Genomic DNA, 72,089 nt, shown 5'->3' on the forward strand with positions numbered 1-72,089 from the left:
ATCAATTTATTCGGTTCAGCTCCGGGCAGCTGACTGTCAACACAAACCCGGCTTTTATAGAAAAACTGTCAAACGTTATAACCAATCAACAACCAGTGTTTTTCCCGCCGCTAGGGTGGCGACCAATCAACGGGCGGCCGTCTGACAGCTCGGCGGCTGCTAGGGGATTTCCCTCAGCTGAGCGATGGGCTCGGCTGGAGGACCAGATTGAGGACTGCCGTTTTGACAGCTCCGGCGGCTGTCAAAACCGGTGCGTGCGCATTAGTCGTTCTTTTGACAGCTGTCAACTTCAATGGCTGCCGATGGGCTTGTGCACCTGCGTTGTTTCTTCCGGCAGCCTTTTGACAGCTGTCAACTGTCAACGGCTGCCGGGTCGGGCCTTCCTTTGGATGTTTGAAGGCTCCAGGGGTTTTAGTATATATCATTATGTGTCCCTGATTTTTACATATTCTTTAAGTTAGCAGATTTTAGGCACCTTGATTCAAAAGTTCCAATATAGTGTACAAATTTGAACTAATGTGAGGGTACAAACAACAGATGAACACCAGCATTTTAGTACTATAAAGATAGACTATAATATTATTGATTGATTGATCAATATTTGGGTAACAAAGGAAGAGCAATTTGATATTTTGATGAAAAATGAACTGCCTTTTAGAAGAACATGGTTTATTTTTATTATTCCCTCTTCATTTTTGAGTAGATTGAACACCACAAATTTTATACTACTTAATTAAAGTGAAAATTAATGGGTTTTATCTGTTGTGTATTGCCCCAGCAATTAGACTAGAATAGAGCTGGAAGGGACCTTGGAGGTCTTCTAGTCCAGCCCCCCGCTCAAGCAGGAGAATTACACCATCTCAGACAAGTGATTGTCTAGCCTCTTCTTAAAAATCTCCAGTGATGGAGTGCCCACAATTACTGGAGGCAAGCTGTTCCTCACTGCCAGGAATTTTTTCATTAATTCCAGGTTGCTTTTCTCTTTGGTCAGTTTCCAACTATTGTTTCTTGTCCTGCCCTTTGGTGCTTTGGAGAATAATGTGACCCCCTCTTCTTTGTGGCAGCGCCTCAAATACTGGAACACTGCTATCATGTCTTCCCTTATTTCTTTTCTTTAGACTAGCCAAACCCAAGTCCTGTAGCCATTCTTCGTATGTTTTAGTCTCTAGGTCTTTGATCATCTTAGTTGCTCTTCTCTGATTTTTTTTCCAAACTCTCAACATCTTTTTGTAATATGGTGACCAAAATTGGCTGCAGTATTCCAGGTGTAGTCTCACTAGGGTTTTATAGAACAGTACTAATACTTCACGTGATCTTGATACTATGCCTCTGTTTATACAAGCTAGGATTGTATTAGCTTTTTTGGCTGCTTCTGCATACTGCTGGCTCGTAGTCAAGTGATCGTCCACTAAGATTCCAAGGTTCCTCTCACAGTTCCTGTTTTTGAGTCAGGTCTCACCTAATCTGTACTTGTACCTTTGCTTTTCTCCACATTGAAACTCATTTTGTTGGATAGAGCCCATCCACAATCATGCATATCAATGGTGTGTCTCCACTACACATAATATGAGGCAAGACTCCATATACTATTTTTACTCACTATTTTCATTTTCATTTAAAAAACAAACTGATTTTAAAGCTGGAATTAGAATGGATTTCTCACTTTAAATATTCAAGCTAACTATAATCAACTACAATGAATTGTCCATACAAGCAAATTCCTTACATTATAAATTAAATGAATTCATTCCTTTACTTTTAGAGTTTCACAGATATGAAACACAAATTCTACTATATAGCATGTCTTTTCCATTATAGAGGCCCTTGGAAGGAGATCCACTCTGCTGGTGTTTTGAAGGGTCTTGGAGGGCTGGCTCTTCTCCCAGGCTTTTGGTGAGGATGAGTGAAGCCCCCTTTAGAGTGTGTGTGTGAAAGGAACTTTTTATTCCCGTCTGGGGTATTTTTGTCATCCCTACCATCTTTTATTCTTTATTTTTGTTTACAGTATCATTATATTTTTTTCTTGTTTTTAATGTTTTTATTTGCAAAATGAAAAATGTTGGTAGGAGTCATGTAGCATGTAAATTTAAATAAATAATAATAGATATAACTTTACTAAGCCTCATGTTTTAAAATTCAGGCATTAGGCATGTCATTGACAGAAAGCCAAGCACCTCTGCTAAACATGGAATAGCCCTTGATTCAGAAAGTTCAGTAAGTTTTCTTTTTCTGAACTTACAGGGACAAAAGTGCTCAATTGCTAATTGGACATCACAGGTCTCTTGCTTTTCAAATCAATCAGGTCATACCAAAAGTTATCCCTAGATACAAATATGACAGTCTGCCTTTGGTTTCTAAGTTTTTGGGTGAAATACAGATTTGTTGATGCAAAAGCTAAAAATCCTGCTTACTTGCCAGGATTACATTTTGTTTACTGTAATGTTTTTTGTATCTGATTCTCTGGGCATAAATTGTTTGGAGCATTCTTATTTTCAAAATTAAAAGTAAGCTCCCTGTTATCATCCATAATCAGAAGACAGTGACAAAGACTATCTATAAAGATATTATATACTGTACATCAGGACTATATGCTACCTCCATAAAAGGCATGTGCTTCTGGCAGGTATTGGCTTAATTCCATAACTTACCTTTTCCCTCGTGGTTAAAATAACTTAGCTCAACATTATGGAAAGCTCCCCTTCCCTTCCTGTCACATTTATCTTATGACAAAGATTGGTTGCCAGTTCAATTATGGCTACAGAATGTAACTAATAATGACAAATATTTAATATATATCAATATATATCAGGGATAAGGCTGGCTCACAAGCAACAGCAGCATCTAGTGGCTCTGAGCTGAAGAAATGTACTAGCATATGTAATATTCAATCAGGTCCCTCTTCTGCCTTACATTAATGCTGATGATTATTATTTACATTGTACTCTATGGTACATACAAAATGTGTGATATTAAGCATACGACACCAAGGTTCTGCTCAATCACACATAGCTTAATGACTTGTTCAGTAATAAAAAGATCTCGATTACCTTTAATTAGCCCAAACATTCAGTTGAATGATATCCAGGGCACATATTCTTTATCAGCAGAACAATTGAGACTATAAACTGACTTCCACATTTCCCAAAAGCAGTGAAATGAATTTTAAAAAACTGAAACAGGAGCAGTCAATGTTGAAGGTGCCTTTCCAGGGGAATTTTTTTTAAAAAAAATACATAGATGCAGTGGTGGGATTCAGCCAGTTCGCACCATTTTGGCAGAAATAGGAGCTAATTTTTGTTGCCCAGGTCCAGAATGGACTTCTGGAAGTGGCATTCACACAGAGAACCAATTGTTCATATATTTGAATCCCACCACTGCATAGATGAAAGAATTATTTGAGGGAAGGGACCATCGTTCAGTTGCATAGCTTGTGCTTTGTAGGCAAGGAGTCCCAGCTTCAGTTCTTAGAATTTACAGTTAAAAGCAGATCAAGTAGTAGATGACAGGAAAGATCTCTGCTCATGACTCTGGAAAACTGCTTCAAGGATGGACAATCCAAGGCAACAAAGATAAATGTCCTAACATTAGTGCACAAGGCATCTTGCTATTCTATCAACAAATATCATCATGGACTGAACCAGCCTTTGTGTTCCTCTGCATAAATCTTCTCAAAGGAGTTTCAGAGAATGTCTTTACTCTGGAATTTTCTATTATAATGATATATGACCTCTTGCTTCCTCCTGGGAGGCGATGATTTATAACTGTTTTCAGTTACCTATGTAAAAGCTTTAAGAACGTTAATAGATTTTCTTAATGCCTACCATCATAGTCAGCCCAGCCATTAGGCACAAGGCAGTAAATGCCTCAAGAAAAAAATGGGGAGGCAGAAATGAACTGTTGCATGGTAAATCTACAAACCCCTTGGAGCTTGCAACAGGAGTAATGGAGGAAATATCCAGTTGCCAGTGTTGAAGCAAGAGAACTTTGGTCAGCATTTAATTCTGAATGGGAGCAGAGGAGAATTTTATATTTTGCTGCTTTGGATTAGATCCATTTGATGTAGGAAAACCCATTTCTGTGCTTCAGTGCTAAACGTATTTTTCAAAAGCACTCTCAATCTACCTTTACTGATACTGTAGTATACTGTATATATACTGTAGTATATACGTTGGATAAAGACAGAGCCTCACTATTACCAATATAAACATCTGATTTTGTATCTATACTGGGAAGCATACCACAATGTTGGAGTATATCAGAGCTGCATCTGCGTGCAAATTCACTCACAGATTGTCTTGTCTTGTCTTGTCTTGTCTTGTCTTGTCTTTTCTTGCCTTGCCTTGCCTTGCCTTGCCTTCCTATCTTAATTTAGCTTAGCTTAGCTTACATGAGACACTTAACATCAAAGTCATGAGATAATTTTATTTTTTTATTAAATTAAATCCTTTTATTTTCTTAATCAAGACCCAAACCAATACAATTCTTCACAATTATAAGACGCTTCTGTTCATATTGTTGGAAGAAAAATCCGGTCCTGTTCCAATCTGGGAGGATGGTCTAAATAAAATGGAGGCTGACTGCTTGGGAAAGAAGGTTTCTGTTTATTGATGAGCAGAACCAGTTGTGGGACAGCAGACAAAATGAAGTTGAGAGTAGGTTTTTATACATTCTTTGGGGATTTGGGTTTGAGATGCCTATTCCTGCTGAAATTTACTTTAATCTGTGCTTGAGTGTGCCCTTTTGGTATTCTAATTATGGTTGCCTGACTCCCATTATGGCTGGAAAGTCCTGTCCTGTCCTTGGACCTGGGTGGGGAATGTAGATTTTAAGAGTCTTTGTTTTTTCTAATCATATTAGCTCCAGCCTTCTGTGGGAACTGTGGGTGAAAGCATTTTGCTTATGAATAGTATGGTCCAGTCTTTCTGAATGGATTACAAGATTTCCATTTCTAAAGATTGGCGTACTCAGGTTTCTGCTTGAGGCTGGAAGACTGAGGCTGTTTCTGCCTTTTTAAAGATGCTTTATCCATTTCTCCTTTAAGGGAAATATTCTATCCTCCCTCTTTTAATATCCTCCAAAATATTTCATTCTGTGTGTGGGGGGATGTTGACTTCCTACAATGTGGAGATATCTTTTTCATAAATCTTTTCACACAAACACACACACACAAATGGGGATGCTTAAATGTGTATGGAATAATACTGCATCCTTGTTTATCTTCTATCATAAATATTACTAAAAAGCTTATTTTTTTATTTTATTTTACAAGATCTCACACTTTCTTCTTCCCAAAACTGTGAACCCTTTGACTCACCTCCAAAAATTTTGGTCAGGAATCAATGGAAATGTTGTAATATGTGGCAAAGAACATACCTGTTTCTTATGAAGGGAAAATATCAAGTCTTTTTAGGACTCACCAATATCAGCACTGATAGGGAAGCCATTATTTGGTGTTTTGAGAAGGTAGCAAATTAGGTTTAATAGCTGTTGTACTTGATTACCAAAATTGGGGCAGAGACAAATAGGGATTTTCTACCTTAGTGGCCAAAAGAATTTTTCTGACTTGGGGATTATGCACTTAGACATTATTTTAGCTCTATTTTCTGCAACTTTTCAAAAAACTCTTAAACTATCATAGCCAGATTAAGTTTCACCATAATTCTGCATCAACCAAATATAACCTAGAAACAAAACAAATACTCCTTGTCTGTTTGCTGCTTGTATGATAAGAAGGTGGATAATGCGTTCAAGGTGCATATTTTAAGACATGCTCTGTTGCGAGTTTGGAAAAAGTATAGACATAAGCTAAATTATAAGATACCTTTATGGGCAATACCGAAACACGCAATAGAAAACATAAGTGTTGGGTTTAAACATGATGTGACTACATATAAGGAAATTTTAAGTTTGGAAAGGAATGTATGGTATTTGAAGCCGTATAATATCTTACGAGAAGGAAAGATTGTTCAAACTTGGTTTCAGTATGGGCAATTACAGGCCAGGTGGAAAGAAGATCAGAAAATTGGTTTTTCAATGACTGATGAAAATTTGGTAAAGCAAATTAGAGATCAAGGTCAAGCACATATCAAACGGATATATCTTGCACTGATAGAAATTGATTCAGACACAGAACTTGTTAAAGACTGTATGATAAAGTGGGCTCAGAATTTTCAAGAAGTTATTACAATGGATACTTGGGAAAAGATTTGGGTGAGAAATGTAAAATTCACGCAAGCTCAAAATTTAAGAGAGAACTTTTATAAAATGTTTTATAGGTGGCATTTAGATCCTAAAAAACTAGCAAGTATGTATCCGAACTGTCAGCCTAAATGTTGGAGGTGTGGTGGTGAAGATGCAACGTATTTTCATATATGGTGGACCTGTAAAAAGGTTAAAGCATTTTGGATTAAAATTTGGTGGAATATGCAGAAGATATTTAAGAAAAGGATAAAGTTTTGTCCGCAATTGTTTTTACTGGGCATTACTACTGATACTACTGTTGTGGACACTAAGTTGATGTTGAATTTAATTACGGCAGCAAGACTTTTAGTAGGACAATATTGGAAGAAGGAAGAACTGCCGACTATAGAAGAATGGACTTTAAAAGTTTCCAACCTGGCGGAAATGGCAAAGATCTCAGTGTACTTGAAACACCATTCGCAACAGAGATATATTGTGGAGTGGAAAAAATGGATTGATTATATCCAGAATAAATATGGGACTAAAAAGTTTCACTTAGCATTTGAATAAGTATTGATGTGATATTTATATTGCTTGTGGTTATTTTATAAGAGTTAAAGTGCGACAGATTTAATAGTTATTGTTGTTTGCATATGGTAGATTATGATTGTTTTTACTGTTATGCCTTTGTATTTAGCTCTGGGAAGTCGGGGAGGGGGGAGGGGGAGGGAGGGAGGTGTTGGGGAGGGTTGGGAAGAGGGGAGGGGGTTGGGAGGGGTTTTGTTTTGTTTTGTTGAAAATAAAATGTACTGTAAAACTTTTCAATAAAAAAAATACTCCTTGGTACTCCTCTACTCAGTCCTCTGTCTTCAGTCTGTCACCCTCCTGTAATTTCTTAGCCTCCAGGGTCGTTTGGAAAGTTGCCCTTATTTGTAAGAAAGATTTATAGTAGTTAACAAGCTGTTTTGGAGGGTTATTCTTAGCAAGTAATCTCTGATAGGTGTCTAAGGGATTGTAATGTTCCCTAGAAGACAGCCTTTAAAACATCTGGTTTATATGATCAAGCCAAAAATCTAAGTAGTTTACTTTCTTTTTAAGCCAGTATCAGTCCTGTAACGCATACTATATCAGGGGGGAAATTTCGTTCTATTTTATAACCTCATAAAATTACTGAAAAATTCCAAGTAGAAGAAGAAAGTGGTAAATAAAATATTTAGAGTCCTAAATCTCCTCATTACTTCTTGGCTACTTTGGGTAGTGAAAATCCATAGTTACTAAAAGAAAAAGAATGACAAATCCCTAATAAATGTTTTGGCTTTCTCAGCCAAGTGAAGTCCTGAGGCAAGCCTAAATGTAACATCTAAATGGCCTTCTGGGAAATATTTTGAAGAACTGAGGCAGTCGTGTAGAGGGCAAAATGACCATCATTTGCATCGTGCTTCATGATATATTAATTTCAGCCTGTTACTCATAACTCTAAGGAAATTAATCATTTTGGAAACTACAAACTTCCAGAAGAAATATTCATGAGAATTTTAACTTAAACGAACACTTCACTTGTCATCTCTCAAAACAAATGTCGATGTTTTCCTTATCTAGAAAATATTGAAAAACTGAATGTACAGCATAGTAGGAAAGTGAATAAAGTAACCATGTAAAGCACATTGTTAACATAAAAGAAATTTAATTGTTTCCAACATAGGTGTTAATTTTTAACTCAAGCATAAGATTCACAGACTAAAACAGAAAAAAGGTTGAACTATAGCCTAAAAGAATGAGCATAAAGATAAAAGAGAAATACACCATGCATATTCTTTAAAAGTTTCAAAGCTTCCCATATTTTTATTATTATTATTATTATTATTATTATTATTATTATTATTATTATTATTATTAAATTATTATTAATTATTAGATTATTATTCTCAGAATTTTATCCCACCTTTTATATATCTGGTCAGCTCAAGACAGCAAACTCATTTAATACTCCTGCCTTCTATTTTTCCCACAACAAGCCTATTAGCTGGGTTGTCTGAAAGAGTGTGTGATTGACCCAAAATCAGCCACCTGGATTTCATGCCTAACGAAAACCTAGAACTTACAGACACCCAGTTTCAGATTCACTCCTTAATCACTACACCAACTTCACTGTTGGGGTAAGCCTTAGTTTGTTTTAACCTTGCCTTTTTGACAAAATTGATACCTAACTTCGCACATCATACTCTAAAACCATACTAAAAATTATTGCTATCTAGTTTAGCATAATTACCAAGTACACCTACCACAATAGACCATTGCTACTGATGCTATCAAGGACCCTCCAAACTTGGAGAAATGAGCTGAGATAAGACATTCTGCTTTAGGTGTTATGAAACACCTGTAGGGCCCATTGAAAAGTCAGAATGGTGATAGTGTTATGTGCATGGTTGCCATCTTGACTTTTTGATTTTGCCAATCATAAGAAAAATTCCTCAAGTTTGCTGCTAACTTTTGTGCCTTGTTTGGAGGAACTGTTAATAAGATGCAGCAAGAAAGGATGTCTTTTAAACATGCATTTGATCACTCCTAATTTTTCCAAAAATATTTTAGAAGAAAAAAGATGATGAGTCACCAATAATTTTCAAAATTTCATTTGGCAGAAATCTGCTGTGAAATTCACACCAACCCTCAGAACATCAATTTAGGGTAAAAGAGGAAGGAAGTACAAGTAGATATTGTATCCTTTCCAAACAAAGCCAGAATTTAAAAAATGCTGTGATAGTAAAGTATACCACAGAGAAAGCAAATTAAGTTTTCCTTGGCACAGGTTGCATGAATCTGTAATACTTCTGAAGATATCTAATCAGTGCAATCTCATAAACAGAGATGCTGAAATGCTTTCCAAATTCATTAAGAGATTCTCTTTCTCCTTTTCTTTCAGATGCTACAATATATTTTGCAAGTACTAACAATCTTTTTATCAGTATTGTTACTTTGAGTACCCCTATTTACTGACTGACTTCATCATATGCTGGCCTAGCAGGGGTATCTTTGGGAAAGGTCAAAAGGTTAAGATAGCAATCACAACTGTGGGATCAAAGCCCTGTCCTTTTTTATACACATTGCATGTAGATACTCTGTCACTAGTAAATTTTTGTAGTTTTTCCCATGCTCATGGTAGATGCTGATATTATGTTTCCATACCATATAAAGAACATATTTATCTTCTGAATTCAATTTAAAGATGACATAGAGGCCTCTTTACATATGGATGGGATACTCACATTTCATGCTATCTGCTCTATCGGCTTGAAAAAGCAGGCGAGACAGCTGGCTAACGAAAACCTTTTATTTTAGAACCGGGCAACGAACAGACTTACAGTTCTTCTATTTATACTCCAGCTGGTTGGTCGGCGACCAATCAGGGCTGTGCCGGTTTCCCGCTTGTTCAAGCAGGCCAATCGGCGAAGGAGAGCTTTGACAGCCCGGAGCTGTCAAGCTAGCTCGCGACTGCGCAGTAACCGGTGGTTCTTGACAGCCGAGAGCTGTCAAGCGGTTGCGCTTGCGCAGTAGCATTCCGGCAGCTTTTGACAGCTGTCAAAAGCTGCCGAAGGTTTACCTCATAACAGGAACTTGGTAACATAATGTTAATGTGTGAATACACAACACCCCTTACCCCTCCCCCAAACTGGTGTGGAGATTCTTCTGGTTGTTTTTCCGTGAGATCCCCCATTCGAAGTCTTTTAAGTATGCGAGGGGTTTTCTTGTTCTTTCTGAGCGTCGGAGGGACCTTGCTCCTGGAGGTTCTGTTTCCGCTGGTTCGGGGAGTGATGATTCTGGATTGGGGGTCAGTTCCAGAGCTTCCCGGGCCTCTTCGTTAGAAGTGTATGGTGGGGGGATGTGCTGGTTTCAGGGGGGATGTGGCACGTTGGATTTTCCTCGCTACCCCTTTCCCCCCAGTTTTGAGGGCTGCGTTGTCGTAATTGATCGATGTGACGGCATAGGTGGCAGTCGTTCCCGGCATCAATTATGTATGACAAGGGTCCAGTCTGTTCAATTACAACCCCCTGAATCCATTTATTCCCTCCCCCGTAGTTCCTAGCCCAGACGGCTTGACCATTAGTCAAAGTTCTATGATGGATGGGTTGGTCTGGTTCTGCCGTGGTTCTGTCCGGGTGCAATCTGTCCAGTCTGGTCATGAGCCATCTCCCCCAGCGTAGTTCTGCTGGTGACTTTCCGGTGCTTGTGCAAGGGGTTGTGTGTTGTGCCAGTAAGAATTGCGCTAACCTGCGGTGCCAGTTTCCAGTGACGATTTTCCACAGTGCCTCCTTGGTGGATTTTACCATAAGGCTAATGACGGCTTTAAAGAAGATGGCGGACGTGCGGGCGGCCGTGTGAGGTTGAGCTCTGCAGGTCCGAGAAGATAGGCGTCTTAGGAGCCCCTCAGGGCTTTTTCCTTTATGCCCTGGGTTGGGGGAAGGGTGGCGGCAGCGATGAACTTTGCAAGTGTCTAGGGTTTTTTTGCCAGCGTTTCGCAGGGCTGCCGGTTTTGTTATCTGCTCAGCTGCTCAGCTGCTCAGCTGGTCGTCGGGAGTTTCCGGCTATGTCGGGCGGTCTTGGCTTCTTCGGCGGCGTTTGGAGTTCCCGGCGGCTGGCGGCGGCGGTGCTGCGGCGGCGGCGGCGGCGACGGAGCTGTTTGCGAGCTGCTTGGCCCGCCTTTTCTATTGTTTTCCTTTTAACTGGTCTGCCTCTGCCTTCTGCCTGCTTTTTGCTTGCATCAACGACGCTTTGGGATATCCTAATGGCGGCGGCGGCGGCAGCGACGGCGTTGTTCCCGGGCCGTTTGCGGGCCACTTTACCATCGACTATTGTGGTCTGGCCTGCTTTCACCGAACCGTTTGTCCCGCTGCCCCCTGGGCCTTTTTGGCCCGTTTTTCATCGGCGGAGGCGGTGGCTTTCCCCGGATTGTTTCTGACCTTGGTGGCGTTCCGGTGGCTACGGTGGCTACGGTGGCTACGGTGATGGCGGCGGCGGTGTCCATAGCGGCCCAGCGGCAGCAGCTTCGATGATTCAGCGATGGCGTTATGGCCGGTTTGCCAGCCCCCCGATTGGTTCTGCATATCCCAGATGGGTTGGCACCCCCACGGCTTCTGATGGCCCTGAAGGTTCCGGGGCTAGCCGGTGGATTCCGGTGGAGCCCAGCGGAGCCTTGTGGACTTGGGCCATTTTGAAGGACTTTGGAAGACCGGCGGGGAATTTAATGGACCTGGGGGAGCCAATCTTTGTTGACCACAGTCTGGAAGGCCCCAATAATTATGGAACTGAGGGCCTATGGACTGGTGGTCAGTTACAACCTCTAGGAATGACGGGACAACGGGGGACTTGGCTTTTACCAGAATTGACTATGATGGCTTGTTTTTGTTTTCACAATCGATTGCGCATTGCCCCTTATACCCCAAAGGACAGAGAACTCTGGGTATTAGCCATTGTGAGAGGATGGCCGAATTTACATCTGCTGCCCCTAGAGGTGAGAGCTCTATGGGGCAGGCCATACCCAGTGCGGTTGCTCCAGACTTCCATCCCCCCCCGAGAACTGGCTCTGTGGCCGTAGTGAGAGGACGGTGGCAGGCCTGCCCGGGGGGTTTATCCAGCTGAGTGGCAGCGGCTGGACGGAGGCCTGGGACTCCCTCTCTGAATAGATCCTCCTTATGGACTATTATCTATGGACTGCCTGCGATCCGGACTGCTATTTATGCCTTCCTTTAAATATTCTTCCACGGACTTGTGCGCCCTCAGGGGTGCTCCCCCCTCCTGGGTGCGACCCGCCTTGCCAGCCGATTATAACCTCGAGGAAGGGCCCATTTATTGGGACCCTGAGAGTTGGCTGGGCACGGGTAGGGGCCTTCAACGTAGACCTAATAAGAGGCCCCTGATTATTTTTCTTTCAAAATTTTTTAGGGGGTTAGGGAGGCGGGAGGGTTCTTTTGGTTGTTTGGATAAGGGGGGCTATCCAACTACCGCTGTTCTGGCTAGGGCCGATGGAGATCGCAGGGGGGAGGAGCGGGGGTCGGTCACCTCCGGGGCTCCAGGGCTGGTCGTGGGGCTACCTATTCCCACGACATCAGGGAATGGCAGCAGATGTAGGAGCAGAGGGCCGTATCGATTTCAGGGAAGGCCTCTCCGCTGCTTACAAGCGGTGAGGCACTCCGACCCTCTGGCTCTACCCCAAGGTCCCGGGAGTGAGGGTGTGCAGCCCCCTGAGCTCCGGCTGGTGTATTTGAATGCCAGGTCCGTCTCTAATAAGGCTCCTCTTGTTCGTGATCTGGTCGAGGGTGAGCAGGCGGACCTGGCTTGCATCACGGAGACTTGGTTGGGCCCAGAGGGCGGGATTCCTCTGGTTGACCTTTGCCCACCAGGTTTCCGGGTGCTGCACCGGCCTCGGGCTCAGGGTAGGGGTGGGGGTGTGGCTGTTGTTATGAGGGAGACCTTGTGTCCGCGGGAGGCCACTGTTCCTCAGATAGTCGGGTGTGAGTCTCTCTTTTTGAGATGCGGCCCTGGTGCGCAGTTGGGCTTGCTGCTGGTGTACCTTTCGCCTAGTCACGCAGCAGCAGCCCTGCCTGAGCTGCTCGATGTCCTCTCTGGGCTGGTGGTTGAGTTCCCGAAACTTATAGTTTTGGGGGACTTCAATCTACCATCGCTGGGAGGGTCATCTGAGTTGGCTCGGGAGTTCATGGCTTCCATGACAGCCATGGACCTGACGCAAGTAATTTCGGGACCGACTCATGAGGGAGGCCACACCCTTGACCTAGTTTTTTTATCTGGACGGTGGTTAGATGATCTTGGTGGGGGCTCTCCAATTATTATGCCCCTGTCATGGACCGATCATCATCTCCTGCGGCTGGTCTTCCGTTTTGCCACCCCCCGCCGTGGGTGTTTGGAACCAATTAAATGGTACCGCCCCAGACGCTTAATGGATCCCCAGAGGTTCCAGGCAGCGCTGGGGTCCCCACCTGCCTCCCTTGCTCACAGCTCGGCAGATGCCTTAGTGGAAGCCTGGGAAAGGACGGCCACTGAGGCTCTTGATCGAGTTGTACCCCTGCGGCCCCTGACCCGGTGCAGATCCCGTCGAGCTCCATGGTTCTCTGCGGAGCTTCGGGAGATGAAGCGTCGGAGACGGGGCCTAGAGAGCGGTTGGAGGTCCAGCCGATCCGAATCCGACCGATTGCGACTAAGAGCCTATATTAGGTCTTATCTCGCTGCGATAAGGGAGGCGAGGTCTAACCACTTCGCCACCCTTATCGCGTCCGCAGATAATCGCCCGGCCGCCCTGTTTAGGGTGACTCGCTCCCTCCTAAATCAGGAGGTGAGGGAGGATCCCTTGCAGGGTCGTGCCGAGGAGTTTAATCAACATCTGTCGGACAAAATCGCTCGGATTCGGACCGGTCTGGACTCTGACTGGGCAGAGTCTGACGATCAGGACACTGGCGGTCTTGTCGATATCATCTGGGAGGAGTTTGATTCTGTGACTCCGGAGGAAGTGGACAGGATCATGGGGAGGCTGAGCACCACCACATGTTTATTGGACCCGTGCCCTTCCTGGCTGGTTTATGCAGCCCGGGAGAGGACACGCAGCTGGTTCCAGGCAGTTATATCGGCTTCTCTGAGTGAGGGTTGCTTTCCTGCTGTCTTGAAAGAGGCGGTGGTGAGGCCTCTCCTCAAGAAGCCTGCCTTGGACCCAGCTGTATTAAACAACTTTCGTCCTGTCTCCAACCTTCGCTTTCTTGCGAAGGTTGTTGAGAGTGTGGTGGCGCATCAGCTCCCTCTGGTCCTGGATGAAGCGGATTATCTAGACCCGTACCAATCGGGTTTCAGGCCCGGGCACAGCACGGAGACGGCATTGGTCGCGCTGGTGAATGATCTCTGGAGGGCTCGGGACAGGGGATATTCCTCTGTTCTAGTCCTATTAGACCTCTCGGCGGCTTTCGATACCATCGACCATGGTATCTTGCTGCGGCGTCTCAGGGGATTGGGAGTGGGAGGCACAGTTTTACAGTGGTTCTCCTCCTATCTCCGGGGACGTTCGCAGTCGGTGTTGGCAGGAGGACAGAGGTCGACCGCGAGGTCTCTCATTTGTGGAGTTCCTCAGGGGTCGGTCCTCTCGCCTCTCCTGTTCAACATCTACATGAAACCGCTGGGTGAGATCATTCGTGGCTTTGGAGTTGGGTATCATCAGTACGCTGATGATACCCAACTTTTCCTTTCGACCCCAAACCACCCCAGTGATGCCCTCAACGTGATGTCCCGGTGCCTGGAGGCGGTTCGGGTCTGGATGGGGAGGAACAGACTCCAGCTCAACCCCGACAAGACTGAGTGGCTTTGCATACCTTCATCCCGGGTTTATTCGGATGTTCCACCTTTGGCTATGGGGGGTGAACTATTACCCCCCGTAGATAGGGCTCGCAACTTGGGTGTCCTCCTAGATTCACGGCTCACCCTGGAAGACCATATAGGAGCTGTGACTAGGGGGGCCTTCGCCCAGGTTCGCCTGGTGCACCATTTGCGGCCCTATCTTAGCCGGGATGATTTGTGCACGGTCACTCATGCGCTCGTGTCCTCTCGTCTAGACTACTGCAACGCTCTCTACATGGGGCTGCCCTTGAGGACCACCCGGAAGCTCCAACTGGTACAGAATGCAGCCGCGAGAGTTGTGTTGGGAGTCTCCCGATACTCCCACGTTACACCGCTGCTCCGTGAGCTGCATTGGTTGCCAGTTGTCTTCCGGGTGAGATTCAAGGTACTGGTAACAGTGTTTAAAGCCCTTCATGGCATGGGGCCGGAGTACCTTAGGGAACATCTGCTGCCGGCATCAAGCTCCCTGCGCCCTGTGCGTTCCCACAGAGAGGGCCTCCTCAGGGTGCCACCGATCAGAGAATGTCGATTGGTAGTCCCCAGGGGGAGATCCTTCTCTGTGGGCGCTCCGGAGCTGTGGAATCAGCTGCCGGTAGAGCTCCGGATGGCGCCCGATCTTCGCTCCTTTCGTTGCGATCTCAAGACGTTTCTGTTTGTTCAAGCCGGCCTAGCCTGATGGGGATTGGTGGGGTTTTTATTCTTGTGTTTTAATTTTAACTTGGTGCTTTAGAATTTGATTCCAACTGTTTTAATATGGGCAATTATTTAATCTTGTTTTAACGTTTGTATTTAGTATTTTATTCTGCCCTGTGAACCGCCCTGAGTCCTCAGGGAGAAGGGCGGTATATAAATATTATTAAATTAAATTAAATTAAATTAAAATTAAACCTCAGCTAAGCCATTCGACGAGGGGTGGAACGGAGTGCATGGGTTCTGCGATGGTTGCCTTGTGGGGCAGGAAGGCATGATAAAAATTTAGTAGCCCCAGAAAGGCTTGAAGTTCCTGCTTGTTTTTTGGAGTGGGTGCCGTCTTGATGGCATTGATTTTTGAGTCAGTGGGGTGAATTCCCCCTGCGTAAATTTTGAAACCTAGAAATTCTGTGGATGGAACCCCAATGGAGCATTTATGTCTTTTTAATTTTAGACCTGCTGCCCTGAACCTGCTAAGAACTTCCCGTAATTTGTTTGATAAATCAACTTCAGATTCCCCTGCAATAAGGACATCGTCAAAATATGGGCAGACCCCAGGGATTCCTTTAAGTGTCTTTTCCATAATTTCTTGAAATATCCCTGGGGCTGCGGATATGCCAAATTGTAAGCGGTTTATTTTGAAGGCTCCGCGGTGCGTGATGATTGTTTGTGCCATGGCAGTGTCAGGAGTGACAGGTAGTTGTAAATACGCCTGCGCCAAATCCAATTTTGCGAAAATGGCGCCGGATCTAATGGCTGCGAGGACGTCTTTTACTGCTGGGATGGGGTAAGTGTGCGAATTTAATGCTCGGTTAAGGGTGGCCTTATAGTCGGCGCAAAGTCTTATTTGGCCATTTGATTTAATTGGGGTTACAATTGGTGTCTCCCACTCGCCCCCCTCGACTGGTTCTAATACTCCTAGATTGACAAGTCGGTCCAGTTCATTTTCAATTTTGTTTTTTTAGTGTGAACGGGACTCTTCTAGCTTTAATTCGTATGGGCGGTACATTGGGGTTTAATTTTAGTGACACTGGGGAGCCATCGAAGATGTCTGTGAACTGCAGGCAGACAGCTTCTAGGCTTGTGGACTGAGTTGAATTAATTCCTGTTAACGCAATTCCTAAAGCTTCAAACCAGTCAAGACCTAGTAGACTGGTTCAGTTTTCCTGCATAACTAGAATCGTGAAGAGACCCTTAAACTGCCTAAATTCCATCAGAATTTTTGCTTTTCCCTTGAGTCGGATGGGGGTTTTTTGGAAGTCAGCAAGGCGTAAATTGGTAGGTTGTAGGGAGGTTTGCTGCCAGCTACGGCTGCAAATGTTTCTATAAGTATTCCAAGAAATGAGGGAGACCAAGGATCCCGAATCGACCTCCATCTCACAGGGAACCCTGTGGAGCAGGACGTTAACCTTAACCTTAGGTTTTAACACTAGATGGACTGCTCCCGCCCCCTTACTTCTTCTGACAGTTTGTACTAGGAACCTAGAGGGCTTTTCCCTGTTGGACGTTGTCAGACTTGTACCTGCGGATGTCACCTCCATGTTGTGATTCAAGGTCAGCCTGTGGGTTCGGCAGTTGGGTCGGACGACGACTCAGAGGAGGAGGGGGGTGTTGAAGATCTTGCTGATGATAGCCCTCAGGCAGGCCCCTCCCACTTGGTCACCATGGAGACCCAGCTGTGTGAGCCTGACAGTGTGGATGAAGATGACCAACAGCTGGCCCTGTTCAAGGACGCCCAATGCAGGAGGCAGTCAAGTAGGAGTAAACAGAGGAAGGCTGTGGGGCTTCTCGGAAGGAGGCAGAGAGAAGCCACACCCTGAACTCTTTATAAGGGGAATGTGTGGGGAGGGCTGGTTTGCTGAAAGCAACCGCTTGGATAGTGTTTCAAAGCTCCTGTATCTTGGTTCGTGTCTTGTTTGTTTTTGTAGTAATAAATTTGGCAGACGTAATTCCAGCCTCTTGCCGTTTATAAAGGGGTTGCCTTTTCTGCAGGGCCGGTAGCAGGCTGGTACAGAACAGTTTGCTTTCAGCCTCCCACCCCTTACTAATATTATGGAGCAGCTACATGCTGAGAATGCCCAGCTCACCCAGCAACTCACTTTGCTGGCAGCTCAGGTGGCTCAACTGCAAGCTCAGGTTCATGCTGCACCCCCACCATCACCCCCACCCAGGAGAAAATGCCAAGTTGCAATGCCAGATAAATTTACAGGCACTCCAGAACTGTTTCCTGCTTTCCTGGGACAATGCCAACTCTTTATCAGCGTGAGAGCACCTGATTTCCCCACTGACCGGGATAAGGTGGGGTTTGTGTTAAGCCTTCTTTTGGGTGATGCAGCTCGTTGGGGCACGCCTCTGCTGGCTCAACCTAGCCCATTGTTGGACAACTTTGTGGGGTTTTGTGATCATATGCGTCTGATGTATGAGGACCCTATTAAGACGCAGACTGCTACTCGACGCCTGAAAGCTCTGAGGCAGGGTCAACGCCCACTACAGGGCTATATCAGCGATTTTTGGCTGCTTAGCCAGGATTCCGCCTGGAATGAGGCTGCGCTTGTGGATGCCTTCCAGGATGGATTGTCGGAGGAGATGTTGGATGAGCTGGCCCATGTGGATATTCCCTCAGACCTGAATGGGCTGATCCATCTCTGCCTGCGGATCGATGCTCGGTTGCAGCAGCGAAGGAGTCGCCGTGCCACCCCACAGACCCCTGCAGCCCCTGTTGTCCGCGAGCCCCCAGTTCAAAGGGAGGAGCCAATGGAGCTGGGTGCCGCCAGGTCTCGTCTATTGGTGACTGAAATGAACAGATGACAATCGGGGGGGTTGTGTTTTTACTGTGGGGACCCTGGGCATTTGGCTGCTTTTTGCCCAAAGAAGCGACAGCGGGCATCAGTGACCGAGCCTACCCCGAGAAAGTCCCCTACTTTTCTGTCGGGAAACGCCCCGAGCCCGATCTAGACGGTGTGATAGATCGGGCGTCCCACAACAACACTGAGCGACGTCTTTCCAATGCTGCCTGTGGACCTCCATGGCATTTGATTTTGGAGGCACGTCTGATCCTTCCTGGCAAGCCAGAGGGGATTCCAGTCCATGCCTTAATTGACTCTGGGGCCACCACAAATTTTATGGACTCAGCATTTGTGGCCAAATGGGCTGTTCCCCAGTGCCCGGTGGATCCGCCCATGTTAGTGGAGACTATCGATGGTTGAGTGCTCCTGTCTGGGCCTATTACAGCCGCCACGCAACCATTATGTATGGCCATCAGTTCCCATGTGGAGGCCATCCAGTTCTATATCACCTCAGATCTGCACTTCCCCGTGGTCTTGGGACTGGCGTGGCTCCGGGCGCATGACCCACAGATCTATTGGTCACAGAACTTGGTCACCTTCCCAAGCTTGCAGTGCGTGGACCACTCCCGCCATATCTGTGCCGGCCAGGTGAAGGGTTTCCCAGGGGTTTCCTTGCCTCCCGAACTGTCCGACTTTGCTGATGTGTTCAGCGAGTCAGAGGCGGATCAATTACCCCCGCACAGGCCCTATGACTGCCCCATTGATTTAGTCCCTGATGCGCCTCTCCCAGTGGGGCGTTTGTACTCCATGTCGGACCCCGGGTTGGCTGCATTGCGGGACTTTTTGGAGAAGAATTTGGCTCACGGTTTCATCCGGCCCTCGTCCTCGCCAGTGTCTGCACCCGTGCTCTTCATCAAAAAGAAGTCGGGCGAATTGCGGCTTTGCTGCAATTATAGGAAACTTAATGCCATCACGGTGTGCAATCGTTACCCGCTGCCCCACATCCCCGAACTCTTGGACCGACTCCGGGAGGCTAACATCTTCATGAAACTGGACCTGCGTGGAGCTTACAACCTTGTCAGGGTTCGGCCGGGTGATGAGTGGAAGACGGCGTTTGGTACTCGCTATGGACATTTTGAGTACACGGTGATGCCGTTTGGCCTGACCAACACCCCCGCTGTGTTTCAGCATTTCATGAATGACATTTTCCGGGATTTGTTGGATCAGTTTGTCGTGATCTACTTGGACGACATCCTGATCTACTCCCCGTTGTGTGAGGTGCACCATCAGCATCTCCATCAGGTCCTGCAGCGACTCCGAGAAAATCGGCTGTTTGCCAAGTTGGAGAAGTACCAGTTCTACCGGGTGACCATCGATTTCCTTGGTCACCACATTTCTCCTGAGGGCATCGCCATGGAGCTGAGTAAGTTTGAGTCTTTGCAGAGTTGGCAACCCCCGCGTCGCGTGAAGGATGTTCAGCAACTTCTTGGGTTCGCCAACTATTACCGAATTTTCATCCCTGGGTTTGCTGCCTTGACAGCCCCCCTCACCCGGCTCCTGCAGAAGAAGACTCGGTTCCAGTGGAACGCTCCAGAACAACAGGCTTTCCAGACTTTGAAGGAAGCCTTCATGAAGGAGCCCATCTTGAAGCATCCTGACCCGCAATGGCCGTTTGTTGTGGAGGCGGATGCCTCCGACATTGCCATTGGGGCGGTGTTACTCCAGGCAACGATGCCCAGCGGTACCCTCTTCCCTTGCGCGTACCATTCATGAAAACTGAACCCTTCGGAGTGCAATTATACAATCTGGGAGAAGGAGCTGCTGGCCATCAAAGTGGCGTTCGAGGCCTGGAGGCATCATCTGGAGGGAGCGCGGCATCAAATTGAGGTCCGGATGGACCATAAGAATTTGGAAAGCATGCAGACCGCTTGGAATTTGAACCAACGCCAGATCCGGTGGTCTCTTTTCTTTGCGAGGTTTGACTTCCGGGTTCAGTACATACCTAGCAGGCACAATCAAAGAGCGGATGCTCTGTCCAGGAAGCCCGAATATTCCCGAGTGGAAGACAAGCTTCTGCCTAGGACAGTGATCCCCGTCGAGTCTTTTGCTGCGGTGCGGGAGCCGGTTGATATACGGGCTCGGATCTGGGAGGCACAGCAGCAGGAGGTGTGGGTGGCTCAGCGGAAGGAGGAGGTGGGGCCAGATTCTCCTTGGACGGTCACGGATGGACTCTTGTATTATCGTGACCGGCTCTACGTTCTGGGAGGGCCACTCAGGGGACTCATCCTCAGCCAGTGTCATGATAACCCGGCGGCGGGGCATTTTGGCCTGTTCAAGACCCTGAACCTGGTCTCCCATAACTTCTAGTGGCCCCGAGTCCGACACGATGTCCAGTCCTATGTTACCTCCTGCATCCCATGCAGGCAGGCCAAGTCAGCGACAGGGGCCCCGCCTGGATTACTGCAGCCTTTGCCAACACCCAAAAGACCCTGGGGGGCTGTGTCCATGGACTTTCTGACAGATTTACCCCCATCCTCTGGTTTTACGACAGTGTATGTGGTGGTGGACATGCTGACCAAGATGGCGCACTTCATCCCCTGTCACGGCTTACCGTCAGCCCACGCCACTAGAGTCATCTCTGATAGGGGGGCCAGTTTGCAGCCCGCTTCTGGCAGGAGTTGATGCATGCGTTGGATATCAAGATTTGCCTCTCGTCCGTGCATCATCCTCAAACTGACGGGGGAACCGAGAAGGTCATCGGCATCCTGGAACAATATCTGCGCTGCTACGTCAATCTGCAGCAAAACTATTGGGTGGACTATCTGGCCATAGCTGAGTTTGCATTTAACAATTCGCAGCACACCTCCACACAGATGACACCGTTCTTGGCCAATGTGGGATATCACCCCCGGTTTTTCCCCCTTTCTCCCGTGGACTCACCGGAGCCGGCAGCGAACGACTTCATGGCAGAGTTACAGGCGATCCATCGATTGGTGTGACATCAGTTAGAGAAGGCCAAGGCCGATTACAAAAGGTTTGCTGATCGGTCAAGACGGGATACGCCTCCACTGGTCTGGTTGTCCACCAGGAACCTACCGTCAACACGGCCGGTGAGAAAGTTAGATCACCGATATTTAGGACCGTTCCCAGTCGAGGCTGTCAGCAATCCGGTCGCCTATCGCTTAACTCTGCCACGTTCCCTGCGCATGCACCCAGTCTTTCAGCGGTCTCTGTTGGTCCCCGAGCAACCGGCCTGTCCACTCTGCCGAGCGGAACCTCCCCCATCAGGACCTCGTGATGGAGGCAGCACCCTCGAGTACGAGGTCGCCAGCATCTGGGATTCCCGTTGGCTGAAGGGTTGTTTCCAGTACCTGATTGAATGGAAAGGTTACAGACCAGAGGACTTCACCTGGGAAGACGCAACCGCCGTTCATGCCCCTGCGTTGGTGACCACCTTTCATGAACAATTTCCATCCCGACCGCATCCGGATCGGCAGACCCGGGGAAAGGGTCCTGCAGTGCAGGATAGTGTTGTGATTCAGGGTCAGCCTGTGGGTTCGGCAGTTGGGTCAGATGACTCAGAGGAGGAGGGGGGTGTTGAAGACCTTGCTGAGGGGGTTGAAGATCTTGCTGATGATAGCCCTCAGGCAGGCCCCTCCCACTTGGTCACCATGGAGACCCAGCTGTGTGAGCCTGACAGTGTGGATGAAGATGACCCACAGCTGGCCCTGTTCAAGGACACCCGACGCAGGAGGCAGTCAAGTAGGAGTAAACAGAGGAAGGCAATGGGGCTTCTCGGAAGGAGGCAGAGAGAAGCCACGCCCTGAACTCTTTATAAGGGGAATGTGTGGGGAGGGCTGGTTTGCTGAAAGCAACCGCTCGGATAGTGTTTCAAAGCTCCTGTATCTTGGTTCGTGTCTTGTTGGTTTTTGTAGTAATAAATTTGGCAGACATAATTCCAGCCTCTTGCCGTTTGTAAAGGGGTTGCCTTTTCTGCAGGGCCAGTAGCAGGCTGGTACAGAACACTCCAATTCGTGTAGGTTCTCCCGGCTCTGGCTGTGGCATACGGCTCTGAGGTGTCCCGTTTTGCCACAGCCGTGGCATTTGGCATTGCGGAAACGGCACGATGCTCTTGGGTGGTTTCCCCCGCAGCTGGCGCATTTGGCTCTGATGCCCTGCTGGTTAGTGCTTTTGTTGTTTGGCGGGCCCCCTCGGTTGTCACGTTGCATCTTAAGCTTCTCAAACCTTCGTTGGATGGCGTCGATGTCGGTGGAGACGTTGTTCTCCCCTATGACACTGTGGGCGATGTCCTCTTGGTGCACGGACCCATATGGTCCGCTGTCAGGAGGTCTGGTGTTTTCACTGTGGCTGTCTTCATAAGCCACGACTTCCATGGAGACTTCGGCTAAGGTCAAGGTGGGTTTGGTGATTAGCTTCTTTTGTAGGTGCTCGTCCTTCAGCCCGATGACTACCTGGTCATGGATCCGGTCCTCCAGATCAGGGAACCAGCATCGGCGTGCGGCATGCCTGATTTGTGTTATGAAGTCAGTGGTGGATTCATCGGGGAGTTGGGAATGCCGCGTGAAGTTCACTCACCAGACCAGTTCAGACTTGGTAGGCATGAAATGCTTACTCAGTCCTTCTGTGAGTTCAGTGTATGGAATGGTGGCGATGGGCTCTGGGCTGAACAGTTCTATGGCCACATCGTAAACGGCTGGTCCACTGAGGCAAAGGAGTGCAGCTGCCTTGGCCCGGTCGTCCATGATCTTATTCACCAGCAGGAATCCTTCTACCTGACCCCAGTGCGATTCCCAGCACTCAAGGTGGCGTATATTGAACTCGCGGATGTGGCCGAGGTTGGCCATACTGTCCCGGTTGTGGGTACTGCTTCGCGTGAGTTGGGGAAGTTGAACTTCCCACAGGTGACTTCAGCTGTGTCTTAGCTCTGAGCCGAGGAAAAAATCTCTTCTTCCCCTTGGCTAGTGACTTCAGCAGCAGATCCCATCCTCGTCGCCAGTGCTCTATCGACTTGAAAAAGCAGGCAAGACAGCTGGCTAACAAAAACCTTTTATTTTAGAACCGGGCAACGAACAGACTTACAGTTCTTCTATTTATACTCCAGCTGGTCGATCGGCGACCAATCAGGGCTGTGCCGGTTTCCCGCTTGTTCAAGCAGGCCAATCGGCGAAGGAGAGCTTTGACAGCCCGGAGCTGTCAAGCTAGCTCGTGACTGCACAGTAACCGGTGGTTCTTGACAGCCGAGAGCTGTCAAGTGGTTGCGCTTGCACAGTAGCATTCCGGCAGCTTTTGACAGCTGTCAAAAGCTGCCGAAGGTTTACCTCATAACAGGAACTTGGTAACATAACGTTAATGTGTGAATACACAACACTATCTCTGTACCAGGAAGAGTTAATACTGTATCATTGCCATGGCAAGCTTAGATTATTTTTTTGCCTCTGGCTGATATATTTAGATTCTGGGGGCTATGCAGAAATGGAGAAAAATAAGTCACAAGGTAAGAACTTTATGAGGAGATATTGGCTGCTTTCCATCCTAACTCCTACCTCTCATTTTTATATTTATCATTTGCACCAATAAAGAATCAGTGTCATGCTCTTGTATTCTCATAGTTCTTCAGCAGCTCTTGAAAACTTCTGGTCCAGAAGTGACATAGGAGGAAATCCTACAAAAGTAATTTAACACTGGGGTATTATCCCTGGAACTGTAAGCAGGCAGCTTTCCATTGAGAACAGCTTCTGCTCATGCCACTTCAAGTGCCTTTTGACTTTTTCCATCTTACCTAAAATCAAGCCACCATGACACCTTATGCTCCATGCTTGTTAAACTGAAGCCCTTAAAATTAGATGTGGTGAAGTGTATGTCAAACAAACTTTCCTTCCCTCTCTTAAGAACAGAGCATCATTCTTTGGTGGAAGATGCAAAACAAAAGGGGAAAAAACCACTTCTCTTTATATGATAGATATTAAAACTATAGAATCTGGAAACAACAAGATAATAGCAGTTAGCCTCTGGCAAGCTGTGGGAGAAAAGAAGCAGGAAAAGTACCATTTGTATTATGCTCATGTCCTGTTTTTCATAAATATTTGGCTAACCATTCTGGGAACAAACACATGGTGAGTTAGGACTTTTGGTTGTTCCAGCAAAGGCCTTGAGATGAATTGGTTAGTATATTATTATGGTTGATCACACTGTTAGAAAGATGTTTAGACTGGATTTAGCATTTTATATACCTATTGAGTCCTTCCCAGGACCAGTGATAGGTTAATGTTGTTTAATAATATAAAATTATTGTCAATTATTGTTATGATATCAATAATCTTCTTATGCTGTGAAATTTGATATGCAGTTCTCAAAGAGCACCACCATTCTTCAGATTACCAAATGTTTCTTAACTTTTCTCCATGTAATGTAGTAAGCAAGCTATTAATGTTCCCTCCTTCCTCCCACACTGCCTCAGATACTGCCTTTACATATTAGATGTTCCAAATCATTTCATTCACTAAAAGGGGAATCAGACAGCAATTTTAATTTTCCAATATGTCAGCAGTTTGGGGACAGATATCTCATATCTAAATTCATTTAGGCAAATCCTTTTCTCTCCAGTGATGCTGAAAAACTAAGAAAGGCAGTTAGCCGACTAGGAGTCTGGGTTTTTTTTTTCCTCATCAAAACTGAGAGAATTATTTTGATTGCTTCAGCAAAACTATTATTGTCATAGTCAGACTAGATGAAACTGCAGACTTATACAGTATATTATCATATTGAAAGGTAGTTTAGTTGCATATACCTTTAAACAGAATATCATTTGTTATTACTTGAAATGAACTTTTGTTTTAAAAATAAAAGTTATATTAGTATGGAACACTTACTTTATGTCAAATGATTTTTCCCCCTACAAATCCAAACAGATTTTATTTTTTTCAAAAAATAAATATACTGTGAGTTGGCAAAAAGAAATGAGAAACCTTATTCTGCTTGAAATGTGACAAAGTCAACCCTATATAGCCACTAGATCTGCTTTGAATCAACATGGTTTTCCCAACTGCAACAAATTACAGATCAATTGTCATTCAGCTAGCTTTTGTGTTTGCTTCACTGTAGGAGACTACTGCTTTGAAAAACAGAGGTTTCACAGTAAAATATAATGATATTTCAAGTTTCTTGCTGGTTTCATTTGAAAACAAAATAGGGTAGACTTTGCAACTTGAAAAATTTTACCAGTTGCCAATGAGTATTGAAATGACACATTCTTAATACAAACACAACATGAGTCATCCTCCACACATACTTATTACCCCATACATATACCCTCAAGCCCACAATTACATTTTGAAGGTGTGATTGCAATCATATGACAAATTTAACATGCATTCATATAGTAAAATACAGTTGTTAAGTGAATCACTGCAATTGTTAAGTTAGTAACACAATTGTTAAATAAATCTGGCTTTTCCATTGACTTTGTTTATCAGAAGGTCACAAAAGTCAATCACATGACCCCGGGACACTGCAACCATTATAAATATATGCCAGTCAGATATAATTGAATCCAGTCCTTTATTTGCTTACATCTACTAGGCAGAAATTTACCAAATTAAAGCTACTGTAAATTTACCAAATTAAAGCTACTGTAAGCTACTAGATACTGTATTTCCTGAGAGATTCTAGGATACGTATGACTACCCTTAACCTCTTCCCCCTACTTCAGCTTGGGACTGCATAGACTCTTGATATGGGTCACATTCTGGGAAGTGCGCATTTCATCACATGCCCTCACAAATTATATAACCAGTTAGCTACTGTAAAAAGCAGCTGAACCCTCCTCCCCTGCATTCTTCTCAGTTGCATTATTGGAATATTTTTTAAGAATTAGATGCACTCCAAAATTGTATAGCTATTCCGCTGATAGGAGACTACTAGGTTTATTCTATTGCAGTGGGTTTTCCAACCTTCACAAATTGTAAGATGCAGTACTAGATCAATAATTCAAGAATGTAGTAAAGGACCTTAAATCTTGTCTGCTCTGCCTCCAACATACATTCTACAAACATTTGTCCTAAACCAGCTACTTGTTTAAGATGTGATTTCTAGAGGAATAAATACCACTTCTGCCCTAGGACTTTATATGTTCATAAAAACAGTTAAGACATGTTAAACCAAATTGTGTGAATAGATCCACTTGCAGACATTGTTGTTGTTAGCTGCGAAGTCGTGTCCGACTCATCGCGACCCTATGGACAACATTCCTCCAGGCCTTCCTGTCTTCTACCATCTTCTGGAGTCCATTTAAGCTCACGCCTACTGCTTCAGTGACTCCATCCAGCCACCTCATTCTCTGTCGTCCTCTTCTTCTATTGCCCTCGATCTTTCCCAGCATTAGGCTCTTCTCCAGTGAGTCCTTCCTTCTCATTAGCTGGCCAAAGTATTTGAGTTTTAGCTTCAGGATCTGGCCTTCTAAAGAGCAGTCAGGATTGATCTCCTCTAGGACTGACTGGTTTGATCGCCTTGCAGTCCAAGGGACTCGCAGGAGTCTTCTCCAGCACCAGAGTTCAAAGGCCTCAATTCTTTGGCGCTCAGCCTTTCTTATGGTCCAACTTTCACTGCCATACATTGCAACTGGGAAGACCATAGCCTTGACTATATGCACTTTTGTTGACAGGGTGATGTCTCTGCTTTTTAATGTGCTGTCTAGATTTGCCATGGCTTTCCTTCCCAGGAGCAAGCGTCTTTTAATTTCTTGGCTACAGTCCCCATCTGCAGTGATCTTGGAGCCCAGGAAAACAAAATCTGTCACTACCTCCATTTCTTCCCCATCTATTTGCCAGGAATTGAGAGGGCCAGATGCCATGATCTTGGTTTTCTTAATGTTAAGTTTCAACCCAACTTTTGCACTCTCCTTCTTCACCCGCAACAAGAGGCTCTTTAGTTCTTCTTCACTTTCTGCCATTAGAGTGGTATCATCTGCGTATCTTAGGTTGTTGATATTTCTTCCGGCAATCTTAATTCCAATTTTTGATTCATCTAGCCCTGCCTTTCTCATGATGTGCTCTGCATATAAGTTAAATAGGCAGGGCGACAGTATACAGCCTTGCCGGACTCCTTTCCCAATTTTGAACCAATCAGTGGTTCCGTGTCCAGTTCTCACTGTTGCTTCTTGACCCGCATATAGGTTTCTCAAGAGACAAATAAGATGGTCTGGTACTCCCATCTCTTTAAGAACTTGCCACAGTTTGTTATGATCCACACAATCAAAGGCTTTAGCATAGTCAATGAAGCAGAAGTAGATGTTTTTCTGGAACTCCCTAGCTTTCTCCATGATCCAGCGTATGTTGGCAATTTGATCTCTAGTTTCTCTGCCTCTTCGAAATCCTCCCTGTACTTCTGGTAGTTCTCGATCCACATACTGCTGGAGTCTAGCTTGTAGGATTTTAAGCATGACTTTACTAGCATTTGAAATGAGTGCAATGGTGCGATAGTTTGAACATTCTTTGGCACTGCCTTTTTTTGGAATTGGGATGTAAACTGATCTTTTCCAATCCTGTGGCCACTGTTGAGTTTTCCAAATTTGCTGGTAAATTGAGTGTAGCACTTTTACTGCACTGTCTTTTAAGATTTTGAATAGCTCAGCTGGAATACTGTCACCTCCACTAGCTTTGTTGTTGCTCAGCTTTTCTAAGGCCCACTTCACTTCACATTCTAGGATGTCTGGCTCGAGGTCAGTGACCACCTCATTGTGATTATCTGGGACGTTAAGCTCATTCTTGTATAGTTCTTCTGTGTACTTTTGCCACCTCTTCTTAATCTCTTCTGCCTCTGTTAGGTCCCTGCCATTTTGGTCCTTTATCATGCCCATTTTTGCATGGAATGTTCCCTTCATCTCTCCAATTTTCTTGAAAAGATCTCTGGTCCTCCCTATTCTATTGTTTTCTTCTATTTCTTTGCACTGTTCATTTAAGAAGGCATTCTTATCTCTTCTAGCTATTCTCTGGAATTCTGCATTCAATTGGGCATATCTATGTTTTTCTCCCTTGCCTTTCGCTTCCCTCATTCCCTCAGCTATTTGCAAAGCTTCCTCAGACAGCCATTTTGCTTTCTTGCATTTCTTTTTCTTTGGGATGGTTTTGGTTGCTACCTGTTGTACAATGTCGCGAACCTCTGTCCATAGTTCTTCAGGCACTCTGTCTATCAGATCTAATTCCTTAAATCTATTTGTCACCTCTACTGTATATTCAACAGGGATATGATTTAATTCATACCTGAGTGGCCTAGTGCTTTTCCCTACTTTCTTCAGTTTAAGCCTAAACTTTGCAAGGAGAAGCTCATGGTCTGAGCCACAGTCAGCTCCTGGTCTTGTTTTTACCGACTGTATAGAGCTTCTCCATCTTTGGCTGCAGAGCATATAGTCAATCTGATTTCTGTGTTGACCGTCTGGTGATGTCCATGTGTAGAGCCGTCTCTTGGGTTGTTGGAAAAGAGTGTTTGCTATGACCATCGTATTCTCTTGACAAAATTCTATCAGCCTGTGCCCTGCTTCATTTTGTACTCCAAGGCCAAAATTGCCTGTTATTCCAGTTATCTTTTGGCTTCCTACTTTAGCATTCCAATCCCCCATGATGATAAGGACATCATTTTTTGGTGTTACTTCTATAAGGTGCTGTAGGGCTTCATAGAACTGGTCAATTTCATCCTCCTCAGCACTGGTGGTTGGGGCATAGACTTGGACTACTGTGATATTGAATGGTTTGCCTTGGATTCGAACTGAGATCATTCTGTCATTTTGAGGATTGTATCCCAGTATTGATTTTCCTACTCTTTTATTGACTATGAAGGCTACTCCATTTCTTCTGAGGGATTCTTGCCCGCAGTAGTATACCTGATGGTCATCTGAATTAAATTCACCCATTCCTGTCCATTTTAGTTCGCTGATACCTAAGATGTCGATGTTCAGTCTTGTCATCTCTTGTTTGACCACGTCCAGCTTTCCTTGATTCATGGATCTTACATTCCAGGTTCCTATGGAGAAAAAATCTTTACAGCATCGGACTTTCCTTTCACCACCAGACACATCCACAGCTGAACGTCCTTTCGGCTTTGGCCCAGTCGCTTCATTCTTTCTGGCGCTACTAGTACTAGCCCTCTGCTCTTCCCCAGTAGCATATTGGACGCCTTCCGACCTGAGGGGCTCATCTTCCAGCGTCATATCGTTTTGCCTTTTGGTACTGTCCATAGGGTTTTCATGGCAAAGATACTGGAGTGGGTTGCCATTTCCTTCTCCAGTGGATCACGTTTTGTCAGAACTCTCAGCTATGACCTGTCCGTCTTGGGTGGCCCTGCACGGCATAGCTCATAGCTTCATTGAATTACGCAAGCCCCTTCGCCACGACAAGGCAGTAATCCATGAAGGGGTGCAGACATTAGTCATAACATTGAATCAATTTGTTGGGAATAAGTTGTTTTAAAATTTGCAGTATATTTTCTTTTGGAACAGTGAAGGAAAAAGAAAACAAAACCTTACAATCCCATCTTTATTTGGGAGTAAATTCAATTTACTTTTGAGATGGTACATACAGAATCACACTGTTGAAACTTAGAAAAGTATACATAGTTGGACAGTGCAAAACCCCTAGAAAGGGCATTTCATAAAATTCTCCTCCAAATCTGCAGAAAGGTAAAGATATGATGAACCCTATTCTGTGGCCATCTCCACATACAAGTAGGTTTGTATGTGCATGGTATATAGACATGTTGAGGGTCTATATAAAAAAATTCCATATGAGCTGAGACTGTGCCCCTGTGGACAAAGGGTTATCAAAACTACTGCTCATGTCGAGGACTTCCGTGTGGCAAGGCTCCGTCGATGGTGGCCATTCCGGCCGTCAGCCCCATTGTTTTCCATGGAGCCACTAAAAAAAGCGAAGATCAGCTGTTTGGCGGCTCGGAAACCCTCTCCTCGGGAGAAGAGGGGGGGTGACCATTTAGGTAGGGGTAGAGCTCCCCTAGACCACCAGAGCTTAAATTCTGGTGGTTGAAGGGTGTGAGCTCCCCCGAAGCCTGAATTTGCTCCAGGCTCCAGGACTCCTCTGTTCCAAGGCTTTGGAGCAGAGCAGGATGCTGAAACCATCCCTGCTATCAATAATTAATTGTGGATTACCTGGATGCAGGCAGAGCTGTGCAGGAGAATACTGTAATAGCAAGTATTTGAACTTTAACTCTGAATACTTTGAGAGAAAAAGCTGCAAGCGGTATGGAAAGTGAAAGTGTGTAATACAAATTAACTGGGAGTTAAGATGGCTTCTAAACTAACTAAAGTTCCTAGAAGTGCTGGTGCTTCGCCAGTTCAGCATTCTTTGTTACAGGCTTTGATACCTCCTCCTGTGGCACCTGCACCCGCACCAGCATTAACAATAAAAGATTTACAAGATGCTTTACAAGATGCTTTAAAAACACAATCCCAACAAATAGCTGAACTTATTGAGGAGAAGAATACTGAAATAAGAGCAGACATTTTGGCTGCATTTCAAGGGCTTGCAGTTTGTATTGAGCTTCTGGATGATCGCGTGGAAGAGCTCAGTCAAAACAATGTGAGATTAGATGCTAAAATGTTGGATGCTGAAATTGTGATGGAAAAGATTGATGATGATGTAGTTATGATACAATATAGAGATATGGAGTTTGCTGTGAGGATCAGAGGTTTGAAAGAAGATCCTAAGGAAGATTTGAAAGAATTATTGGCACAAGCCCTTTAACCGGTTTTGGAGCATCCAGCAGAAGATATTATGGGGGATATAGACAAAATATTTCATGTTAATTCTTGGATTGCAAGACAAAGAAAGTTACCTAGAGATGTGGTGGTTTATTTTACAAAGAGATCAATTAGAAATGTGGTCATCCAAGCCTTCTATAACAACAGATTTATAGTTGCTGAGCAAGAAGTTTTAATTCTGAAAGAGATTCCTCCAAGAATTTTAAGGAAAAGAAAAGAATTTGCTTTCTTGGCAGATGAATTAAAGAAATGGCAGCTTCAGTTTAGATGGGAGATTCCAGCAGGCATGGCGGTGATGTATGCAGGCACTAGATATCGTCTTAATACAGTTTTGCAGGCACGAGATTTTTATTCTAATATTTTGAAGGCAGGTTCTCCACCATCTTCAGAATTTAAAGGAAGGAATGGTGAAGGAGAGCATCAGTCGCAAATGGAGAGTAAACAAGGAGCTGAAGGAGCTACTCTGCAGAAGGATAAAGAATCCCAGCAAATTACAGAGGTTCAGTCCCAGGTGCCAACAGAAGAGGTTAGAGAACAAAGAATGACACGGGCCGCAATTAGACAAATGAGACAAGAACAAGAACAACAGAAAGCTACAATTATATCTCAAAAACCTACTTACAGTGAAGCAGTGGGAGGAGCGAAACCGAAGAGAGTGCAGGTGGTCTTGGAAGAGGCGCTCCGAAAGCTTCAGGTCGCAAAAGATGGCGACAAAGTTTCTAACTTGGAATGTTAACGGATTAAATTCCCTGCACAAGAGAAAGAAAGTATTTCAGTATTTGAAACAATTTAGAAATGATGTTATTTGTCTACAGGAAACGCATATTCAAGCAGCTGATCAAAAATATTTGATAAATTTTAGGCTGGGTACACAGTTTATTGCATCTGCTCCAGACAAGAAAAATGGAGTAGTTATTTGTGTTAAGAATAACTTAACAGCTAATTTAATTGAAACAGATAAACAAGGAAGATATATTATAATTGAACTATTAATAGAAGGCAAGAAAATACTTTTGGTTGGATTATACACTCCTAATCAACAGCAAGGAGAATTTTATAAACTATTACATAGCAAGATAACTCAATGGGATTATAAAACCTGTATTTTTATGGGAGACTGGAATGGTGTTTTGGATGTACAAAAGGACAAAAATGGTCTTTTTAGAAGTATACCAAATCATGCTAGATTGCCTAAATCTTTTTTTGAGATGAAAGATGATTTGGAACTGAAAGATGTGTGGAGAGAAAGAAATTTGCAAGAAAAAGACTTTACCTTTTTTTCCAATAGGCATCAATCTTTTTCCAGGATTGATTTTGTATTAATTACTAATGATTTTTTTTTCTAGGATTAAGAAGATTAAGATATGTCCAAGAACTATATCAGATCATAGTCCAGTATGGATGGAAATAGAAAAAGACAATGGAGACAAGCGGTCTTGGAGACTAAATGAAAATTTGTTTAGATATCAAGAAAATGTGGAAGAGTGTAAAAAACAGATGAAAGAATTTTTTAATATCAATATGTACAAGGGTACTTCTATTGAAATGGTTTGGGATGCAAGCAAAACTTATATGAGAGGAGTGTTAATATATTTGAACAATAAACATAGACATAAACTGGAACATAAGCGAAAAGAATTAGAGGAGGAAATTAAGAGGAAAGAGAAGGCTTTAATTTTGAATTCATCTGATAGGAAGATTAAAGAGGTAATTACTTTATTAAGATGGCAGATCAAGTGGCAACTAATTTACGGTATGTTAAACACAATACTTTTTGTAATGCTAATAAGCCGGGTAGGTGGTTAGCTTACTTGTTAAGGAAAAAACAAAGGTCACGTAATATAGATAGAATAGATTACAAGGGTAAAGTGGTGTTTCAGCAGAATCTTATTAAAAAGGCTTTTGTTGATTTTTATTTTAAGTTGTATGTCAGGGACAAGATTCAAGATGTAGATATAGATAGATATTTACGAGAAGTTAATATCCCTATTCTTACACAAGAGCAAAGGGAAGGGATGAATCAATTGATAAATGATGAAGAAATTATTTTAGCAATTAAGCAATTAAAGGTGGGGAAAGCACCAGGAACAGATGGTTTGACTGCCGTCTATTATAAAGATTTACAGTTAGAAATGGTGAAATCTTTAAGAGAACTGTTTAGGACAATTCAATTGGGAGGAGAAGTGCCTCCATCGTGGAAAACAGCTTTTATATCATTGATTCCGAAGGAAGATCAAGATATTACCCAAGCCAAAAATTATAGGCCAATATCGCTTTTAAACACTGATTATAAGATATTTGCAAAAATCTTAGCAAATAGATTAAGGAAGGTAATGCAGCAAATGATTCATAGTGACCAAGCTGGATTTATAAGTGGTAGACAAATGAAGAATAATGTGAGATATTGTAGACTTATTGGAAGTTTTGGATAGAAATAACCAGGTTTCTGCAGCGCTGATCTTTTTGGATGCTGAAAAAGCCTTTGATCAATTGGACTGGCAATTTTTATTTAAGGCATTGGAGAAAATGGAGTTTGGGGATAATTTTTTACAACCTATTAGGGCAATATATCAGAAGCAAACAGCTCAAATAATAGTCAATGGTAGTTTGACAGAAACATGTAATATTGCAAAGGGTACATGACAGGGGTGTCCGTTGTCACCTTTGCTGTTTGTTTTAACATTGGAAATATTATTGATTAAAATACGAGATTCAAATAAAATTAAGGGAATTAAAATAAGAGATCAAGATTATAGATTGAAAGCGTTTGTGGATGACTTGGTTATTACAGTAAGTCAACTGACTTACTCAGTTTTAGAATTGATGGAGATAATAACGTCATATGGAAAATTTTCTGGATTTAAAATAAACATGCAAAAAACTAAAATACTGTCTAAAAATATGACTGTAGAACAAAAGGTTGTTTTAGAAGAGTTAATGGGATTTGAAATAGTTAAAAAGATTAAATATTTGGGGGTATATCTTTCGGTTTCAAATGTAAAATTATACAAAAATAATTATGAATTGTTATGGTTAAAAATACAAAAAGAGCTAGATAGTTGGAAAAAATTACAATTGTCCATATTGGGAAGAATTGCAGCAGTTAAAATGAATGTTTTGCCAAAATTTTTATTTTTGTTTCAAATGATACCTATACTTAAAAAGGATTCAAATTTGGAGGAATGGCAGAAAGGTATTAATAAATTTGTTTGGGCAGGGAAAAGACCACGAGTTAAATCTAAGATAATGCAAGACGTACGTAAAAGAGGTGGTCTTAAAATGCCTAATTTTAAATTATATTATGAGGCTGCTGCTTTATCATCAATTAGTGATTGGTTTAATTTAACACAAGGGAGATTATTAAATCTTGAGGGTTATGATTTGTTATTTGGTTGGCATGCATATTTATTGTATGATAAGAAGGTGGATAATGTTTTTAAGACACATATATTAAGGTATGCTCTGTTGCGAGTATGGAAAAAATATAGACATAAGTTAAATTATAAAATACCAATTTGGGCAATACCTAAACATGAAATAGAAAATATAAATGTGGGATTTAAACATGATGTGATTACATATAAAGAATATTCCAGGAGGTGATGGAAAGGACCCTCAAGGGAATACCAGGGGTTTGCCCTTACTTTGATGACGTCCTGATCGCAGCTAGCTCCAAGGACGTACTGGCAGCCTGGTTGAAGGCAGTCCTTGAGAGGTTCAGGGGAGCAGGGTTGAAGCTCAAAATGGAGAAATGCAAGATTGGGGTAACTGAGACAGAGTTCCTGGGGTTCAGGATTGATGCTCAAGGCATCCACCCATCTGCATCCAAAGTCAGGGCAATCAAAGAAGCCCCTACACCCCAAAACAATTCTGAGTTGCAGGCATTCTTGGGTCTCCTCAATTTTTACCACACATTCCTGCCACACAAGGCCACAATTGCTGAACCTCTACACAGGTTGCTGGACTGACAAACATGCCAACGCATTCAAAACACTAAAAAACCTATTAGCAGACAATGCCACAGTCACCCATTTCAGGGAGGACTAGCCAATCTGCCTTGCTTGTGATGCATCCCCTTATGGGATTGGGGCAGTTCTCAGCTATCTAAGGGAGGATGGAACGCAGGCCCCCATCGCCTACTACTCCAGGACCCTGTCAGCTGCAGAGCGGAATGAGCACTGCTCCAATCCCATAAGGGGATGCATCGCACGCCAGACAGATTGGCTGGTCCTCCCTGAAATGGGTGACTGTGGCATTGCTTGCTAACATGTTCTTTAGTGTTTGAAACGCTCTGGCATGTTTGTCAGTCCAGTTCCAGGGTGCTTGCTTGTCAAGCAGCCTGTGTAAGGGTTCTGCAATTGTGGCTTTGTGAGGCAGGAATGTGTGGTAGAAATTGAGGAGCCCCAAGAATGCCTGCAGTTCAGGCTTGTTTTTGGGAGCAGGGGCTTCTTTGATTGCTCTGACCTTTGATGCAGATGGGTGGATGCCTTGAGCATCTATTCTGAACCCCAGGAATTCTGTCTCAGTTACCCCAATCTTGCATTTCTCCCTCTTGAGCTTCAGCCCTGCCCCCCTGAACCTCTCAAGAACTGCCTTCAAACGGGCTGCTAGTACATCCGTGGAGCTAGCTGCAATCAGGACGTCGTCAAAATAAGGACAAACCCCTGGTATTCCCTTGAGAGTCTTTTCCATCACCTCCTGAAAAATTCCAGGCGCTACGCTAACCCCAAACTGCAACCGGTCTACCCGAAACGCTCCCTTGTGAGTGATGATCGTTTGCGCTCTAGCAGCCCCTGGGTCTACCGGCAGTTGCTGATAAGCTTGAGCAAGGTCCAATTTAGCAAACACCGACCCGCCTTGTAGGGATGCTAGGATACTGCTGACCGCAGGGACCGGATAGGAGTGGGCACTTAAAGCTTGGTTAATGGTCCCCCTATAATCAGTGCAAATTCTAATTTCCCCATTTGCTTTGAGTGGTGTTACGATGGGAGTTTCCCATTCTGCTCCATCGACTGGTGTTAATACCCCCTGGTCTACCAACTTATCCAATTCCCGCTCTATCTTCTGCTTAAGCGCGAACGGAACTCGCCTCGCCTTCATCCTTACGGGTTGCACCTGGGGGTCTAGCCTAAATGAGATTGGGGAACCCGTGTACCTTCTCAACTGCCCATCGAACACGTCCGCAAATTCCTTGCAGACAGCTTCGAGGGAAAAATGGCTCTGTGTCTGGTGAATCCCTGTGATTCCGATGCCCAGCGCGTTGAACCACCCTAACCCCACAAGGCTAGTCCGCTGGCCCTCAACGACCAGCACACTTAATTTTCCCTCAAAACCCTTGTATTGAACCCTTACCAACGCCTCCCCCCAGACTTTAATCGGTGAATTTTGGAAATAAGAGAGGGTCAGTCTGGATGGCCTCAAGGGAACCCGCTGACCGCTCCGCTTGCAAATTTCGTTAAACGTTCTGGCGGAGATGATGGACACAGATGATCCTGAGTCCAACTCCATCATGCAGGGGACCCCTTGCAGCCTCACTCTCAGTTTTATTTTCGGGGTTAACACCGCAGGAGCCCCTGTTAGAAAAACACCCGGCCGTCCCGCCGTGGTGGCTCACAGTCAGTCCCGGCGACCGCTTCCCGGTACCTGTAGCGTACTGGAACTCGGCTTCTACCTCGTGCAGGCTGTCCCGCTGCTTGCTCCTGCAGACCGCCGCGATGTGCCCTGTTTTTCCACATGACCGACACTTCGCTGACTTGAATCGGCAGGTAGACCGGGGATGCTGTCCTGCCGCCGGAGCACTGGGTAGACCGGGGTTGTCCGCAGCCGCTGTTCTGGGTAGACTGGGGCCCGCAACCGCAATGCTGGGTAGACCAGGGGCGACTCACGCTGTGGCCGTGGAGCTGGGTAGACTGGGGACCGTTCGCTCTGCATCTGTACTCCTGGGCTCTCTCGTCCGCTGTGGCTGGTCTTGGTTCCCTCCCGTTGTCTCTGTTGGGGTTGAAGGGTTGCTGTGGCCGGTTGATGGCATCCACTTCCAGCTCTGCCTCATCTGCGTTGCTGTACCCTCTCAGCTGGTGAATGGACCCGCCTTCCCTCGCATCGGACTCCTCAGCTGCGTCCCATGCTAGGAATTCTTCTTGGACATCCCTCAGGGTCAGTTTCTGTTTGGCAAAAATTTTCTGGCGCAGCTTCCTGTCCCTCAACCCACAGACAATCCGATCCCGTAGTCGGATTTCTAAGTTTTCAAAATTGCAGAGGCGAGCTGCCTGCCTCAGAGCTGCCATTTATTGTTTGGCAGACTCACCTGGCCGCTGGTCCCGCTTCTCGAACCGGTACCTCCAGGCGATCTCGGACATCTCGGGCTTGAAGTGTTCGGACAGCTTCTCCAGCAACTCGTTGTACCCGATGGAGTGGATGTCATCGGGAGCGCAGAGACCGACTGCCAGCTGGTACGTTTCTGTGCCGCAGCTGCAGAGTAGCACCGCCGCTCTCTGCCGGTCTTCCTTCACCCCGTTCGCTTGTAGGTAGCATTCGAGCTGCCCCACGAACGCTTCCCACTCCTCAGGGCGGCCGCTATTGAAAAGGGGATACTGACCCAGTTGTGTCATTCTGCCATCTCGGTCGTCCTGCATCTGGATCCGGGGCTGCCGATTGGATTCCTTCCGCGGCTAGAGTTGTCCGGTGCAGGATCCCATCCTCGTCGCCAGTGCAAAGTCGCGTGGTCACACAGAGAGACGGACACTTGAGCTGGGTAGTACTTCTTTATTTGGATCCGGGAATGAAGCTAGGGACAAAGGGGTTACCTGGTGTTTCTTATACCTGCCCAGGTGAATGGTGACCAATAGATTTGAACCTGGGCTTCCCGCCAGTGCAGGTGGCCAATAGGTTTAAACCCTGTCTTCCCGTCAGAGCTGACCATGCCTGGGCTGTCAATCACTCACTCTGTTCAGGCTTTCCCGCCTAAGCAGTTATTGCCTGGTGCTGTCCAGCCCCCTGCTGCGCTGGCATTTCCTGTGTATGCTTAGCAGCATACACTACAGGCAGCAAGACTTTTAGTAGCGCAATATTGGAAGAAGGAGGAACTGCCTACTATAGAAGAGTGGACTTTGAAAGTTTCCAACCTGGCGGAAATGGCAAAGATTTCAGCATATTTGAAAGAACAATCGCAACAGAGATACATTCTGGAATGGAAAAGATGGATTGAATATATTCAGAATAAATATGGGACTAAAAAGTTTCATTTAGCATTTGAATAAGTATTAGTTTTATATGATGTATTATTAGTTATTTTTTATTTGTTAGTAATTTAGTTATGTTTAAGGGGAGTTAGTGCGATAGATTTTAATGTGTTTTTTTTAGCTTGTTAGCATATTTTAGCTTAATTTTGTAAAGTTTATACCCTGTATTCAGCTCCAGGAAGTCGAGGGGGGGAGGGGAGGGTAAGGGAGGGTAAGGAGGAGGGGAGGGGGAGGGAGGGAGTTTATCTTTTTAAAAAATGTATTGTATAACTTTTCAATTAAAAAAAAAACTACTGCTCATGTCCTAGTATACCATATCTTCTATAACAGTGCCCCCAACCTTTTGGGCACCAGAGACCAGTTCTATGAAGAAAGGGGGTGTGGTTTTGCATGCTCCCTGCATCCTCCAAATGGGGCTTCACTTGTTTGTATGGGCCAGTTGCTGGCATGCTGCAGACCAGGGGTTGGAGACCCCCATTCTAAAAGGACTCATGGACTCATTACATAACAGCTCACCTGATAAAATAATTGGGAAACACTTTTCTATGTACAATTGCTGTTATCAGATCAGTATGATATAGTTTCTTTGAATGTAGCTAAATTTTGATATACTGCTTGCAAAATTAAGCAGACTTTGACTGCCTACTGACAATCCATCATTATTATTACTATTATTTTTAATTCTTCATATTTGTAGTCTGTGACCATAATAAAAGTTATTATTATCATTATAGACATGTCTTTATATCTATACTATCAATAGATATTGATATGCTATGTATACTGCTCAAAAAAATAAAGGGAACACAAAGTAAGACATCCTACTATTAAATACAGTACATTGTGTTGTTTAAGTGTTCCCTTTATTTTTTTGAGCAGAGTGTATCCAAATTTTATTTTGCACTGAATATAGCTCTGCAAATGACTTCAATATTAGTATAATGTAATTGAATCTAAGGTTTAAAAGTAGAAAAATAGAATTTAATGAAGTACTGCATAAATGTAATGGCAGTCAGATAATGTGAGTGTAATGAGGGTGAAGCACTCTCTGTAGCACAGTGTGGACCTTCTAAAAGAATAATACCAGTCCAAAGTACAAGGTGGACAAAGGCATTATAATTTTGACTACTTTTGAAATTACCCAACCTCAACTAAAAGCTGAATATAGACTCTTTCAGACACATCTGAGGAAAGGCAGTCATTATCATATTATCACCATCAAAGTGTTCTTATTGTTAGGATTTTTTTAAAAAAATCACTTGAAATCTGTCTTCCTCTGACATAATTCCATTATATGAAACACTCATCCTGTATTTCTGGCTGGCAAGTTTTTGTTACAGCAAATACACTCGCTAAGTAAACATGTTCACCAAGCTACCTATTGTCAAAGCTGACTCAACTCCATAGTTGCACCTGCTGTCACTCGCAGTTTGCCAAACAGCAATGGATGGATGGGTGGGTGAATTCCTAAGGATGGAGGGAAACTCCAGAATGCAAGGGTGCCTTCTATTGCTGGCGAGATATTATCCACCAAGGTCAAGTTATGAAATCTTTGAGTGGCACAGTCTTTTCCTAAAACAAAAGAACTGAACCCAGTTGGTGAACTTTGCCCTGTGGGTGGCCCAGAGGGGGGAAAAGGGGCTTTACCTATGGGGCTTTCACAGGAAAAATCCCAGAACTGACTTTGCTTCTGCTGTACCTAGATGGATCTTTCAAGAAAGCTATACTCTTGGTAATGTAAAAGAGCCGAGAGTTTCTTTGGTTGAATGTGCCAAATGGGACAGTGACACCTATATTCATATCCATTTGTTCTAATGGCAGCAGGTTCCCTCTATCATGCCATGCCAGGTTTAGCAAAGCTTCTAAGGTATGCCAGTGAAGAGTATATATGGAGGCATTTATAATGGGGAAAAAAGGCCAATTCTTCTGTAAAGTGAAGATGAAACTATTTCATTACTAAAATACCCCTATTTTCCCAGAAGACATGAGCATCATAATTTCTGAATTTTATACAAAATATCCTAGAATGTTCTGTATTGGTTGACCTTTGGCCTTGGGAAAAGTTATGAACTGAAAACATATTTTACTTTCTAGCACCAAAATCTGTCCATGTGCATATCAAAAGTCACAACCAAATGATCCAAATGCTGCAAAAAAAAACCACCAAACACCTGAGTCCTTTGGCAGCATATAAACAGTCCAGGGAAAATAGGACTAAATCAGACCTGCTTCTGAGCACTACCAACACTGATATGTTTCCAACAAAATTCTGCAAAAACGGCACCAACTGCTTCATATTCAATAGAAGAGACTATTTGTAGCTGAGTGTTGAACTGTCTTTATATACAGTATAGCCAAGATATTGCAACGGAGTTTGGCTTGGACAAATGTGCCACACTTACTATCAAACAAGAAAAAATAGTGAAAATTGAAGGAATCAAGATGCCCCATGAAAATAACATTAAGAGTCTGGATGAAGAAGTTTACTACAAATACTTCAGGATCCTTCAAGCTGACAGCATCAAGCACACTGAAGTCAAGAGAAAGATTAGAGGTGAATACATCAAGAGAGTGAAGAAGATCTTAAAGTCCAAACTCAGTGGAGGAAATACCAAGGCAATCAACACTTGGGCAATTCCAGTCCTTAGATACAAAGCTGAAATAGTGGACTGGACTCAAGCAGAACTAAATGGATAGGAAGACCAGAAAAATAATAACAATGAATCATGCCCTTCATCCACACAGTGACACTGACCGACTGTATCTACCAAGGCAAATAGGTGGGTATGCACTGTTGCAAGTACATCAGATGGTTGAAGAAGAAAAATGGCTTTGGAAGAATATCTGAAGGACAATGATGAAGATGCACTGAAGTTAGTATGTCAGGAAGGCTTACTGACTACTGGAGAGACCAAACTGGTCTACAAGAAAGACCAAATGAAGAAAGGAATAGAGGCATGGGAAGACAAAGCACTACATGGCCAGTACATTAAAAAATAGTTGGGAAAGCAGATAACAACAAGACCTGGCAATGCCTAAGGTCTGGTTGTTACGGTGACCCAGCCAGAAAATTCTGTTGTGGACCTGATGGAGATAATAATGCAATATGGGAAGGTTTCTGGATTTAAGGTCAATGTACAAAAAACTAAAATATTAGCCAAAAATATGACAGCATCGCAAAAGGCCCTTTTAGAAGGGTTAACTGGATTTGAGATTGTTAAAAGGGTTAAATATTTGGGGGTGTATTTGTCACCCTCAAATGCAAAGTTATATAAAAATAATTATGAAAAGTTATGGGGAAAATTCAAAAAGAATTGGAGAGTTGGGAAAAATTGCAATTGTCTTTACTGGGAAGAATTGCGGCAGTGAAAATGAATGTCTTGCCTAAATTTTTATTTTTATTTCAAATGATACCGATTCTTAAAAAAGATTCAAATTTGGAGGAATGGCAACGGGGTATCAATAAATTTGTATGGGCAGGGAAAAGGCCACGAGTTAAACTTAAGATTATGCAGGATACGCATGAAAGAGGTGGTCTTAAAATGCCCAACTTTAAATTATATTATGAAGCTGCTGCGTTGTCAGGGATAAGTGATTGGATTAATTTGACACAAGGGAGATTATTAAATCTTGAGGGCCACGACTTGTTATTTGGCTGGCATGCATATTTACTGTATGATAAGAAGGTAGATAATGTGTTTAAAGTGCATATTCTAAGACAGGCATTGCTGAGAGTTTGCAAGAAGTATAGACATAAGTTAGACTACAAGATACCATTGTGGGCAATTCCGAAACATGCAATAGAAAATATAAATGTTGGCTTCAAACATGATGTGACTACGTACAAGGAGATCTTAAGTTTGGAGAGGAACGTATGGTGTTTGAAGCCGTATAATCTTTTACGAGATGAGAAGATTGTTCAAACTTGGTTTCAATATGGTCAATTACGGGCCAGGTGGAAAGAAGACCAGAAAATTGGTTTCTCAATGACTGATGGAAATTTGGTAAAGCAAATTAGAAATCAGGGTCCAGCACATATCAAACGGATATATCTTGCATTGATAGAAATTGACTGAGAAACAGAACTTGTTAAAGATTGTATGATAAAGTGGGCTCAGAATATTCAAGAAGTTATCACAATGGACACTTGGGAAAAAATCTGGGTGAGGAACGTAAAATTTACACAAGCTCAAAACTTAAGAGAAAACTTTTATAAATTGTTTTATAGGTGGCATTTAGATCCTAAAAAGCTTGCAAGTATGTATCCGAACTATCAACCTAAATGTTGGAGATGTGGTGGCGATGATGCAATGTACTTTCATATATGGTGGACCTGTAAAAAGGTTAAGGCTTTTTGGATTAAAATCTGGTGGAATATGCAGAAGATTTTTAAGCAAAGGATAAAGTTTTGTCCGCAACTGTTTTTATTGGGCATAGTTACGGATACTACTGTTGTGGACACCAAGTTGATGTTGAATTTAATTACAGCAGCAACACTTTTACTAGGTCAATATTGGAAGAAGGAGGAACTCCCGACTATAGAAGAATGGACTCTTAAAGTTTCTGACCTGGCGGAAATGGCAAAGATTTCGGCTTATTTGAAAGATCATTCGCAACAACGTTATATTATGGAGTGGAAAAAGTGGATTGATTATATCCAGAACAAATATGGGACTAAAAAGTTTCACTTAGCATTTGAATAAGTTTTTTTTCTTTTCTTTATGTGATATTAGTACTGCTTGTAGTCATTTCATATGAGCTAGAGTGCGATAGACTTAATAGTTTATTGTTGTTAGCATATGGTTGTTTATGATTGTTTCTGCTTTTATACCTTGTATTTAGATCTGGGAAGTCGGGGAGGGGGGAGGGGGGAAGGGGGGGAGGGTTAGGGAGGGCTAGGAAGGGGTGGGTGGAGGGAGGGGGGGAGGGATTGTTAAAGATAAAATGTAATGTAAAACTTTTCAATAAAAAAAATAGTTGGGAAAGCAGATAACAACAAGACCTGGCAATGCCTAAGAGCAGGAAAATTGAAGAAAAAGACCGAGGGACTAATTCTGGCTGCACAAGACCAACGCTTAAGGACAAATGCATACAATGTCAAAATTGAGAAGACAGCAACAGAAGTAAGTGCCGCCTATGCAAAGAAGCTGAAGAAACAGTGGACCACCTAGTAAGGTGCTGCAAGAAGATCGCACAGACTGACTACAAGGAGCAGCATAATAAAGTAGCAACAATGATGCATTGGAAGATCTGCAAGAAATATCATTTGCCCTATTCTGATCCAATGCAGGAACCAATGTTTAACTTGTAGCTTCTGGACAGTTGGAATTTTTCAGCTTGTTTCAGTCCAATAAATGCCTTACATTTGCAGACATCAGGTAAACATTATCTTGGTATGCCCAGATCAGCATAAAATTATACAACACTGTATAATCAGCATATTGATGAAACCTGACCCCACACTGATAGATGGCTTATGCTAGGAGTTTCCTAAAGATGCTGGAAAGCTTGAAGGAGAAAAACACACATGCCTTATAAAGAAGTGGCCAAAGGCTCAATTCCCCATCAATACTGATCGGAAGCATCCACTGAGAAAGAAGTGTAACCACTGAAAAACTGCCTTTTGGACTGTTGCAAGCCCAAACTCTTGAAGGTAGTCCAAAAGGATACCATGGTCAATGATGTCAAACACAACTGAGAGATTTGATAGGACCAGGAGAATAACACTCTTTCTATCCAAATTCTGGTGGCAATCATTCACAGATCAATGCAGATTTTTTCCCCACACCCAAGATGATGATGATGATGATGACGATTGATCATCACACAGTCAGCCAGATGTTCAGATTGGATTTGGCATTTTTGTCTACCTATCGAGTCCTTACCAAGGACCTGGGATAGGCAGATGTGGATGTTTGATGGTATTACAGATATCATTGCAGGATGGAAGCAGTTCCTAGTAAGGCCGCCTTTTGCAATTGACTAATGGTGAATTTGTCAATGCCAATGGTGTTCAACAGACACCCATTCCATGTGATTTGCCACTAAGATCAAAACTCTGGCCCAGCCGAAATGTTGAAAATCTCATCAAGCTAATAGCACTATCTGAGACAGAGGGCTTTAACCAAATATCTATTGCAATGGTGACACAGTGGTTTCTCACCTCCTGGTTTGTTTTTAAATCTAGCCTAAAATAATCCATTTTTGGCTCTAAGAAGTGAGCACTTGAAAATAAAATAGATGGAAGTGACACCCTGTATGGTTTAGCTTTTTGCCAAGATGTTAGACCTCTGCATTTGCCATGTTTCCTCTTTCAGTCACAACACCTCCTCTTCTGAAGATGGTCAGCACTGGAGGGAAACTTCCCAGCTGCAATGGCTGCCTCCCCACTCTGCCTCTGCTGCCCAACATGCTGCCTTCACTGCCCAAAATGCTGAACACAATGCTGACTCCACCTCCAGTAATTCCCTTTCTTTCTCCCCTCTCCTCCAGACATTTTTAGCTGATTTCTCACCCTCTGTGTGAACTGCCGGCACTGTTGTGATTCAGGGTCAGCCTGTGGGTTCGGCAGTTGGGTCGGACGAATCAGAGGAGGATGGGGGTGTTGAAGACCTTGCTGAGGGGGTTGAAGATCTTGCTGATGATAGCCCTCAGGCAGGCCCCTCCCACTTGGTCACCATGGAGACCCAGCTGTGTGACCCTGACAGTGTGGATGAAGATGACCCACAGCTGGCCATGTTCAAGGACGCCCGACGCAGGAGGCAGTCAAGTAGGAGTAAACAGAGGAAGGCTGTGGGGCTTCTCGGAAGGAGGCAGAGAGAGGCCACGCCCTGAACTCTTTATAAAGGGAATGTTTGGGGAGGGCTGGTTTGCTGAAAGCAACCGCTCAGATAGTGTTTCAAAGCTCCTGTATCTTGGTACGTGTCTTGTTTGTTTTTTGTAGTAATAAATGTGGCAGATGTCATTCCAGCCTCTTGCCGTTTATAAAGGGGTTGCCTTTTCTGCAGGGCCGGTAGCAGGCTGGTACAGAACAGGCATTTCCACTGTTGACTCCTTGCACCGAAGCAATCCAAGGCCATGAAGACTCTCTAGAACACTTCTCTTGACAGTTCCTTTCTCACTGATTATCTCCATATCCAATATGGACTGATGATCAAATGGCAGTTTAGTGTTTGAATTCTGCTTTCTTGTCTCTATTTTTTAAAAGTCATTCAATCTGGATCTCTCATTCCCCTCCGGCATTTTCTATGTTGCATGAGAAAAGCACATCTTCCTGCCCCTGTCCTTATAACTATCTACAGGGGGACAGTCAAGAGCATCCTGTCATATGGCATTATAGTCTGGTTTGGAAGCATCACTGGTTCAGACAGGAAGGTGGTGCAGAGAGTGGTGAGATGATAGAAAAGATTATTGGCAGTTCCCTCCCTTCCATCCAGGACATAGCATATAAACTTTGTTTGAGCAGATTCCGGGACAGTGGGACAGTACACACCCTCTTCATGACCTCTCTTCCTTGTTATCTTCTGGGAGGAGGCTTTGTGATATCCAAAACAGAACATCCAGATTCAGTCATAGTTTCATTCCATACAGTGTTAACCTTGTGAACTCTAAAGCTTCCTCTTTCTGTAATGTATTCAAGATGGGTAGTGATTAATATTTATATGTTATTTACTGTATATGTAAGAGTGAAGGTTTATACATACAGTATGTTGAATATAGCATGTTTAAATGTGTTATGTATGTGTACACTTTTGAGAGCAAGCAACTAAATTTCATTTTTAATGTATGACAATGTACCCACAGTAAAAAATGACAGTAAAGGTTATCTTACCTTACGTTACCTTACCTTATCTTAATATGCTGCATACTTTTCCTGCTTAGTAACACAATGTAAGCACATGGAGGACAAAAAGAAAATCTAGGGAAAATATGGAAAAAGGATTCTCAATAAACTTCAAAGTCTGCTGTCTCATTATTATACTTAATTTTAAGTAGAGATAGTTTTGTTGAGGAATAATTATAATTCCTTGAAACCAGTATATATGATGGATACCTATTTCACTTTAAGAAATTAGTTTTATGGTCAGCCTTGATCAACTTCCTATAGGTCACTTATTGAAGGGAGACTATAGGGCAGGCATCTCAAATTGCCAGCCTGTAGGCTGGATGTGTCACGCCAAAACCACATCCACCCCATTGCCGGAAATGGGGGGAAAGTCATGATACGTCACATGACGTCATAGATATAATTAATTCCCTTTCATTCAGAAATGGTGAATTTGTATCCCTCTAGATGATGCTGATTTATGTGTCCCAAACTGTTCAGTATTAGCTATACTATCTGGAGCTGTTGCAAAATAGAATTGTGACACCTGGAATCACTACAGGTTGCTTGAGTACTTTTATTGATATTTTTATAATTTTAAAATCATCCTTTATCTTTTTTGATCATGTAAAATTACCTCACACAGATAGTCCAGGACTTATTGTCACAATTGGGAGCGAAAATTCAATTATAAATCATTGTTGTAAGTTGAGCCAGACCCAGTTTTATGACAATTTATACCATGGTTGTTAAGTGAATCCAGCTTCCCCAATGGTGTTTTTTGCTTGCACAAAAAGTTCCAAATCATTATTCTGTAACTGCAGGAGGCTTCAATTAGTCATAAATGCGAGCTGGTTACCAAATGTCCAAATTAAAATCATGTGACCACGGGGATGGTGCAATGGTCATAAGTGCGAACCCAGGTCATAAGTCACTTTTTCCAAGGTTGTTGTAACTTTGATCCATCACTAAATGAATGGACATAAGTCAAAGACTAACCATAATCTAATTTTAACTAAATGTGCAAATACTAAAATTACTTTTAGAAGAAATCCTATTTCTGACAGCTGTTAATTCTTAGGTAAAATAGTTATACAATTCTGCAGAAACTGTCTAAAAAGCTTTGCCCTCTGAAGAGATGAAGTGTAATAGATACTTCTCATAGATACTTCAGTGTGACAGGAATTTGAAAATAAAATGAACCTAAATTCTAAAGGTTGGCAGAAAAATGTAAATCTAAAAACTGAAGGGAACCAAGGAACATTAGAATCATCAACAATCCATTTGGAAGCAGTACATCTCTTATTCTTTCTTGTGAGATGCTTCTTGTTCTTTCATAGCATATAAAGCTTCATGTATACTGTTGGAAACATTGACTGGAAATATGTCTGAATTTAATGGAATGATTCAGGAGATCACTTCAGAAACAATATTAAAAGAGTTGGTACTTCTGAACATTATAAAAGTTTGCCTCATTTTAACAATGTAACACTATGTGTATATGGAAATTCTCAGTCATCCAGGTCATGGTTGTCCCAAAGGTGCTTTTTCAGGTGCTTCAAAGAAAAACAAGTCCAGGTACCTCCTGAAAAGCACCTTTGGGACAGGTAAAACTATGCATTGTAACCATGTACTGATTTTCACTACTAGAAAGTCAGCTGCAGTGAATGAAAAAAAAAGCATTTCAGTTATTCTCTTGACACTGTCCATCATTATACCAAATACCCCATTCACCAAATACTAGGACTTCTTCTGTGACAAAAGATCTAAGCCTCTGCATTATGTATCATCTGTCTGTTAGAACTTAATAGCTAGGCACAAATTACACATTAAGTCCCAAACCAGATTGACAAAAAACAAGTGCTCTGTTCACATAACTGATTTTGCCCAATCAATTAAACCTAAGCAGCATTTCCTGATAGTGAGAACAATTAACTAATGGATCCTCCTGGAGTTGTGGGTGCTCCATCACTGGAGATTTTCAAAAAGAGATTGAATATTCATTTATCTAGAATGATATAAGAACTCCTGCCTTGTGCAGAGGTTAAACTAGTAGATCTCCAAAGTTCTTTCCAGTTCTATGATTCTTTGATTCTATGATTCATTCATGCTGAGACAAAATACATTCTGACAGCTCTCAAAATAGATTCCCTTAATCCATGTTTATTTCTTGTTTGTTTGTCTACAGAACATATAAACTTCCTCTGTTATTGTTCTGTCCCAGCCTACGTACGTCTTTGTTACTTCACAAAGACAAACCCCTCTTTTAACCAGCAGGCTGGAAAACCAACCCCTTTTATTTGAGTTACAGACCTGATAATTGTCCCAAAAGCAAAACAGAGTATGAGTCAAACAGTTCTATGATTCTTTGATTCTATGATTCATTCATGCTGAGACAAAATACATTCTGACAGCTCTCAAAATAGATTCCCTTAATCCATGTTTATTTCTTGTTTGTTTGTCTACAGAACATATAAACTTCCTCTGTTATTGTTCTGTCCCAGCCTACGTACGTCTTTGTTACTTCACAAAGACAAACCCCTCTTTTAACCAGCAGGCTGGAAAACCAACCCCTTTTATTTGAGTTACAGACCTGATAATTGTCCCAAAAGCAAAACAGAGTATGAGTCAAACAGGAAATATTTCACAGGCAAAGCAAACTGGAATCCTTTGCAAATGGTTGCCTTCAGCAACCAGCACTGCCCACACCTTCCCTTTTTATTATGCAGCCCCAAGGCGTGGCTTCTCAATGCCTTCTCCTCTTCCCCTGGAGCTACCCATTGCCTCCCTCTGTCCTGCTCTTGTAACCTGTCGGCATTTGCGAGCCTCTATAATGTCTTCTAGCTGTGCATCCTCAAAGTCTGACTCAGCTTTCCAGCACATCTGAGTTTCATCCTGAGCACGAGTGGAGGGGCCAGGTTCTTCATCTGATTGTACATCTGGGGGCTCATCAGAGCCTTTCTCCGACTCTGATGGCTCCCCAGACCCCTCTTCCTCCTCTGATTCCCTGGACTCAACTGCCGGGATCATAGGCTGGCACGGAATCACAACAGTTATGTTGATAGCTTAGAGAATATAGTAAAAGCAAAAGATTAAAAGAAAGAATCTACATAATAATTAAAAAAGTGGACAGAAAAAAGAATAACAGTTCAAAAGGACAAAATATTACACAAGAGACCCATTACCACTAGGATCCTGGGCCTGGGGCAGAGCTAGGTTTAAGGACTTATTTAAATACTGCCAGAATACTGGAAGTCCCTTCAGATACTATAAGAAAAACTGGAAAAGAAATCTTGAAAACAGAATCTCTAAATCAGGGGTGTCAAACTCAATTTCACTGAGGGCCACATCAGGTTTGTGGCTGACCTCGGAGGGCTGGGTGGCGTGGTCAGGGTGGGAGTGGCCAGCTCGACGTTGCTTGTGTTGGGGGCACCTGTGTGATCCAGCAGGGCTGGGGGGATCCACTGTCTCCAGTGGAGAAAGGTGAGACAAGGGAGAGCGCCAAACTCTTGTCCACCAGAGGAGCATTGCTGTCCCCCTCAAACCATGAGGAGGGCCCCCAGGACAGCAGTGCAGGCTGGCCAGAGTCCTGGGCAGTGGAGGTCAAGTGCCCAACCTGGTCCTTGAGCATCCAGGGCACCGGGACCCCACATCCCAGCCCAGCCTTGCTTTCCCAAGGGGGCGCCGTGGTGCACTTACCTCCTCCTCGAAGCTGCTGCTGCTGCTGTTCTTGCTCTCCTTATCCAGGTTGCTCATGATGTGTGTGGGAGAGCAAAGTATGTGGGTCAGAGGGAGGCCCACTGTTTCTCCATGTGAGGAAACTAAAGCATCCTCAGTGATAGGATGGGAGATCACCAGGAGAGATCAGGAATAGGAGACAAGGGGATGGTGAAAGGGCAGCAGGGCAGCAGAGCAGCTGGTGGCCAAGTACTTCCCTCAGACCCTCCATCTTTCTCATTGTAATCCCCTTCCTTCCTTCCTTCCTTCCTTCCTTCCTTCCTTCCTTCCTTCCTTCCTTCCTTCTTCCCTTTTCTTCTTTTTCCTTCCCATTTTATTCTTTCTTTCTTCTTCCTTCCCCTTTCCTTCTCTTTCCTTCCTTACTCTATTCCCCTCTTTCCTTCTTTTTTCTTGTCTTTCCTCTTTCCCTTTCTCCTTTCTTGTCTCTTCTTGGATGCTCAAATGCAAAAGAGGAAACATTTCTTGATGCCTCCTTGCCTTGTGATCAAATGCCAAATTTGCTAGTAGTTTATGGCCACTTAAAAGACAGAGAACAAACCAGGCTCACTTTATCCTGTGCTTGCTTTTAGTGGGGGTGTCCACAGACAACAGTACAGCAAAACTGTCAAAATAGTAGCTGTGATAGTTAATCAGAGGTCCTCTGTTTTTTATGTGCAACAGCTTTAGCTTTAATGAGCAGAGGTAGTTTAGTTTCTTTTCTATTAATGCATAGCCCTTAAAAGGGCTTTCTTGTAGGGACCCTGCTTTGGTCTACAGTAATTCAGACTAGATTTATAGCAAATGAAAATATTTTACCCTACTCTGCTTTGTCCTGTTATCCCCACTGGAAATGGCTTTTAACAACACACAAGGAGGGGATACCTTCCTAAGAGCTCACAATTCAAGAATACCAATGTTAACTTGGATTGCCAACAAAGTTCTGTCTGTGACAAAACAGAACACAAAATTGCTTTCTCCTTTGAACTGGGGCATGTCCAAACAAGTTGCCTCTCCTTCCTTCCTCTTTCCCTCCATCCCTGACTCCTTCCTTCCTTCCTTCCTTCCTTCCTTCCTTCCTTCCTTCCTTCCTTCCTTCCTTCCTTCCTTCCTTCCCTGCTTTTTTATAAGCTGCCAGAGGATCCAGGCAGAGGTGGCAACAGGCAGCCAGCAGTAGGCAAACGCTTCCCCTCCCTCGTCATTGTCTCTGCGTGGCTCAGCTCAGCTCAGCTCTCCCAGACCCACACACCTCTGTGTGTGTGTGTGAGAGAGAGAGAGAGACAGAGAGAGAGAGAGAGAGAGACAGAGAGAGACAGAGAGACAGAGACAGAGACAGAGACAGAGAGACAGAGAGAGACAGAGAGAGCATGGTGTGTGCGTTTGTGTGATCCCTTGTAGCCCTGCACCTATTGTGTAGTGGGTCCAACGCAAGAGAGACGCCAGCCGGTGTGTGAGTTCAGCTCTTTATTGGAAGGGGAAGTGAACTGAGGAATGAGGGCTACCTGGCCTCCTTATATACCTGGCCAGGTAAGCTAACAGCCAATGGGGTTGGCCCTAGGTTTCCCGCCGAAACTGTCCAGGCCAACGCCCCCTGATGGCTGTTGCTATGCAGATTCCTGCATACATAACACCCCTCCCCCCTTAGAGAAGACCCACATAACAACAACAACATGCAACTACTATAACTATGAGTATATATATATAAAAAAACAGTGGTGTCCTTGTGTGAGGGTCACTTGCACACATAGTCCGACAGGTAGGCTGGTGTCCTGTGTGGACGGGTGGATCGTCTGGGTGTGCTTGGCCCCTGGGCTTGGACCGTGGGTTCCTGAGGCCTTTGTGCAGGGCTACAAGGAGCCGGCATCAGGAAGTTCTCCTCCTCTGGTCCCTGCCCTGTGACGTCCTCAGCTGGGTTGACCCCTCCTGGAGTGTGGTCCTCCTGTTGATCGTGTGCGTTGAGTTCAGGGACGTGTGTGACGCGCTCAGGGGCGTGTGTGACGTGCTCAGGGACTCTTCCTCTGAGCTGATCGATGTGTCGCCTTATGCGTCTGTCCCCCTCCACCCCCACAATGTACGAAAGGGGTCCTGTTTTCCCGACCACTGTCCCCGGAACCCAAGGATGTCCAGCCCCATAGTTCCTTGCCCAGACCAGGTCCCCCAGGTTGAGGACCCTGTGTGTGGGTGATGATGGCAATGGTGATAGTAGTGATGCTGGTGGTGATGGTGATGATGGTGATGATGGTGATGTTGCCCTTCCGGTTTCGGCTGCTACCCGGTCTGGGTGTAGGCGGTCCAGCTTGGTGATGAGGCGCCGTCCCCATCGCAGTTCTGCTGGGCTCTTGCTGGTAGCCACGCATGGTGTTGTGTGTTGGGCTAGTAAAAATTTGGCCAAACTGTGGTGCCAGTCCCCGCTGATGATGCGCCGGAGTGCGTCTTTGGTCGTCCTTACCATCCGTTCGGCCTGCCTGTTGGTAGATGGATGGAAAGGTGCAGAGGTGGCGTGCCTAATCCAGTTCGCCTTCAAGAATGCCTGGAAATCAGCAGCAGTAAACTGAGGCCCATTATCAGACACAATTACGTCGGGGAGGCCGTGTGTGGCAAAGAGAGCTCTGAGCACCTGGATTGTCCTCCCCAAGGTCATGTTGGGGACAGGGACTACCTCTAACCACTTGGAGTGACTGTCCACCACTACTAAAAATAGTTGACCCTGGAATGGCCCCGCATAGTCAATGTGAATGCGGGACCATGGCGTGTGTGTGGCCTCCCACCGGTGTACTGGTGCATGTGGCACTTCTGGCCTGGATCTCTGGCACGTATAACAGGCCTTGACCCGATCCTCAACCTCCTTGTCCAACCCGGGCCACCAGAGGTAGCTCCTAGCCAGTGCCTTCATCCTGACCACCCCCGGGTGCCCTTCGTGTAAGGAGTCCAATACCCTGGCGCGTAGTGCGGGTGGAATGATGACCCTGCTACCCCAAAGGAGGCACCCTTTGTGTGTGGAGATTTCATCGCGTCTAATGAAATAGGCCTGAAACTCTGGTCCCAGGGATTTGTCCTGCCACCCTGTGCAAACCCATGAGTGCACCCTGCCCATGATGTTGTCTGTGGCTGTGTGGCTGGCAATGTCCTTGCCAAGAACTGGGCACTCGGGTAGTTCCTGCAGGGCTAGGATCTGTGTGGCTGGTGCTGGGTCTGGGTCGTGTGTGTCTAGGGGGAGCCTACTTAGACTGTCTGTGTGGCCCATCTCCTTCCCTGGCTTGTGTACCAGCTTGCAATTGTATGCTGCAAGGAAGATGGACCACCGGAGCATCCTGGGGGACAGAATCTGGGGGGTTTGCCTGTCTGTGGTGAACAGGCCCAGGAGTGGTTTGTGGTCCGTGAAGACAGTGAACTCCCTGCCATATAAGTAATCGTGGAATTTCTTGATTCCTGCCACGATTGCCAGGGCTTCCTTGTCTATTTGGGTGTAGTTTCTTTCTGCTCCAGACAGTGTCCTAGAATAGTATGCTATGGGGACTTGTGCCCCATTGGGCTCAAGGTGGCTTAGGATAGCGCCCACACCATAAGGGGATGCATCGCAGGCGATACAAATGGGCTTGGACTCGATGAAATGGGTTACTGTGGACTTGTCCGACAGCAATGCCTTCAGGGCCTTGAAGCTCTGATCATGGGTGGCCGTCCAGGCCCATGTTGCCTGTTTGTCTAGCAGCCTGTGGAGCGGTTCAGCGATGGCTGCCTTGTGTGGGAGGAATGTATGGTAGAAATTCAGCAGACCTAGGAATGCCTGAAGCTCTGCTTTGTTCTTGGGTGTGGGTGCTAGTTTGATGGCCCTCACCTTGGATTCTATGTGGTGGATTCCCCTGGCGTCTACTCTGAACCCCAAAAATTCTGTGGAAGGAACGCCTATGCTGCATTTTTCCTTTTTGAGTTTGAGGCCAGCTGTGCGCAGCCTTGCCAGCACTTCCCTAAGCCCCCCTGCCAGTTCCTCTGCTGATGCTCCTGCGATCAGGATGTCATCAAAATAGGGGCAGACTCCTGGAATGCCCTTGAGTGTCTTTTCCATAACCTCCTGGAAAATGCTGGGAGCAACGCTGACTCCAAACTGCAGCCTGTTCACCCAGAACACCCCCCTATGGGTTACTATGGTTTGGATGTCAGCTGTTTCCCTAGTGACCGTGAGTTGCTGGTATGCCTGCACAAGATTGAGCCTTGCAAAGATGGCGCTGCCTTGGAGGGAAGCGAGAACGTGGCTGACCGCGGAAACCGGGTAAGCGTGCGGGTTTAGGGCGCGGTTCACCAAGCACTTATAGATGGTGCAGATCCTTATTTCCCCATTGGATTTGAGGGGGGTCATGATGGGGGTTTCCCACTCCCCTCCATCTACAGGCTCTAAGATTCCCTGGGCCACCAACTTGTCTAGTTCACGCTCGATTTTGTGTTTGAGCGCAAACGGGACTCGCCGCGGCCGGACCCTAACGGGGGAGACATTCGAGTTAAGCTTGAACGATATGGGGGCCCCGGTGTACTTGCCTAATGACCCGTCGAAGACGTCGGCGAACTCCCGGCAAACGGCCTCAACGGAGTCCCCCTGGATCCGATGGATCCCGGATACTGAGATTCCCAGGGCCTCAAACCAGTCCAGCTGGCTCTGCGGCCCTCTACCACTACAACGTCCAGGTGCCCTTCGCGACCCTTAAACCCCACTGAAATGGTGGCCTCCCCCTTCACCTTGACCGGCGAATTCTGAAAATCGGTCAGGGTTAATTTAGTAGGCCGTAATTTAATCCGTTGCTTGCTCCGGCTAATTATGTGGTTAAGGGTCTCGCCCGAAATAATCGAGACTGCTGATCCGGAGTCAAGCTCCATGCTGCAAGGGACACCTTGCAAACGGATTGTTAATCTAATTTTGGGTTTGAGCAGCCGGCGGCTACCCGTGTGGTTAATGGCCAGCCGGCTCTCGACATAGCCAATTTTTGTTTTGGTGGGGGCCCCAGTACCTTCGAACGGCGGTTCCTCTGGCTGCAGCTCGTGGATCTCCTCTCGGGGGCGGCGGCTACAGCAGACGGCGGCTATGTGGCCTGTTTTCTTGCAGGCCCGGCACGTGGCGGACCGGAACTTGCAGAAGCTGCGCATGTGGTTCCCACCACACCCTCTGGGGAACGGCAGTGTTGCTGGGAGGCCTGGGCCTGTCTGGGCGTCTGGCTCGCTGGTCGGGGGTCGACTTCTGCTGGAGGAGGTCGATGCTCAGGTCGTCCTCCTCTGTGGCCCCTTGCCGGTGGACGCTGGTTGCCTGGTTGCCGGGCCGGGTTCCCTGGCAGGCTTTGACGGCCCCGCAGGCTGCTTTGTGGGCTAGGATGGCGTCCTCGGCTTCCTGGAGAGCGACCTCCTCTCTTTCGAACAGGCGCTCCTGCAACCGCCTGTCGCGTAGGCCGCAAATCAGCCGGTCCCGTAGTCGCTCCTCCAAATTTGTGAACCTGCAAGCGACGGCAGCTTCCCGTAGGGCGGCGAGGAAGTCGGCGCCGGTCTCGTCGGGGCGCTGGTCCCTTTTCTCGAATTGTGACCGTGCGGCCACCTTGGAGCGCCGGGGCCTGAAATGTGCGTTGAGCCTGGCCACGAGGTCTTGGTACGCGACGGTGTTGATGGCCACCTGGGGGAACAGGTTCGTGGCGACTTCCAGCAGCGCTGGTCCCCCAAGGCAGAGCAGGGTGGCCGCCTTTGCACCGTCCTCCGATATCTGATTGAACCGCATGTACAGTTCAACGTGAGCCAGGTAACGGGTCCAGGTTTCGGGGCGGCGGGTTGTCCGGCTCTAGCCATGGCAGCAGTTGGTCGTGGATGTGGCGCTTGGCGTTGCCGGTTCGGCTGGCGGTCGTGGGGGGAAGAAGGAAAAATGCCTTTCCCTTCAGCTCGCAGAGCGTTTCCCCAGTGACTTCAGCTCTTGGTCGGCAGCAATCCCACCTTCGTCGCCACTATTGTGTAGTGGGTCCGACGCAAGAGAGACGCCAGCCGATGTGTGAGTTCAGCTCTTTATTGGAAGGGGAAGTGAACTGAGGAATGAGGGCTACCTGGCCTCCTTATATACCTGGCCAGGTAAGCTAACAGCCAATGGGGTTGGCCCTAGGTTTCCCGCTGAAACTGTCCAGGCCAATGCCCCCTGATGGCTGTTGCTATGCAGATTCCTGCATACATAACAGCACCCTCAACAGAAACCTTCTGTGATGGCAGGCTGCAAAGTAATGAAAACTGGTGGTGGGGGGGGGGGTTGAGTACTTGTTTCTTTTTCTCAATGTACCACAGATTGTATCATGCCCTGACCCACTCAGCTCTCACCCCCACCCCCATGGAAGGATGCAAAAAGCTCCCATTGCAGCTTCTCATATCTCACCTGTTCTTTTCCTTCCCAATGTCACAGCATGGGACTGCAGGAGGTGAGACACCCCACACACACACACACACACACACACATTCACACAAACACGTGCACAGGTTCTAGGAGAGGTGAACTGAGAGCCACACAGAGGACCTTCAGGAGCAAATGCGATAGGTGGAAGGGTCGAAATGGGAAACCTCTGCCTGCAGCCTCTGGCAGCTTAAAAAAGCAGTGGCTTCCCTTTTTGTCTACCCTCCCCTTCATTGCCTCCACGCCAGGATTAACTCTGCACCTGCCAAAAGGGCAGTTTTGCTTCTGACCCCCCTCCCAATGCCAGAAAGCACACATTGCAGCTGTTCATCTGCCCCAACAGCCCCTGCGATCACCTATCACATGCTGGCAGGCAGAAGGCCTGTTAAATAGCAGGTTCTTTGGTGCAGGAATGAAGACGCGGAATGGAGTACAGGGTAACTCATCGTTTATTTTGTGCAATAACTGTACTGGGGAAATGGCTGAAACTAGCTGCAATATATAGTCTAGCCCCTAGGCAGCAGCCAATAGGATTGAATCAACCATTGCCACCTGGAGATAGCCAATTGCAGCACAGGAGATTTGTAGTCTGGGTTGCTGGAGAGCAGTTAGCTGCTCCAGCAACCGACATGGTATTTCACAAGAGCCCAGTACATAACAAGGCCCATGGCCTAAAGGTCCCATTCTGTCTCCTCCATGGTCAGCAAGAGGCAAGCAGAGGGGGAGAGATTGGCAGGGTTGCCCATGGACATGCAGCCTCTGGCCATGGCTTTCCCACTCAAGGCAGGGCAGTCCCAGTAAAAGGTAACCCTTTCAGGCTGTGAGACCAGGCTGGTGAGCAAGGCATGGAGGCACTAGTGCAGAGGAAGGTGAGCAGCAGCCCCAGCGGCAAGAAGGGTTGCTGAAAAGAGCAGAGTCTGTGTGTGCACCTGCTACAAGCCCATCTGTCAGCCATGATCTCCATGCTTGGATCAATTTTAGTGCACCATAAACAGCATGGCTGACGCAGGCAAGGCAGACGTGCACACAGACTTCACTGTTTTCAGCGGGGCTTTGGTGCCTGGCCCAGCAAAGTGGAGCTGGATGTGATGGGGTGAGGCCAGGAGGGGTGGGATGGGGTAAGGCAAATGAGCTGCAACTGCTGTTGCACATCACCAGCTCCTGAGCACTCGCCATTTCCTGTACGTGCACAAGGAGGGGGCCCAGCTGGGTTGGGGTTGGCCAGAGCTGGGGTAGCAGGGGATGGTCTTTTGCCATTTCTGGAACAGCTCTGTGGCCAAATCTGGGCTCTTGGTGGGCCAGAATCTGCCTGCGGGCCTCTGTTCTAAATGATCTTCAAAAAAAACCTTACTGTATGAAGACAGTTCTTAATAAGTGGAAAGTTCATCTACCAGTACTTCTTTTTGATGTTAATTAAGAGTCAGTCTTGCTACTTGTCTTTCTATTCCTGGCTGCTGGAATTTCAGAAAACCTTTTAGCCACATACTTGCTATCCCCTTTTTGAAATATTAGCAATAAATACTTAAGATCCTAAGCAAAGCTGTGCAAACAGTCATCTGAATCAGTATTACAGTAGATGCAAATTAATAATGTATTATAGTTCATTACAGAAGGAAAGACATGGTGACATCTGGTGGCCTATTAAATATTTCCCAGCTAGTTGCAATAGGTAATAAATTAAGAGGGAATGGCAATCCCATCCGAGCAACATAGTTATCCTTTCATATTTGTTCTCTTATATATTTAGTAAGGATTAATCAAAGCCTTATCAAAGGAACCAGAAATGAATATACTATCCCAAAGACTTGCTTTAGTACAGTAGCTTAATTAGCCATCATCATCATTATTATTATTATTATTATTATTATTATTATTATTATTATTATTAAAATTTGTATACCGCCCTTCTCCCGAAGGACTCAGGGCAGCGAACAGGGCACATATAAATAGCAATACAAAAATTAAAAGAGAATTAAATAATTGCCCAGATAAAACAGTAACAATATAAAACCCATTTAAAACCCTAACATCCCCCATCAGGCCAGGCCAGCCTGTTCAAATAAATGGGTCTTCAGACCGCGCCGGAAAGAGTGAAGGTCCGGTGCCGTCCAGAGCTCAACCGGCAGCTGGTTCCATAGAGCCGGAGCGCCCACAGAGAAGGCCCTCCCCCTGGGGGCCACCAGCCGACATTCTCTGACTGGAGGCACCCTGAGGAGGCCCTCTCTGTGGGAGCGCACTGGGCGGAGGAAAGTTGACGCCGGCAGCAGGTGGTCCCCGAGGTACTCCGGACCCATGCCATGTAGGGACTTGAAGCTCATAACCAAAACCTTGAATCTCACCCGGAAGACAACTGGTAACCAATGTAGCTCGCGGAGCAAAGGTGTAACATGGGAGTACCGGGAAAATCCCAAGACAACTCTCGCGGCCGCAGAGAGCCAAGAAAGTCACGGGTCCAATAAACATGTGGTGGAGCTCAACCTCCCCATAATCCTGTCCACTTCCTCAGGGGTCACAGAATCAAACTCCTCCCAGATAACATCGACAAGACCGCCTGTGTCCTGATCGTCGGACTCTGACCAGTTGGAGTCCAGACCGGTCCAAATCCGAGCGATTTTATCCAACAGATGTTGACCAAACTCCTCGGCATGACCCTGCAAGGGTTCCTCCCTCACCTCCTGATAAAGGAGGGAGCAGGTCACCCTAAACAGGGCAGCCGGGCGATTATCTGCGGACGCGATGAGGGCAGAGAAGTAATTGCACCTCGCCGTCCTCATCGCTGTGAGATAAGACCTAACGTAGGTTCTTAGTCGCAACCAGTCAGATTCGGATCGGCTGGACCTCCAACAGCTCTCTAGGCCCCGTTTCTGACGCTTCATCTCCCGGAGCTCCGTGGAGAACCATGGAGCTCGTTGGGATCTGCGCTGGGTCAGGGGCCGCAAGGGTACAACTCGGTCAAGTGCCTCAGTGGCCGCCCTTTCCCAGGCTTCCACTAGGGCATCCGCCGAGTTGTGAGCAACGGAGGCAGGTGGGGACCCCAGCGCTGCCTGGAACCTGTCAGGATCCATTATGCGCCTGGGGCGGTACCATCGAGTTGGCTCCATACCCCCACGGCGGGGGGTGTCAAGACGGAAGACCATCCGCAGGAGGTAATGATCGGTCCATGACCGGGGCATAATAAATGGAGAGCCCCCACCAAGATCATCAAACCACCGTCCAGATAAGAAAACAAGGTCAAGGGTGTGGCCTCCCTCATGAGTTGGTTCAGAAATTACTTGCGTCAGGTCCATGGCCATCATGGAAGCCATGAACTCCCGAGCTAACTCAGATGAACCTCCCAGGGATGGTAGATTGAAGTCACCCAAAACTATGAGTTTGGGAAACTCAATCACCAACCCAGAGAGGACATCGAGTAGCTCAGGCAGGGCTGCCGCTGCGCGACTTGGCGAAAAGTACACCAGCAGCAAGCCCAACTGCGCCCCCGGACCAAATCTCAAAAAGAGAAACTCACACCCGACTATCTGAGGAACGGTGGTTTCCCACGGATGTAAGGTCTACCTAATAACTACCACCACACCCCCACCCCTACCTTGAGCCCGAGGCCAGTGTAGCACCCGGAAACCTGGTGGGCGAAGATCGACCAAAGGGACACCACCCTCTGGGCCCAGCCAAGTCTCCGTGATGCAAGCCAGGTCCGCATGCTCACCCTCAACTAAATCCCGAATAAGGGGAGCTTTATTAACCACGGACCTGGCATTCAGGTACACCAGCCGGAGCTCAGGAGGCTGCACATCCTCGCTCCCGGGACCTCGGGGAAGAAACAGAGGGTCGGAGCGCCTCACCGCTTGTAGGTAGCGGAGACGACCCCCCCCGGTAATGATACGGCCCTCTGTTCATGCACCTGCTGCCATTCCCCAACGTCGTGGGAATCGGTAGTCCCATGACCCGCTCCCAAGCCCCGGAGGCAGCCACACCCCGCTCTCCCCCCACGCGATCAGACCCAGGCCTGGCCTGAGCAATGGTTGATTGACCACCCCCCATAGCCAAACAACCACAACCCACTCCCGCCCCCCTCCCTAATCCCTTAAAAAATTTTACTAAAAAGTTAACCAGGGGCCTCTTATTAAATTTATATTGAAGTCCCCTGCCCCTGCCCAGCCATCTCTCAGGGTCCCAGTAATCAGGCCCTTCATCGAGGTAGGAGGTGGTAAAAAAGGCGGGTCGCACCCAGGAGAGGGGGGCACCCCTGATGGCGAACAAGTCCGTGCTAGTGTAACGGTACATACAAGTCCATAAGAGTCCAGGAAAGGTGATCCCATAATTGATAGATTCGATAGGAGGATCAAAACATACTTTTACTTTTTTTACTTTTTTTACTTTTATTAAATTTGTATACCGCCCTTCTCCTGAAGGACTCAGGGCGGTTAACAGGGCATATATAAATAACAATACAAAAATTAAAAAGGAATTAAACAAGTGCCCAATTAAAAATTACAATAACAATAAAAGACCCATTAAAAACCCTAACGTTCCCCATCAGGCCAGACCAGCTAGTTAAAATAAGTGGGTCTTCAGACCGCGCCAGAAGGAGCGAAGGTCCGATGCCATCCGGAGCTAAACCGGCAGTTGGTTCCATAGCGCTGGAGCGTCCACAGAGAAGGCCCTCCCCCTGGGGGCCACCAGCCGACATTCCCTGACCGGAGGCACCCTGAGGAGGCCCTCTCTGTGGGAGCGCACAGGGCGGAGGGGAGTTGACGCCGGCAGCAGGTGGTCCTCGAGGTACCCCGGACCCATGCCATGTAAGGACTTGAAGATCATAACCAAAACCTTGAATCTCACCCGGAAGACAACTGGTAACCAATGTAGCTCGCGGAGCAAAGGTGTAACATGGGAGTACCGGGAAACTCCCAAGACAACTCTCGCGGCCGCATTCTGTACCAGTTGGAGCCTCCGAGTGGTCTTCAAGGGAAGCCCCATGTAAAGAGCATTGTAGTAGTCCAGGCGAGAGGTCACGAGCGCATGAGTGACCGTACACAGGGCATCGAGGTCCAGATAGGGCCGCAACTGGCGCACCAGGCGAACCTGGGCGAATGCCCCCCTATTCACGGCTACTATATGATCTTCCAGAGTAAGCCGTGAATCTAGGAGGACTCCCAAGTTGCGAGCCCTATCCACAGGGGGTAAGGACTCACCCCCCATAAGAAGAGGTGGAATATTTTGAATGTCCCAGGATGCCGGAATACACAGCCACTCAGTCTTGTCAGGGTTGAGCTGAAGTCTGTTCCTCCCCATCCAGGCCCGAACCGCCTCCAGGCAACAGGACATCACATCGAGGGCATCACTGGGGTGGTTTGGGGTCGAAATGAAAAGTTGGGTATCATCGGCATACTGATGATACCCAACTCCAAAACCACGAATGATCTCACCCAGCGGTTTCATGTAGATGTTGAACAGGAGAGGTGAGAGGACCGACCCCTGAGGAACTCCACAAACGAGAGTCCTAGTGGTTGACCTCTGCCCCCCTGCCAACACTGACTGTGAGCGTCCCAGGAGATAGGAGGAGAACCACTGAAGAACTGTGCCTCCCACTCCAAATCCCCTGAGACGCCGCAGCAGGATACCATGGTCGATGGTATCGAAAGCCGCCGAGAGGGCTAATAGGACAAGGACAGAGGAACTCAATCACCAACCCAGAGAGGACATCGAGTAGCTCAGGCAGGGCTGCCGCTGCGCGACTGGGCGAAAAGTACACCAGCAGCAAGCCCAACTGCGCCCCCGGACCAAATCTCAAAAAGAGAAACTCACACCCGACTATCGGAGATGACCCCCTGGTAACGATACGGCCCTCTGTTTATGCACCTGCTGCCATTCCCCAACGTCGTGGGAATCAGTAGTCCCACGACCCGCTCCAGAGCCCCGGAGGCAACCACACCCTGTTCTCCCCCCGCGCGGCCAGACCCAGGCCTGGTCTGAGCCACGGTTTATTGACCACCCCCCATAGCCAAACAACCCCCACCCACTCCCACCCCTCTCCCTAACCCCATAAAAAATTTTGCTAAAAAATTAACCAGGAAGTGAGTATCTGGACCATCACCCAGCTTCACTGCCACTCAGTTGGGTGCCCCCAGAAACAGGCCACCCCCCCGTCCTCTCACGACGGGTTGCAACTCTGTTCCCGGGGGTGGTCCAAAATATGCACCCTGGGTAGGGCATACCCCATAGAGCTCCCACCTCTATGGGGCTGCAGATGTAAATCCAAGCCATTCTCCCACCGTGGCTTGTACCCAGGTCCATCCGAGCCCAATGGGGGAAAGGGAGGCAGGCAAAAAGTTTGTAAACAAGTAGATATATATCCAGGGCAGAGGGGCTAGCCAGGCCAGGATGGTAAATCACTGTCTAGTAATGGCTGGCGACTCCAGTTGCCCCCATAGTTCCTTCGCACATTGTCATTTTGGATGTCGTTCCCGGCCGCAATTCCATAGGCCCCCAAAATAGGGCCATCCAGAGTGCAGCCCCCCAAAGTACAGGAGCCCCAAGTCTTCAAGGGGGGGAGGAGGAGCGAGGAGCCGGGGCAAGCGGAGGGCCTCACCGTTACAGGATCCGCTGCCCGAACTGCTGCAGCTGCCACTGACCAACAAAAACGCCAGCCACCGCAACACTGCTGCCGCCATCGCCAAAGATGCCGTCGCTGCCGGTGGAACGGGCCAAAAGGAAATGCCGAAAACGCCGTCGACCATCAAAAGTGGCCCCAGCAAGGAGCGAAGACGCCGTCGCCGCTGCTGCCGAAAGCAGCACGAAAACGGCACAAAAAACACTGCCGCCACCATTGCCGCCACCGAGATGATCCGCGGTCGTCCTCTCCGCCGCCGAACGGCCCGGATTTTTAATTCAGAAGCTTTCATAAATAAGCAATTTATGTTCAACATCTATATGAAGCCGCTGGGTGAGATCATTCGTGGTTTCGGGGTGGGGTATCATCAGTACGCTGATGATACCCAACTTTTTCTTTCCACCCCGAACCAACCCAGCGATGCCCTCGCCATGTTGTCCCGTTGCCTGGAGGCGGTCCAGGTCTGGATGGGGAGAAACAGGCTTCGTCTCAATCCCGCCAAGACTGAGTGGCTGTGCATATCGGCATCTCGGGCTAACCAGACTATTCCATCTCTAACGATGGGGGGTGAGGTGTTACCCCCCGTTGATAGGGCTCGCAACTTGGGCGTCCTCCTGGATTCAGGACTCAATTTTGAAGACCATATAGGAGCTGTGACCAGGGGGGCTTTTGCCCAGGTTCGCCTGGTGCGCCAGTTGCAACCCTATCTGGACCGAGATGCCCTACGCACAGTAACTCATGCACTCATGACCTCCCGTTTAGACTACTGCAATGCTCTCTACATGGGGCTGCCCTTGAGGACCACTCAGAGGCTTCAGCTGGTGCAGAATGCGGCCGCGCGAGTTGTGATGGGGGTCTCCCGATACTCCCATGTAACACCTTTACTCTGCGAGCTGCATTGGCTCCCAGTTGCCCTCCGGGTGAGATTCAAGGTGCTGGTGATGACCTATAAAGCCCTAAATGGCTTGGGTCCGGGATATTTGAGGGAACACCTGCTGCCGGCATCAAGTTCCCTTCGTCCAGTGCGCTCCCACAGGGAGGGTCTTCTCAGTGTGCCACCGGTAAGAGATTGCCGGCGGATGACACCCAAGGATAGGGCCTTCTCAGTGGGTGCGCCTGCCCTTTGGAACCAGCTGCCAGTGGAGCTTAGGACCGACCCCGACCTCCGTTCATTCCGCCGGGACCTGAAGACCTGGCTCTTCGAGCTCTCTGGCCCAGGCTGAGAATTTTAATTCTAATTTTAATTTTAACTGGGGTTTTATTTATTCAGGTACGGATATAATTATTTTTAATTTGTTTTTAACTTTTGTATTTTTGTTTTTAATCACCCTGTAAACCGCCCTGAGTCCTTCGGGAAAGGGCGGTATATAAATGTAATAAAATAAATAAATAAATAAATGCTGATACAGCTAGCACTGTAATTGCACCATTACCATGGGAGAGAGTATAGAAGTATCAACAAGAAATTGCTTTAGTAATGCATGCAGTACCATTTTGATGAATAAGGAAAAAAGTAACTATATTTTGATTAAAGGATAGCAATATTTTTTAATCGAGGGTTGTAACCTATTCTACATTTACCTAGTGGCAAAGCAGACCTGGAAGAAAGTGTTTCAATCTTTTCTTGCTGAACCTGGAATAGCAACATCATTGTTCCCAATATGTAAGAAGAATGGCTGAGCTGTTTCTACATATTTAGAGAACTGTACTTTCAAAGATACAGAAACATGAGTGACATGTCTCTGTTATGTCCAAATCACAAGAATCTTGTACATACTACATTCAGAATAAATGTTTTACAGGAAACTAACTTGTATTGCATATTTAGTTAGCAAAATCTATCCATAGGTGGAGAAGGGTGAATATTTAGAGACAACATGAATGAGGCATATGTGCATGTTTTATTTTAACATGTCTACATTTTTCATTCATAAAATAGGTTTCAGGAAGTTATACAATATAATAATACTATTTAATCTATTGATATCCTATATTGTCATAATGAAGCAAAATAGGACATTATGCAATAAAATGAGAGAAGTTAATAACAATACTTGCACTATATTAAAAATATATAAATAGACAAAATAAAACCATAAAGCAAATAAAATAGTTGCTATCCTAGCAATCAAGAATATAGTTTTGTTGTATAGTATCTTCTTATGAAAGTCTTCCAAGTCAGTCAACATCTAAAGAAGAGAAAAAAATCTGGTTCTATTGTACCTTCAGGACAGGAAGGCCTGGAGGAACGTTATCCATGGGGTCGCGATGGGTCAGACACAACTTCGCAGCTAACAACAATTGTATCTTCTTAATGTAATTTTCTTTTTTTTTCAAATTTTGTTTATTTGTGTATCAAGCAAACATTAAGTCAATAGCGGTTTACATCACATTACGAGGAGGAAATATGGTTGTCCTGTTACATATAAGAAAGCAACCACAAAGAAAGGGAAAATCATTGCATATAACAAGTAATAAGATTCAATTAATAACTCTTTTTGACATCCAATTGTACCATTGACTCCAAGACAAATAATAATCTGTGTCCCCTCATCCCCTTAACATCATAGTAAGCCGATCTGATTCTGCACAGTTCAATATTTTCTGAATTACTATTTGGTCGGGTGGGCTAATTTTCAAATGATAGACATCCAGTGAATGGATTTATCTCACCATCTTAACATACTGTATGTGTAGATTGGTAGGAGAGTCTCAACAATTTGTATTTAGCTAACAAGTAAATAGGCAATAAATGCAATCAATTTGAATTGATATAATTTAGCTACACTTACACGAATTGGTCAGAATTTGAGCAGAATGATTTTATAAATGGATAAATAATATGGACAGATTTTCCCTATCCAAGAAGACTTATGGCAAACTATGCAAAGATAATAAAATATATTCTATGCTACCAAAGTCATTTTAGATAATTTGAGTATTATGTGATGCCACAAAATTTCGGTTTGCTTTTTTAGAGTTGAATGTTTATTTTCTAGACTTAGAACTACATAGAATACAAGATTTGGCTCAGTTTACTAGCTTTCATCCAATCCATTATGTCTAGAAACTGAACAAAGAATAGTGAGAAATAGAACACAAGCTATTCCATTCTATATTCTAAATTATTTATATCTCGATCTAAGATTTATTTAAGAATACTTTTTGCACATCTTTTTTATTTTTCTACCCATTATTACTCATTCAATCTATATCACTTTCAAACATGCATTATATGATTCCTATTGATGAACAATACAGTAGAAGAATATTCTTGCTAGTCTCTGGAGTCAGGTAATGTTAACAAATCTGCAAAGCCTGCAAATTAAGAATATTAAGAATATCCTGATTAATTAATCAAGAAAATTTTAGAATGCACAGAAATGGATAGACTGACTTTAGAGATTAAAGGGAAAGAAAATTCAGTTTACTTCAGAACATGGGATAAGTTTTATCAATGGCTAGAAAAAGGAATTAGAGAGAAAGGAATGTGATATGTAATTTTGAATACATATTAGTAAGAAGAATGTCATGGATTGATTAATTAATACTGTTTATGATAATTAACCATATTTATTATTGTTATCTATTACTATATCTATTACTGTTATTTAAAAATATGTACCTAGACAATATGCTGTTTGCTAAATATTGAAAATGTTACCTGGGGAAACCCTAGTCCCAACCTAAACCCTAATCCTAACCCTGACCCCATTCTATCCCTAATTATTAAGATAAATTCACGCCACCTTACACAAGCAAACTTAAGTCATATAAATCTATGATCTTTTGTGGATTAAAACAAGTATTGCTACACAACAAAGACTCATGCATGCTAATTATCTGGATACTTCACAAATACATACTCACCTAGACAAAGATTAATTTTAGGCTTTAATTATGCTTTGCTATTCTCATTATTCTAAGTCATAACTCTTACAGCAATTCTCAATTACTTCTACCACTACAAAAGTAAGAATACTAAATACTAACATATATAACCCTTTGTAGTTCATCTTCTTATGAATGAACCTTTATTGTCAAAGTACAACCATGTATACATTGAGATTGGCTGAGCCTCCCTTCATTCCCCCCCACCCCAACTTACAGTGACAACAAACCCGCCATCTTGTTACACCATGTGAGCTAATTGCACAACACACCCTATTACAGATCAAGTTAAAAAGATATGCAATGATGTGGTTCAGATAATCTGAATACACTGCACATGTTCACTAAGCAACACTACAATTTGATGGAATTCATAATAGTATTTGAATGTTCACATATTAATTGTTTTATATGAGATCTCAGGAACAGCTTTTTCAATGTTTGACAATGTCATGCTATTTGCTTGCTTATTTATTAACCACAGCATTTAACAAAACATATACACACAAACTCAAACACACACCAAAGAAGAGCAGACTGCAGTTGTTAAGGAGCCCTTAATTCTCATCCCAGGAAGACTGGTATAAAAAGATAGCACATATAGAGATATTAAAAGATATTTTAAAAGATTTTAAAAGATATTAAAAAATCTTTCAGACCCACTGAAGTATATAATATGGAACAATATTATATAGCTACAGTTATGAAAATTTTGATGAATATTAGAAAATACTTCATAATATTGAGAAAAATCTGACAATTATCCAGAAATGTAATATACTCCCTTTGCTGGATATGTTCAGACAGAAACTAGAAGGCTATCTTTTGGGGATATTTTGGATACTTACGATGGAGTTTGGCTTTAATAAAACTTTTTCCAATTCAGTGATTCTACAATCTGAATCATACTGTCACAGAGCTTCTCAAGTTTTCAAAGAGATTGAGAACTTAAGTTGAAATGGGTCTAGAAATGCCTGAAATTGGCCAACCAAGTCTATTTGAAAATTTTCCTCCAAAAAAGTCCTGGCTCAAAGTCATAACTGAAGGGCTTTTCACAATAATTCTTTAAGCTTTTAAGTATTAGCTATTTGGCTCCACTGACTGCTCCTAATTCAGGGTCACCTTCTTTTCATAATTGGTCCTCATTGAATAGTCATGAAGAGCAAAGTGGTTGTGATCTTCTATGTTGACATAATTTTTAGACTGTAGATGAAATTCACCCAAGATCATTTCCTTACAAAGATTGTACTGATGCTATATTCTTTCCAAAGCAATTATGAACAGATGACAATAACATTATTTGGAAAACAATACCACAGAAACTTGGCACGGCATGATGATATACATAGCATAAGTACATGCATGCATTTAACTTTATCTGGAAAATACAGCTAGCAAGCTATTGAAAATGAGCTATTTTATTTTCAGATTCTTTTGATCTGTTATAAAGTGGCTGAGTAAAGAGGTAATCCACATCTTATAGTCACATATTTTGCACCTTGACCACTGATTTTTTTTTCCTCTGCAGGGATTCAGTTGATCCTCAGATGTTCTTGTTCACCCACCTTAAAAAGGAAAAAAAAGCCACTTGACAAATCCTTTAACAGTGCTCTTAATTAATATTAACTTCTGTTTTGGTGCTCACATGTACTATACTGTACTTTGGCTTTCTGGATGGTTTAGAGTTGGATGATAAGTTATGTTCACCCATTCTAATAATCTATCTGCCTTGCCATGCCCACATGTAAAGCATGTTGTAGGATCTGTTGGGAGCCAGCCCTGCTGAGTGGTCCAGAGGAGATTGAAGAGCAGGTCAGAGTGGCCACCTACTCTTTAAATCCTGTTCTAGTTTGTCAAAGGGACCTGAGGGGGTGTCGTGTGAGTGGATCCTACTGTAGCTACTTCTTTTCTGAGTGATGGGTTGTTCACCTCTTAAGGAAGCTTTGTTTAGCCCCCTCCTCAACAACTCATCACTAGAGCCCTTGATACTGGACAACTTTCACACAATTATCTAAACTCCCTTTTTGGTGATCAAGAAGGTGGCTGTGCAACAGATTCAGACAACTTTGCATGAAGTCATGTTATGGTTCCATTGACTAAAGAACCACATTTGGCAAGTCTTGTTCAACAGGTTTTTTCTGCTGTGACACTATGCAATGTCGTGTGGTTGAACGGAGAGACGGACACTTGAGCTGGGTAGTATTTCTTTATTGAGTCAGAAATGAAGCTGGAGCAAAGGGGTTACCTGGCGTCTCTTTATACCTGCCCAGGTGAAATGGTGACCAATAGATTTAAACCTGGGCTTCCCGCCAGTGCAGGCGGCCAATGGATTTAAACTCTGGCTTCCCGCCAGAGCTGACCATGCCCTGGGGCTGTCAACGACTCGCCCTATTCAGGCTTTCCCGCCAAAGCGGTTATAGCCTGGAGCTGTCCAGCCCCCTGCTGTGCTGACATTTCCGTGTATGTTTTAAAGGCATACACTACACACTAGCATTGTGGAATCTTCTATTCCTTGAGATGAGGTTGGCCTCAACAGTCCTGAGCTTTTGAAGGTCCCTTACAACAGTTTATAGCAGCAGATACCAGAAGACAGGTAAATTCATGAGGTCGCAGCTTAATTATTATATCCCTCTGGCTATTATTTCCCTTTTCTTCTTTAGTTTTGCTTTTATAGTTTTTAAAATTTCTGCATAATTATTTATAAATGCTCTAAGTTTAGGTAAGGATTGTTTTATATTTATTGTTTTATTGTTTTATTGTACTTCATCCAGAGTCACTTTATGTGAATGGGCAGCCATTTAATTAATAAATAGATAAAATATAAATAGCCCCCCCGCCCCCCAATCTCACTTGCATGTCACTCTGGACATGTACATAATTAAAATAAATACTAAACTATCGGCATTTATCTATTAAAGTAATTAAAAACAATTTAAAAGCTATAATAATAAAAAGATGGGAAAGAATGCAATCTAAACTTATACCTGTCATTTAATGGGCTCTAGTATGCTTCCATAGGAATTGTGCCATTTTACTAGAAACTATAACTTGGGGAAAATGCTCTAATAAATTATGATTTTTCATCATAACATTATAGACTACATAGATCCCTCAAAATTATGACTGTATTCAATAGATTGCAATATATGTCTTAAGGCTTCAGATTGAAAGAAGCTGATTTACTATATTTTCCTTGATTAAAAGGTTTTTATGTGTGGCTCTATTTAAATATTTATGTTGTGCTACTATACTTTGAGAACTGATATAGCAAAACAGTACCAAAGTTAATAAATCATATAAAAAGGCAGTTGTCTTATTTTCTAATAATTGGAAATAAAAAACAAAAAAATGTTTATTCTAAAAAATTTACACCAATTCCTTAACAATCACATTTTGACATTGTACTAAGACATTACTTGGGCTGCACTTATCATTCTAGGACAATCAGATATTCTAGTTATAAACCACTGTTTTTGTTTAACACTGGAATCTCCAATGTGAAACCTGTAGACACAAAAGTATCCAAAATGTAGTTGCTTATTGCATTCCTACATTTTTTAAAAAAAGCTAGAAAACACTATCTTTAAATGTAAATATTATTTGCAAGGAGGCACTTAGATTCCATGTATTCTCAAAAGACTACTTAGAAAATTAAAAAATGAATTGCTTTGTTTGTCTGTATACAATAATTCAAAATGGCATTTAGATTAACTATTTCCCTTATTTCCCATTTTCACAGAGCTTCTATCCATAATTGAATATGTTTCAACATAATGACCTTATTGAAAACCATTAATCTGAACTGCAAAGTTGCATTTTTCAATATTGCAAAAAATTAAGTGAAAAAATACATTTCCATTTATATATTTATCACAAATGTTGGTAAACAATTATATTTCCATTATCAAACTCAATGCGTCTAAATGTCTCCTTCTTGCAAAAAATATCAATAAGGAGTAAATGTTCTTAAAGGCTATACATTCTGATTCATCTGTATTTTATTTTTTAAATAATAAGATCCATAAAATGTTTAAATAATTTATGTATATGTTTGTAGCTTATGAGAGTTCTGCTGAACATTTATTATAAGATTTTTGTGCAAAATAATTTTCTGTTCTAAAAAAGAATATACAGTTTCAGGAAAGATTAATATTCCCTGAAAAAATCAAACCATTGCCTTTTTTATACTAAGAAATTTGCTTTTGATCTACACAGAAGACTCCAAGTTCTAGTTTGGAAAAAATGTTAATATAAAATGTATTTTTTTTAATATCCCAGATAACGTTGAATAGAATATACACATTATACACACACACACACACACACACACACACACACACACACACACACACACACACACATATATATATATATATATATATATATATATATATATATATATATATATATATATATATATATATATTGCAACCAATGCATTTATACATCTTTAATAAATAGGTAGTTATCTTTCACCATCAATAAAAGTTATAATCAACTTTTATATTTGCAGTAGGACAAACTAGGCTTTTAAAATTGGCTTAAAAGCATGAAACACCCTTTGAAATTTCTGCCTAAATTACTGTTTTAACAGTAGCAGAATAATATATTATTTGACTATCACACTACCTCAAGAAACAAATAAATATCAGTTTCTTACTGAAAAAAGGAGTCCGGCAAGGCTGTATACTGTCGCCTTGCCTATTTAACTTATATGCAGAGCACATCATGAGAAAGGCAGGGCTAGATGAATCAAAAGTTGGAATTAAGATTGCCGGAAGAAACATCAACAACCTAAGATATGCAGATGATACCACTCTAATGGCAGAATGTGAAGAAAAACTAAAGAGCCTCTTGTTGCGGGTGAAGAAGGAGAGTGCAAAACTTGGGTTGAAACTAAACATTAAGAAAACCAAGATCATGGCATCCGGCCCTCTCAATTCCTGGCAAATAGATGGGGAAGAAATGGAGGTAGTGACAGATTTTATTTTCCTGGGCTCCAAGATCACTGCAGATGGGGACTGTAGCCAAGAAATTAAAAGATGCTTGCTCCTGGGGAGGAAAGCCATGGCAAATCTAGACAGCACACTAAAAAGCAGACATCACCCTGTCAACAAAAGTGCATATAGTCAAGGCTATGGTCTTCCCAGTTGCAATGTATGGCAGTGAAAGTTGGACCATAAGAAAGGCTGAGCGCCAAAGAATTGAGGCCTTTGAACTATGGTGCTGGAGAAGACTCCTGCGAGTCCCTTGGACTGCAAGACGATCAAACCGGTCAGTCCTAGAGGAGATCAACCCTGACTGCTCTTTAGAAGGCCAGATCCTGAAGCTAAAACTCAAATACTTTGGCCAGCTAATGAGAAGGAAGGACTCACTGGAGAAGAGCCTAATGCTGGGAAAGATTGAGGGCAATAGAAGAAGGGGACGACAGAGAATGAGGTGGCTGGATGGAGTCACTGAAGCAGTAGGCGTGAGCCTAGATGGACTCCAGAAGATGGTGGAGGACAGGAAGGCCTGGAGGAACATTGTCCATAGGGTCGCGATGGGTCGGACACGACTTCGCAACTAACAACAACAACAACTGAA

Source organism: Vipera ursinii (assembly GCF_947247035.1).
Source record: "Vipera ursinii genome assembly, chromosome: 6".
Lineage (NCBI taxonomy): Eukaryota > Metazoa > Chordata > Lepidosauria > Squamata > Viperidae > Vipera > Vipera ursinii.